Source organism: Diadema antillarum, unplaced genomic scaffold, assembly GCF_040938485.1.
Source record: "Diadema antillarum isolate AM-2024a unplaced genomic scaffold, OU_Dant_1.0 scf00000136, whole genome shotgun sequence".
Lineage (NCBI taxonomy): Eukaryota > Metazoa > Echinodermata > Echinoidea > Diadematoida > Diadematidae > Diadema > Diadema antillarum.
In genome coordinates, this window is record NW_027271025.1 from 2,517,881 (window position 1) to 2,578,970 (window position 61,090).

General features: G+C 37.8%; 3 protein-coding genes and 1 long non-coding RNA gene across 4 annotated transcripts; 1 reads left to right on the forward strand and 3 right to left on the reverse strand.

The window, feature by feature from the left end:
• Positions 1–6,646: 6,646 nt before the first annotated feature.
• On the reverse strand, positions 6,647–13,203 carry LOC139721016 (uncharacterized). The gene is made up of 7 exons (XM_071632346.1): positions 13,119–13,203; positions 12,133–12,249; positions 11,621–11,731; positions 10,757–10,873; positions 9,429–9,557; positions 7,978–8,097; positions 6,647–6,822 (listed from the first exon to the last, which is right to left on the reverse strand). Exons 2-7 carry the CDS (start codon positions 12,224–12,226, stop codon positions 6,647–6,649), a joined length of 747 nt encoding a protein of 248 aa, XP_071488447.1. The 5' UTR covers positions 12,227–12,249; positions 13,119–13,203.
• Positions 13,204–21,626: 8,423 nt separating this feature from the next.
• On the reverse strand, positions 21,627–23,320 carry LOC139720990 (uncharacterized). The gene is made up of 3 exons (XR_011710199.1): positions 23,212–23,320; positions 22,346–22,471; positions 21,627–21,676 (listed from the first exon to the last, which is right to left on the reverse strand). It is a non-coding gene; the product is annotated as an uncharacterized lncRNA (long non-coding RNA).
• Positions 23,321–28,891: 5,571 nt separating this feature from the next.
• LOC139721018 (uncharacterized) lies at positions 28,892–41,606 on the reverse strand. The gene is made up of 6 exons (XM_071632347.1): positions 41,522–41,606; positions 34,440–34,682; positions 34,044–34,154; positions 30,192–30,286; positions 29,393–29,518; positions 28,892–28,930 (listed from the first exon to the last, which is right to left on the reverse strand). Exons 1-6 carry the CDS (start codon positions 41,604–41,606, stop codon positions 28,892–28,894), a joined length of 699 nt encoding a protein of 232 aa, XP_071488448.1.
• Positions 41,607–46,740: 5,134 nt separating this feature from the next.
• Positions 46,741–60,510, forward strand: LOC139721019 (proton-associated sugar transporter A-like; the record flags this gene model as incomplete). Its single annotated transcript, XM_071632348.1, has 5 exons — positions 46,741–46,817; positions 51,329–52,100; positions 52,696–52,848; positions 54,680–55,693; positions 60,400–60,510. Coding segments are annotated over exons 2-5 (2,026 nt in total), but the record flags the coding sequence as incomplete, so codon positions are not given.
• Between the last annotated feature and the right edge of the window lie 580 nt (positions 60,511–61,090).

The window sequence follows — 61,090 nt, forward strand, 5'->3', positions numbered from 1 at the left end:
AGTAATGTTGCTGTACCTTCCATGGAAACATAGGTCATTATGTAAAGAATCTTCAGTTGCTAAAGGGTTAAACATAACTATAAAAGACATCCAGGCCCGTAAGTGGAACACACACACACACACACACACACACACACATCCCCGCTTGATAGCAGGGTCCGCTTAAGCAACAACAACAACAATTAAAGGAAAATTAATGAAGGTGAAAACTTCTTCAAATCTCCGATTGCAACAAAGCAGTACTTTATTTTGTTTTGATTTTGTTCTTTGTAGGCCTATTTTTTTAATTTCAAATTGTTACAAAATCCAAATCCATGTAAATCATATACTACAGCAAATAATCTTGATAGGTGGAACCCCGATTTCTACACCTCCCACGTCGTCGGCGTTTTATTATGGTTTCCGAGTGAATGGCAGAGCGAGTATGAACCAAACTCGACCATCATTAACCATGGCCGTACGCAGCAGGGAGGAAGGGTTATCTATAACTCCCTTTTGTTGATTCAGATGTTACACTTTCAAATGATTCAATCAGTATGTTAGAAAATCACGTAACAATTGCAGAACATAGTTTACTTTTTCTACTCTTCTGTTATCAAATCTTTTCTTTACCCTATTGTGAGAATACACAAGGCATTATTGTGATATCCGTTACCACTTCATTGACTGCCGTTCACTTTGTCATTGCCGGTGACCAGCCTCCCGCAGACTTTGTACATAGTGGAAAGGCTCACATACAAGTAGAACAAGAGATGGCATGCAACAATTTGCACATTTACATCTTTCCTGAATGTTCATTTTTTCTCACTTTTTTGATTGACAGTTTTCAAAATATTCCACTATTACAGAAGTGTGCTCCACATGACTGAATTTCAATTCAAAAATCTCAAACTCCCTAGTGTGGGTGGGGTATGCCCCTTTGACCGGTAAATGAGAAAATCATGAAACAATAAGTACAGCATTTAGTTTGTTTGATGCCTTTTGTTTGGCAACTTATAATCAAAAGTGTTTTTTGTGTAGATAAAGATGATCGACATTTGCTGTGAAATGTGTAATGTCTATGGGTACGAATTCCTTGAAAAAACCGAGAAATCAGGATGAAAATTTGTAGAGATACGGAAGTAAAGAACACATGCGAAGAAATATCAAAGAAGAAGCAAAGCAGAAGCAGCTGAGAACGTACATGTAAGAGCCTAATTCTTTTGTGTTGTCCCACCTATATAGTAAAGGCTCTGTTGTATTGCTGTAAAAGGAATCACTGTGTAGGCTTATATAGACTTGTAAATATACCTGTTTGTTTGCATTACTCCCAAGTCAAAATTGATATCGCATGTTTGATGAAATCGAATTAAATGTTGAACTGCTATGAAAAGTCAAATATTTTGTATGAAAAGTCCAAACTTTTGGTAAGTACTAACATTGGGGCCCTATACAGTATTGGTAAATTCAACATCAATTTCATTTTAAAGTATGTAGTTTAATAAGAAGTGACTGGATGCATTAAAACCAAACAGGACACTCACAAATACACACACACAGTCACACACACACACACACACACACACATAGACACAACGAAGTAATAGATGTACATCAATGAAAGGTTTACCCTGTTCCTCTCTTGGTCCCTCTTTCTTGCACTGCTGGGTCATAAGCCAGAACATACTGGAATCTCGGTAGACAAGAACCTAAATTTTATATGTTCAAATAAAGTATGACATGTCATGACGTCAACACGTAAAATGGTCAAATCACAAGTCAAGTCACATAGGCCTATTGAGTGTTCCACATATGAGGGCCACTTTAATAGGGACAGCACAGCTGTTTGCCACAAGCTCTAATGAATTTCATGTCCTCAGACTGTGAGACATAACAACACAACTTCAAACACACACCCACGAGCAGTGCTAAGTCTCCAAACGAGAAAGAGAGTAAACAGATACTATAACGACAACATGAAGACCAAAGATGGTGGCAGATCTAAAGTTACCCCTCTCTCCCTCACACACACACACACACACACACACACACACACACAGACATTCTCTTTCTATCACACACACTCCTCGGGTGTGTGTAGGGGGGTTGGGTTGTCATTTACTTTCTATCACATCACTTTGTTTAACTATACCCATGGCTACAACAAAAGTTTTTAGTTATGTCTTTATTTAATTTGTTTTCATTGAACATTATTTAATTCTTTAAACATCAATACCTATACAGTGCACTCCCGTTATAACGTGCACAGTTATAAGAAAATTCCGGTTACAACGAAGTACACAGTATAAAAATTCAGGCCGGAACATTATACGCTAAGATATGTTTTTTATTGTTTATTTGTTCGGTTAAAACGAAATTTCGATATCACGAAAGAAAGCTGCGAGGACTTCGTTATAACGGGAGTCCATGAATGATATGGAACACAAACACATATCTCCTCCACCACCTCTGGTATTAGAATGTGCCTGTCTTCTTCTTCCATGAATGCTAGCCTTATAATTTTCCACATACTATACAAAGTCACAGAAAACTTGTCATTAAAACATCATAAGTATTTTTAGTTATTTTCTTTTTGGCCATTTCTTCCACAAGGTGCTAAATCCACTAAGGCTGCGTTTATCAACTTTCCCCCGTTTAAACGACTTTCGAAAGCCCTTTCGATAGCCCTTTCGATAGCCTTTTCGATAGCCCTTTCGGAAGCCCTTTCCATAGCCCTTTCGAAAGCCCTGTCTACTCCCTGTACTATTAATGTGCCGCTTGTTTTCGTCGGCTGCGTTTATCAACCTTCCCCTGTTTAAACGGCTTTCGATAGCCCTTTCGATAGCCCTTTCGAGAGCCCTTTCCAAAGCCCTGACTGCCTGTACTTTTAATGTGCCGCTTGTTTTCTAAGAACGGACGGCGAAAAGCAATTACCATCATAAAGACATATCTTCCTTTGAGAGTGACGAGTCATGATACAATGCCACATGAATCAATTGTCTTCCTATCTGTGAGGCAGCTCCAGTTTTGCACATACTTCAAATATTTCTGAGTGACGGCATGAGACATGGGATCAAAGGGAATGAGACTGTTGTTACTCTATTTCTCAAACCTTGTTGGTGAGAGAAACACCTTGTTCCAAGCATATGCGTGCATTATACACAGCTGTATGTATACACCTGTGTACACGTACTCGTGTGCACTTTACGTGGCGCGCGTCTTTTCAGAAACCGGAAACGCATGGTTGCGTAACCGCATGCAGTAGGGCGACCTAAAGGGCTTTCAAAACAGCTTTGCGTTTATCAACTTCGAAAGGCTTTTACAAACAGGTTTCTGATAACCTGTTTAGGAAACCTGTTTGGATAGTCACAAATTTGGGGCTTTCGAAAAGGCTTTCCTAAAGGGCTTTCAAAACAGCTTTGCATTTATCAACTCGCGAAAATTCCTTGAAAGCTGTTTGGATAACCTGTTTCTGCCGAGAAAGGAGAGCTGATAAACGCACCCTTTCGTAAAAGGCTTTCCTAAAGGGCTTTCAAAACAGCTTTGCGTTTATCAACTCGTAAAAATTCCTTGAAAGCTGTTTGGATAACCTGTTTCTGCCGAGAAAAGGAGTTGATAAACGCAGCCTTAATCTCATCAAAATACAGATTCTGTAAAAATCACTGTGGACACATACGAAATTAAAATCCATTTTCCCCCCACCATCACAAGCGGATTCGGCACCTTTTGGTGTATATATATATATATATTTCAGGTATGTATGTGTACATGTGTGTTGCCCGATGCAATGTTCTAAAATCTTCATAATATACGGACAAGAATGCAAAGTTCACATGCAAAAACAAACAAACAAACGAACAAAGGAATAAAGTCTACACAAAATCGCAAGAATTTGTGGATATTTTAATTGCAATGCATTACTTAATTGTGTACATAACTAAGATAACATGCATAGGTCTACGAATTATCAAGATATGTGATAGAATCGATATGATATGAAAAGCTGCTTCTGTAGAAAATTATGGTTAGCTGCATCTGCTTCTGGAATTTTAATTACTGGCCATCATATTTTTTTTTTTTTTGCTTTTATATGAAATGCAAATATACATTTGTATGGTCATACTATTTTTCCCATGGGGGGCAATACATTGGCAATGTATTCCGAAAAAAAAAATGTATTAGAAAACATTGATTTTGTTGTCATTAAAGTTAAAATAGTGGAGATGGTGTATGACTGTCATGCAGTACTAAACTTGACATCCAATTATTCATTCCACGCGAGAGCTAAAGAAGTGAAGCTGTGATTCGAAAAATATTGTGAACACCCGACATTATACTGCTTACTTCGTACGCATGTGAACAGCTCCTTTTCAACTATACACCATTGCTTCAGGTTAGTATTATGCTCATCGTACTTGTATACGTGTGTAGTGCATACTCTGTAACGAGAGAAAAATGAATCCTAGAAATCTACGGATTGATCTAATCTCAGCGCTGACATTTACAAGAGCATTTCTCATGATCTAACTTTGCTTATAGTGGTTTTTTTTTTTCAATTTTTAAAGAAAGTTTGCCGTACTATTAAGCTTGACTTATACATCACGTTTACGTCTCATGCAAAAATTATGTTATGTGCAAAGTTCCCCTCTATAAAAAATCAATTCAATCAAATCAATCAAATCTCAGATCACTCTTATCCATCGCTTTGATTATTGTTTTTGTGACTATTGCAAAGTGTGCATTGCTTTCCGTTACGTAATTATCCGTACGTAAAATTATTTTAAATCATATTCCATGACTTGTATTTTCTTTTTCAAATTGCCTAACAATGTGAGTTGACAATTGTCTGATTGTATACGTTGCTTTATATATCACTTTGTATTTGATGGAAATAAACTGAATTGAAAGGAAGAAAAAAGGTACGAATATATTACACACTTTAGAAAGCCTCGTGTCTATTTCAGCTGGCAAGGCATACGGTCTAAAAGCATTTAAACATATAGCGAAGCAGGCACAAATAAAATCAAATAATATCAATTTTACAAAAATCACACCGCATCTTCCATCAACTGGCACAACCATTGTGCTTTTAATTATCATGTCAGAAGTATCAAATGAAGAGTCCAGCTGCAACATTCAGTACTTGATTACGATACATACAGGATCTGCTTATGAATCCCGTTGTCCAGTCATTAAGTCGGTTACAATCATGACGGTGACACTGAAGAAAAGGAATAGACGGAGATAGATAGATAGAGAAAAAACAATAAAATATTTCACGACTACATCAAAATTACAGATCACTCTCACTAATTGTCTTTACACTCCGAATTTCAGATAAAAGCGTCGTGGATTCATTGTTTGTCGTTCTTTTCTCTGTTACCATTAATCACTGGCGTGACTTTTTGTGTGCACATTACGAATGACATAAATGGGGGAGGGGGGGGGGGGGGCGTTGCCCCTCAAAGCAACCACGAGCACTACCCCTAACACCTTCGATCTCTACTCCCCTCATCACCTCCATCTGGGCTAGCCCTCCCACTAAAGAATGAACAAAAATATTCCGCCCGCAACCCATGTTATCAACTAACCAAGCAAGAAAATGGAATAATCACAAACAAACAAACAAACAAACAGAAAAAAAAATGTGGAACTGAAATTTTTGTTTTATTTAATTTGATTTATACTAAAACTGCACCGGGCTCACACTCGATAGTAAATGGACAGTTCCAGCATATTTATCTTCATATTTCACTTGATATTGAAGTAAAACAATAAAAAGACAAAAGACAAAACAAAATGGATCATAACTATAAAAAGTGTGTCTGCATATGAGCTCTACACAAAAACTAGTTTCAAGAAGATATGAATTAAGGAGGAGATATTAATGCACCCACCATGTCTTTCCATGAAGTACTGGTGTCTAGACCACGTACTCGTTTTCTTTCCCAGTTGGAGCAAGCACCTCTTTGGTTGGAGGCAGGTCAACATCCGGTTCAGCAAATTTCTCCTAAAAAAAAAAGGAAGTGAGTGTTGCAGTCTTAAAGCCTTGCCTCGTTGAATGTGTGTAGTCATTTCATCGTCAACGTTCTTGTTTCATAATAGCAACTATTCTGTTTCAGTCTAAAAAAATATAACAGGTAACATGTCCGTTTCATTCAAGACCATGAAGTAAAAAAGGACAAAATTCCTGTACAATTTGCGTTTGTAAGCTCGAGAGTGAAGATGATGAACACATATGTATAATATGGACACAGTCACATTCGAGAAGATATGTGACTTTCCACTCGAAACAATATAATGATAATTGTCAGGAGTACACACAATATCAAACCCATACTGACTTCGTCTCAGGACAGTAACGTAGTTAAACTCTGACTGTTGGCAAAGTCACTGCCACCGCCCCCCCCCCCCCCCACAATAAAAAAACGTGAAAAGACGTAGTGATTTAATATCATTACCTCTACTATTACTTGCAGAAACAAATCTATGCCTTAAAAGAAACAACTTGCATACACACTTAGGCCTATTATACCGCTGCAGTGCAGCAGCTACTTCATATGGTACTCAATTACGACAGTCCCCCTCTAGACTACGAAATATCAAAAAACGATTAACCTTCGACTTTTCATGTTGGACTTGGGTTCTGGGCATAAACCTGTGTTTTTCACATTCTCACCTTACTCTCCGTCTGCTTGGCAGACTTCAGGGAACTGCCTGTGGATGTTCTACGAGCGAGCGCAACTACCACGGCGAAGACGATGACGACCAGAATCACGACGGCACCAGATCCAGCTCCGACGATAATCTTGGCCGTGGTCGTAAGAGGAGAATTCCCACCACCTGTTCCGAAAGAATAAAGTTATACATGATTACTGAATAAGGCAAGCGAATAATTGTCATCTTCCTAAAAACAGAACTAGTTACGGCTACAAAAATTTTATGTTTACGGGTCCTTATCATGCTTTGGAATTCCTTCTACCATTCAATGAAAAAAGCTCAAAGCTCTGATAGCTTCAAGTGTAAGCTATTAAAAAAAAATGTTGTTTTTTTTTTATAAGTATTGATAATCGATTTCACGGTAATTGATGTCTGTATATTTTGTAGAAGTATTTTAATTTCGTATACTCGAATGGTTATTTTCTGCTTTATTCTTATTCCAATGACATATCAATGCACTCGGTAAATATTATGTGAATAAACTTGTAATATATACACTATATATACTGTACATATTTCATTATGTAACATTACATGTATATTTATATCAGGGTTCTTAATTGAGCCCTTGTACATTAATTTTTAAGTTATAATACTTTTCCTTTTCTTTGATATTATAATCTGTATACCGCAGGGGGTCAACATCTTAAAAGAAGCGCCTCTCAGTAGTAACTTCCACATTTGTGATTATATGAAAAAAATCACTATATTTCTTTAGATTTTACTTTGTTTGTATATGATATAATATGGAATATGAAAATATTTCAATTTCATTTTCAAGCAATTGCAATTACGTCATTGACACCCTCAGAAAAAAAGAGGAGGAAGGGAGTCAATGGCTGGATGATGCTCTTGTCGTTTGGGTCGCGGTATTGTTTTCCGTTAACAGCTTCCAAGTGTAGTTGGATCTAACAGACGTCAAACAGACATGTTTGTGTGTGTGTGTGTGTGTGTGTGTGTGTGTACGTATGTGTGTGTGTGTGTGTACGTGTGTGTGCACCTGGAAAGGCTCTTGCTTCTCAGATATTTCAATAGCAATATTTGCATTCGAATAATTTTCGATGTACTTTTTGTATATGTGATGTCGTTTCTGCTACAAACCGTGATGAAGAAAAGACTACTATCAACAGATCAACAAGTTGTTTTTCAAAATATTTCTAGGGAAAAAATGCACAATGAGCTTTAAACATGCAAGCTTCGTTTGCATGAAGGCGAACAAGGAAAGCATTGGGATAATTATGTTACTTGTGGGTGAATGTCGTCATATTTAAGCCTTACCTATTGAGCAGTCGACACCCGTTGGACATTTGCAGATGTAGTCGGTTGGGTCCTCGGTCTCCGGTACGCCGACACACAGCACTCCCTCTCCACACGGGTTTGGCAAACACGCCGACACGTCTAGAATACAGAGGCGAATGTGTTACAAGGGATCGAGAGCAGGTAATGTCACTATTTTGTGATAAGAAATGGTATAGCGTGTACGCACACACTCACAAGCACACGCATATATACACATACACACACACACACACTTTATTTCAGTGATCTTCACCGATTTCATTCATATCATATACAAATAAAAAATTGTTGTAGTTGAAAATTAACACACGCACATAAACACACGTACAAGCATTGCCATATCTACGGATCTAATATTAAAAACTCATATTATGCCATGAAATCACGACACAAAGACCCATGGTATTCACTGGTATTCCAGATAAATCTTATTTGTTCATCCTTCATATACAGCATGAAATACACCCGGAACCAAAATTTGGATTCACACAAAATTCGTGATCTTCAAGGAAGTGTTTTTGCCATAGTACATTTTTCTTTCGGGGGGGGGGGGGGGGGGAGGGGGATTCAGATTTAATTTACATAATCAGATTATAAACAGACAGTTCTGCATCTATTGAATCATTTGTTGATGAGAGCACGATGTGTATGCATTATATAAATCTGTATCTGTTCACAAGGGATACACCACATTTCAGCTCCCAACTCTCTCCTTTTTTCAATGTTGATATACAACTTATGTCAGACAACTTCAGATAAAATGACGTCTCAGCTGCTTGTTTGTATTAATGTAGGCCTACTTATGACGGGAAATACAATACTCAATTGACAGAAGAATATTCAATGCATGCCGCAGTATATTAGAGGCATGGTAATGCCAATGAAATCTTTGGCAAAAATACATAATAGGCCGGGATTTCCATTATACATTAAAAAGAAAACCCGAATGCGGTGTGTCTAATAAGTTTGTAAATATATTAAAGTTAACAGTTATGAAAAATTTTCAAATAACCATAATTTTTGTTCAAACGTAACTCTGCCTCATGTTCAAATTTTCATCTCATGTCATTTACTCATTTTCACTTTCAACAACGAATAATAAAATTTCCAAATCCCAGTATGTGATCATTATTTCTAAGATATTCAGCCAGGAATAACAAAATGTTTTTTTATCATTTTTAACGATTACTCTAAAATTGTAAGGTCATGAAATCATCATCATCGGATCACTCATTTGCATATTCGCACTAATTGTTTGAGAACTATTTAGCAAAATTTAGCGAAAACTTATAGAATTTAACAACTTCCTTGAATTTTCATCCGATTTGATCAAATTTCCACTGTCGTACTCGTAAGATCTTACTCTTTTTTATTAACTAACTTATAACAGGACAAGAATTCCTCTTTAAGGAAATTCGTAGTACACGTACCCAGCTCGCAATGAGGTCCGGAAAATCCATCAGCACAGTAGCACTGGTACCCCTCTCCTAGTGATATGCAGATACCGTTGTTCTCACACGGACTTGCCTCGCACGGAGAAGGGGCAGGGGTTGGCAACGCTAAAAAAAAAGGAAGAAATATATATATATATATATATATATATATATATATATATATATATAATATGTTTCTTGATACCAATAATATATATATATATATATATATATATATATATATATATATATATATATAATATGTTTCTTGATACCAATAAACAACTCTAATAACGATGATGCTAGTATGGTTATGTCTAACCACGTTCAGAGCCATTTAAAGTTACCCATAATTATATAAAAAATGTAATGCCCAGTCAAATTATCATCCCTCTTTGTGACAGCATAAACAATGCCTTTATGTATTTACAACTTGAGCGCATGATGCAAAATGGCCATAGGCACATTTATGTGATCAACCCAGATTGAAATTACAAATCACATGGCTTCTACCAACATATTGTTTAAAAAGTATGCATTACATCTGTTTAATAGGGAAGCACATTGTACCTGAAAAAATTCCTGAGAATTCCACAATTTAAAAAGGTCATTTGCTAACTTACATAGGAAATGTATACAATATGCTTCATATAGCCTGAAGTGCAACTTTTTTCCCATGCTTTTTGACATAAAATGCGTTTTTTTACACCAATAATGATATCTGGTGGCACTGATATGCCATTCATGTTATGAGTAATGAAATTCCCTATCCATTCCCGTTTGAATTATGAAAATCCGTAAAATACTTTTTGAGATATATCCAAAAATGTTAGGGGGGAATTTACTTTTTTTGCTGAGTGTATATACATATATATATGTGTGTGTGTGTGTGTGTGTGTGTGTAGGTACAGGAAATTTGAGGGTTTTGGAATACCAACAGAACAAATTCCTATACCTTTGTACAAGGGATTCCTATTTGTGGAGTAACTATAGGAGTGAATTATAGGGATGTTTTAGTTTTGTTGCATCTTTTTATTAGTTTCATCCGTTATCAGTTGCAATCGCTATTAATCACACAGCATAGACACATAGACAAATTACAAAATAAAAATAAAACAACCGATATAAATACAGTTACGGTAAACCTGTATTAACACTCATAAACAGAATTATATCAGTAACATGTGAGTTAAATAATTTTAGACATAATCTTGAATTACATCTAATGAAGTTCAAAATATCACATAAGTATTCACCAAAACAGAACTCAAAAATATCTATAAATTTTGTGCAAAGAAAGATAGAGGTACGTATAGGCCCCTTACCATCCTGACAGCGAGCTCCAATAAATCCGTGTGGACAGCTGCAATATGCGTAATCGGTGGGGGCCATGCAAGTTCCACCGTTCTCGCAGATCAGTTCATCACAGGGATTTACGAATTCTGGTGGAAATAAGCACGTTTGGTTTCGTTGCCGCACAAATCAGGTTTGTTAATTTTCTTAGCTTTTATGATTGAATAGAGAATCTCTTTCAAACGTCGATTACTATCGATCAGTAATTCGTGATAGGATCATCGACTACTTTATTTACCTTTCGAAAGTGTTTTACAGTATTGTATTGTGCAGAATATCTATATATCACCATCTATAGGCTAAGTGACCTTCTAATCCAGTTTTGTTACAGCCCCGACCTTATAAGTGTCGTGACAAACTATCGCATACTAAATTTTGCTGAAGTGAACAGATCTACAAATCCCAAATTTTTCAACCATTTTAATGGGAATAATAAGTCCATCAATATCAAATCAATTCATTTGATATTCATTGTGATCAAACAATGCAAAGGACCTTTCAGCATCACCAGCAATCATCGTAGAATGGGGACCGGACTTAGATGCAGGGGCATTTACACAAACACGACGTTTGATGATGTTTGAATCAAGTAACTGGTGAGAAAAATTGCATAATCACACTTTGCGACCATCACCTTGATGTGTATAGTATTGTTTCGATGATGTTCGGTTCAACTACCTGGTGAGAAAAATTGTATAATCGCACTTTGCGACCGTCATCTTTTTGTGTATAGTATCTATCATCAGCATGCAAGACTTCAGCGGCATATACAACAGCTTGTGCCTTGACATGTACGGTGACTTTTGCACCTTCTTATTTTACCTCTGGTTTCTTACCTTCACATCTTGAACCGTGATAATTCGGCAGACATTGACATTCGAAGTCTCCGTACATGTCGTTCTCGCACCATCCTCCATTAAGACACGGTTGTGACAGGCAGGGATTTGCTGAAAAAAATATAGGCAAACAGGATGAAAAATAAAACACTTGTGAGTTATTTGGGCAAGGGGTGGGACTAAGAACGCAACAGAAGCATAATTTTTCTCTTATTGTGAAGTCGAAATACTCATCTCAAATTTTCACGTAAAGTTATGAAGTGGAAGTAATAAATCCACGTCTAAATCTCTCTCTGTAAGTAGATTTGAATTATTTCCATTTCCCATTAGTATAAAAATACCAAATTTATTTGTTTGGCCAACCAAAATTGAATTAATTTGATGAGTATGTCGTGTATGTGGTGACCCAAACAGGCCACCAAAAAGTTCCGTTAGTTTCGACTCTTGATTTCATACAAACAACATAATTATGTATGTTTGTCTGCCTTTGTTTATTCGTATGAATTACTTACCATCTTGGCAGTGATCTCCCGTGTATCCATGAACACAGATGCAATGTGGTTGGTCGACAGCGGAGAAACAAGTACCACCATTCTCGCAGATCATACCATCACAAGGATTTTCGAATTCTGATGGGGGAAAAAGCACGCTGATGATTTTATTACCGCACTAATTTGGTTTGTTCTTTTTTTTTCTGCTTTATGATTCAACAGATTAAGAGAAAAGAATAGAAAAGTAAAAAACTTTTGTGATCACAAAAGTCAGTTCACTGTATTGTTCAAAAGATTGCCTGAACCGATTATCCACTATTCTCGATCGATAACCAAAAATGAGGGAAAGTCCAACTACAGTACCTTGACTTCATCTACATGTTAAAGGTAAAGCCTGAAAATTGAGAACGTTTTATTAATATTCACATCAATCTGCAAACATGGCAGACAAGCATATAGACAAGATCATTTAATGGTGTAACCATGAGACTGAAAGGTTCGAATTCGCAAAGGTGGTTCAATCTTTGTCCATGGTTTGGTTTAAACCATGGACAAAGATTGTACCACCTTCGTGAATTCGGGCCAAAGGGTTTGATGAAAGAGGCAAATATTGTTAAACGTCCGTAATACACGGCTCTTGAAAGTGAACTATAAAATTAAAATTGGTATCTTGCGGTTTAAGCTATACTATTGAAGTCATGATACGTCTGTATGTGATCGTACTACTGATGCTTTCTCTTGCAAAAACGAACCATGCCTGTAACTAACTTCGGAGGTGCTCTGAGATATTTTTCTTACAGAGCATTACTATTGTATTAATTATGAATCACATTTATTTGTGCAATACAACAAGGTTTCACCTCGTGTGAACTCCCATATTTACAACACAACTTGTGTGCATCTATACTTTGTTTGAGTAGTAGATTCTGATTGGCACAGAAGACATGGACTGCCTATGATTCAGTACCATTGAATTTTCTCTCCAGTGTTTGTATCTGGATTCTCACCTTCACATCTAAGGCCGTGATAGTTCGGTAGACAGTGGCATTCTAGGCCGGAGTACACGTCATACTGGCAGAATCCGCCGTTGTGACACGGTTGTGACAGGCAGGGATCAGTTATAACTGGTAGCACACAAAATAACAAGTGAAATATGTTGATTTTTTTTTAACGGCAATGTTTACACCATTTTCCCGTCGGCCACGGCAGTCCCGTTTCAGCCACCGTGGACAAAACGGGATGAACTCGAGACAATTGTGGGCGGACACGATGCAATGGGCCAACGTGAAAGGCCGTTATCGCGGATTAGATGGCTTATCCATGTTATCAGATTACTGTTAAAAGAAAATTAAATACATCGCCTTATCCTATTCACTTACATTTATTTTAGGGAGTAACAAATGTAAGTTATACTTATCTCTCTCTCTCTCCGACTCCCTCCCCCACCCGCCCCTGTGTTTGTGTTCATCCATTTCGTAGTAAACATACGTAAGTATGATTGCGAAATTGTCTGTCTGTCTGTGTGTCTGTCTGTATTGGTACGAGTTACTTACCGTCTTGGCAGTGATCTCCCGTGTATCCATGAGCACAGCTACAGTATGGGTAATCGGCGGTGGCCAGACAGGATCCACCATTCTCGCAGATAAAACCGTCGCAAGGATTAGATACCTGATCTGATGGAAATAAAGAGAAAAAACTTGTGAAAACTGAAATAGATACGAAATCGTGAAACTTCATCTGTGTCAGTTCGTACGACTGATTAAACGGTGACGATCAGTTAGCACCATATGGGATGAACCTTGAAAGAGATTTTGAAAATTGAAATAGAATATAAAAAATCGAATTTATTTCGTTTCACTGTATTTTTTTTCATTTCATTTCCAACAAAAGAATAATTACAGCATATTTATACAAAATCAATACAATTCAATTTATCAAATAAAGAAGAAAATATTGTGTAAGGAAATACAATCATATACTGTGACTTCACTGTATCAAAGAAAAGTTGTTGGTAATGAAGGGGTTCGCTGAAAAGCTTCCTTGTAATTTGCAGTCTCCTCAAGAACAATATCTAATTCTTAAACTAGCAAAACTAAAGCAAAGTGCTTAAAAACAAGGAGAGAAAAGTAAAAACAAAGAAAACTTAACAGAATATATATGTATATATTATGTATAAATAAACATATATATAACATTCAGAGAGTATGGTCTATTTTCGAACAACGGATCAAATTTTCACCATGCGAAATCGTTCACACTATTGTACCAATCCTACTCGTACAACGGGAGATTTCAAGTTCGGTGCTATCTCAGCAATAGCGCCGGCGATAAAACCTAACTTGAAATCACGTCGGTGTTGGGAGTTGACCTCAAAATTATGACGTATTTCCGATTGCTGGTGCTAGGCTCGGTGTTGAATGTCGTCTGCTGAACCGAGCTCCGCCGTTTGTGTTTGCGATTTACATGCTTTTTCCTAGGGATTATCATTTTCGTCATTCAACGTTCGGTGCTGGTGTTAGCGTTGCCGTGCGTGACCACATTCACTTCCATAATAGATGCACGTTTTGCGTGCAAAGTCTATGCTAATGCAATGGTCGCCCAAGTATAAATGTACACGAACACTCTCGACATGGCTATAAATCTGAGCCTGGGAGCAAAATTAAGATAATTGGGTCCTGATGAACGGATGAAATTTGTGGCATTTTAATGTGTTTTCCTTTTTATGTGTTTAAAACTGAGCAGTCATGGCTACATCTTTTTATATTTGACTTTAACTATGCGCCATCAGTTTTTTCGTAGCACAATTCCCGCGGACTTTGCGGTGGAGCGATGCTAGCACCTCGTGCTGGTGATCGATAATTTTGATCGGTATCGCCTCGCTAATCTGACCGTCGGTGTTAGAGCTCGATTTAAGGCCGTCATTTGGGGGCTAGCACTAGCACTAGCACTCACTAGCACTATCACTAGCACTATCACTAGCACTAGCACTAGCACTAGCACCAAACTTGAAATCACCCAATGTCGAATAAAGATTTTGTGATGACCCCTGAAGACTTTGGCTGCAGAGGTACCATTATAGATACTACATTAACTCTCCCACTTATGTTTTTCACTGGTTTCTTACCTTGACATGTCGGACCGTAAAAGTTCGGCAGACAATGACATGAGAAGCCCAGGTAGATGACATTTTCGCACACTCCGCCGTTAAGACACGGTTGTGACAGGCAGGGATCAGTAACATCTGGTGGCACACAAAGTAAGAAGTGAAATATGCGTTTCTCACAGTGAGGACGGTGATGGCCTCACAGTACAAACATCAGGATTCTGCTCGGACACTATTGTAAAACGGCAACAACAAATCTGAAGTATATGTGCATAACTCATTACATAAATGAGTTCATCTGTTTATCGATTTGATGTGTGCACACATCTCTGTACATCGCATACTATAAAAGCAGTGTATAGCTATTATTCGTATTAAAGGCATTATTTACCATTTGCAGATGAAACAAAAACCCAGCTTTAGTGCTTCAAAATAGTTCTAGAATATGAGTTAGGGATAAAAACAATCAATGTAAAAATTTAAATCAGTTTATTCAATGTTAAATTGTTAAATACACAAAATGTGAACAATAGTTATGATAAAAATGTTTCTAGACTAAACCGTCTACAGTAATGGTTTATTGAGATAAATAGTGATATCTCCTTACATTTTAGGCTTTATTGCAAACATTTATATGGTATGTTTTGTGATACAACTGACCTACACATCTGCATCAAATGTGATATTTCGGACATTTTTTAATCACTGCTCCCAATGGTAAACAATACTTTTAATGTTTCAGTGTATATGCAATATTATGACATATCATCAAATCCATTCTATATCATGAAATTTTATTTAAAGTTCAGTCTGTATACACTGGATTTTTAACATATCTGTTGCTATTCACTGATCTATAGACGTAGGTTACAAAAAATTTTTTTGGGGGGGGATTTCATAATGAATGGAAAAGAGAATAAATTTACGTAAATATCATAAAATCATGGCATTTTCTGTCATTCTATCTGTTTGTCTATGTGTGTTCATTCGTACCAGTTATACTTACCATATTGGCAGTGTTCTCCTGTGTATCCATGAGGACAGATGCAATATGGGTAATCGGCTGTGGCCAAACAGGATCCGCCATTCTCGCAGATTAAACCGTCACAAGGATTAGATACGTGCTCTGATGAAAAAAAAAAACAACAGCAACAATCAAACCCCGAATGACACAGTGTGCTGTACTTCTTGGCTGCTGTCAACTTCTGAGCATATTATGCTCTTAAAACTGACTAAACTTAAACAAGTTCCATCACATTATGGGATGAATGTCAAGAGCATAGAATAAGGTCAAGAGTTAGGGCAAGAGTATAGACCCTACTTTAACAATTATTAATGTTTAGAATTGACAATAAGTTTGCAACCACATATATTCTCAAAAGCAGATTATGATAGTATATTATTTTGAAGTGATTTTTTAAACATCCCGAAGTTACAATATCTATATCCACTTGTTTCATGGACCTATTGCACATCTCCTGAATTTAGCTTTAAAAAGGACCGGTGCACACTATCTCTATAGTCAGTATGTAATACCACTGCGAAGCATTCTCAGATAGTGAAAGATGACGTCACCAAGCATGTATACTTCATTCCGAAGGAGCAGACTCGTCATCAAACTAGTATTTCCTGTTATCTTCGCCCGAAGAAACGATCGTTGTTATTTTCAGGTCTTGGCTCGGACCATTGTTCCGATCATTGCTCCGAGGTGTTGTATAAAACATTTATAGAGAATGATCCCCTTACGCGTAACAGAACATTTTTTTTTTTTTTTCGCCAAGCGAAATGGTGCTCACAAGACAGTTGCAAGAGTAACAATCTAATTGTTGTCATGAACATGAGAAAAAATCTCCACTGACTTTTCCACCTGGTATGACTGTGTCTGTCTCTGGTTTCTTACCTTCACATCTCAGACCGTGATAGCCTGGCAGACAATGACATTGTAATCCGGTGTACACGTCATACACGCAGAATCCCCCATTGAGACACGGTTGTGACATGCATGGATCAGTTATGACTGGTGGTAAACAAAGTAGAAAGTGAAATATGCGTTTCTCATCGTAAGGGCATTTTAAAAACAACAAATTAAACATGACAAACAGACTTCTGCTCGGACAACTGTGAAACGGAAGTTACAAAATGATATCTTAATCTATACAAAATTTTGTCTATCCAGAATATTGATATGAATTGATGTACAGTATCTATGGGTTTATTCATTTTATGTATATGAATATTAATGTGCAATATAATATATCTATCATCACTACTTTAGCCAGTGTTGATATGCATTATACAAATGAGTTCAGCTTAAATGTATGGTCATAAAAATTTATTTTCTGTTGGTTTATCTGTCTGTCTGTCTGTCTGTCTTTCTGTTTGCTGTCTGTTTTACGAGTTACTTACCATCTTGACAATGCTCTCCGTGAATCCATGGGCACAGATGCAGTATGGGTAATCGGCGGGGGCCGAACAAGTTCCACCATTCTCGCAGATCAAACCGTAACAAGGATCATGTATGAACGCTGATGGAAATAAACCCAAACACATTAGTCAGGGGTATTGATGGACTATTTCATTCAAACATCTGATTATTGTCAGCCGATGATGTAACCGTTGCAGTTTTAGAGGCCTTTGGCTAGGAAAATCGTGTAAATATCAAAATATTAGCTTTAAGCACTGGCGGATTTAGAGGTGGGCAAAACCGGCCCATGCCAACCCTCCTTTTAAAGCAATTTTTAAAAATTCTTCTTTGTTATGTCATTTTTAAAATTGTGCCCCCCTTGAGAAAAAAAAAAATCTTCCATACGTCCCTCTTTCACCGCTAGTTGTTACTAACGTGACACCTGACGTAGGTAGCGCGACCGGCGGAAAATAGTTTTAACCCCCGCCCGCACCGCTCCCCCCCCCCCCCTTCTTAATTTCCAAAGCGAAAAAATATAGCTACAAACGGCAGTTTTTGGACTGTAAAATGTCAAAATTTTCAAGCTCGCTATGCCATTCTCCTGATGTTGCTACCAGTAATTGCAAGCAGGTGGGCCTGGGCCACCCCCCCCCCCCCTTAATTTCTAAAGCGAAAAAAAAAACATATATAGCTACAAACGGCAGTTTTTGGACTGTAGAATGTCAAAATTTTCAAGCTCGCTCGCTTCGCTCGCTCGCATTGAATAGTTATGCCATTCTCCTAATGTTGCTGCCAGTAATTGCCAGCAGTTGCGCCCGGTGCGCCCCCCCCCTTAATTTCCAAAGCGAAAGATATAGCTACAAACGGCAGTTTTGGGACTGTAAAATGTCAAATTTTCAAGCTCGCTCGCATTTTATTGTTATGCAATTCTCCTGATGTTGCTGACAGTAATTTGCCGTTTCACACCGTCATTCCATAATCCATGTAAGGAAAACTTACAATGTTGTTCAATGACTGCGTTGTTGAATGTATCACACTCCGTAATGTATGGTAGTCCCATTAAGTTTGCAGAGACTGACAGCGTACGCACACACGCACAAGCATACACACCCTCAAGATTACTTTTCCACAAGGTGCCCCCCCCCCAAATGTCTCGACCCACGGTACGCCACTGTACATATGATATATATATGTGTGTGTGTGTGTGTGTGTGCGTGTGTGCGTGTGTGTGTGTGTGTGTGTGTGTGTGTGTGTATTGTGTAACATAAATGGTCTATCGTGAGCCTCCTCCAATATTTGCCCCCCCCCCAATCCAAAACTGCTTCCGGCGCGCCTGATATGAGTTGAACACCTGGAGTTGAACGCTGTCATTGCACTTTATTCACATTCTGAACAAATTTCCCTTTCACAGTGCTCTGACCAAAACGTGTGATTTCTGACTACGGTGGGCCATTGATAGATTCTCTATTGACTTTTCCCGTGTTTGTGGCTGGTTTCTCTTCCCTCACATAACGAACTGTGAAAGTTCAGCAGACATTCTAAGTTCGTTTACACGCCATTTCAGCAAACTCAACAATTTTTATAAACCACGGTGTGACAGGCAGGGATCAATTGAAACTGGGGTCGCTCAAAGCTACGATTAAAATTTTGTGCGCTCTTGTTTCATCTAGAGCAAGGATTAACACCACAACGCAAGATCGACTTATTTCACGTAAATCCAAGTTAATCCAAAGCCTTGTTATTTCAAGTAAATCTGTAAATACGGGAGCTACAAATATATATTTGAATATACACGCATCTAGATATCTTTCTTTCCTTTCTTCGTACCTTCGCACCTCGCACCATGGAAACTGGGTAGACAGTCACACGCGAATCCTCCGTCAGTTGCATTCCTACACGTTCCTCCATTAAGACACGGTTGGGAGAAACAGGGATCGCCTGGAACAGATGGGTGGCATGCAGGGTTGAAATGTTAGAGGTACTTGAATATTTGAATGCTGTAAGTGTGGGGGTTATTCCCCTATTTCGGAAATCTCCAGAGGAATGGCAATTGGTTATACTCTTATTCACTGAACTTATTTATTGTTGGACAGACTTGATGATAATCAAAAAAGAAAATTATAATTTAAGGGGGAAGACTTCTCATGCAACCCTTGGTGTTCCAAATGATGCACATGCCTTTACATGCAATCCCTTGTAGTTATACACAAACTTACATATTGTGTTATCAGCTAAATGTGCACAGTTTAAGCACATAATCTTATTAACACGTATGTTTAAAAATATTTGTATATGTATCATGTAATAATAATAAGTTGCAGTCTAACATCATTATGATAAATACAAAAAGATGGCTTTTTTGTGTCTTTAATGTTCAGCTCCATTTCATACCTGGATGTTCACACGATGTCCCAGAGTATCCAACAGGACACTGACAGTACCAGCCGCCGGAGCTTTTGTTCCAACAGGTACCTCCATTAAGGCAGGGATGGGAGTCACAATTACTTGGCTGGGTACCTGCGATAAATAAGATTCCATCGTGCGTTATGTTGGAAGAGTTGTTTTGGGTATTTGTCTGTGAACTATACAAGATAATGAGACAAGAGAGGAACAACACTTTTCACTTCTCAGTATTCTAGGCTGATGAGTTGAAATTTGTTTGTTTTCATTCTTCATCTGAGAAGAATCAAAATGGCTGGATAGCCCATATTCAGCTGCACCAACTGGACTAACATGGGGTCCATTTGGGTGTGAGGCGGGTCCACTGCATCAACTGATGTACCCTGTTCTTCATGATGGAGAAAGAAGCGGGATCTTTTACCTACATGAGTTGCTACTCTCTCACACACAGGAGATTCATTTATGTCCTCTCCGAGGTCAGAGTATTTTGCCTCTTATACTAGATCGGACGGTATGGGTCACACAAACGTTATGATTACACGCAACGTTGCTGAGCTATGACTCTGGAATTAAGTCCAACATCATGCAATAAACGTGACACAATTCCCTTTTTTCTATCATTAAAGTTCAATACGCATTATGAAAATATGATATATATTTACTTGAATGTTCACATGATGTCCCGTAGTATCCAGAAAGACATTGACAATACCAGTTGCCGTAGCTGCCGCTCCAACAGGTGCCTCCGTTAAGACAAGGGTTGGGGTCACAGCTACTTGGATGGGTGCCTGTCGATGAATAAGGTTTCATTATTAATGTGTGATGTTGGAGGAGTGGTGAAGAGCCTCCTTTTTAAACTACAACGTGATACACTGCGAAACAACAAGGCGAACAATACGATTTGTTTCTCAGTGTACAAACCGTTTTTGACATTTTTTGACCAGGTAATTAAAAAAGATGACATTCGTTGGTATCTTCTGATTAACTTGCTTCAGTGAATGTGCAAAATTCTTAACCTACTGTACTTTATGTGCAAATATGATAAGTTTATACTTTTTGTCCATATGTTGCTCGACGAGTGTTAACGCTGTGGCGGATTTTTTTAAGGAAATTTCATTTGGTTATCTCTGCCTCCTGAAAATACTTCCATATCTTATGGTTTTTGTTTGCCAGCATTCCGTTGGTCTTAGTGTCATTCATTTTAAAACATTGATTATTTCGTAATTTCGAAAATGCTTGTATCACATGAAGAACTCACGTAAGGAAATTTTTACCCTAACACCTGAGAAAAAAAAATATCGCAAGGAAGCCCCCTGTTATTGTCTGTCATAAATCTGAATATTCCACTGTTGTACGACCCCTTATATCTTTTCGTTCTCTTCCAAAACTTTTCAACCTGTCAACATACCATAATCATTTTCACCTCCAGAATATTAGAACGGATTTCTGTGGGTATGGGTTTATTGAAAATAGTCCCACCCAGCTCTGACGGAAAACACAGCAATAAAGTTGCAATATGAATTATCCGATACCTTCACACATGTGACCGTAGAAGTTTGGTGGACACTCGCACGTGAAGCCTCCATACATATCATTCGTACACGATCCCCCATTCAGACACGGTTGTGATAGGCAATAATCTGTTGGTCCGGATGGCACTATTGTATGAAGGGAAAGTTTACTAGTTTCTCTAGTTTCTTGAAACATGCATTAAAAGAATCCAAACTCAAGGCGGATATACTTTTCACTTTCGTAACATAACATCAAAGAGCACAAATATTTACAAAGCCCACTCAAAATCACCAGTTAAAGAAGCGCAATGATCATGGATGCTCAAATGGAACATATAGATTATTACAATAAGTAAACATCACATTTGATGGGAACCAAAATACATGCCAAAGTGCACTACCGTTATAACGAACATGATTATAACGAAATTCTCATTACAAAAAAAAATAAAATCCATGTCTGATATATGTAATCTAGATATCTTTTTACACTCTAATGTTCGGCTATAAAGAAATCATTTCAATATAACAAAGGACTTCGTTAAAACGGGAGTGCACTGTAATCTCGTGAGTTCACATGTTATATCGGTGTCTTGTTTAATAAACGTGACTAAGTAATAGTGTAATGCTGCCTTCTTGAGAATTAAGTAATCAATGCTCTATAAGCCGGCATCATATACATGATAAAATTAGTTGGCGAAGGTACAATCATTGTCTCAGTATAATACCTTTTGCTTTGCTTGTTTTATTAAAAATAGTTGATGAAAAAAAAAAAAACCTGAATGAAAACGAGAAGCTTGAGTTTCAATCTAATACCTTCACAGAACAGACCAGAAAAGTTTGGTAGACAATTGCACACGAAGCCTCCATACACGCCAAATGTAGCATTCCGACACGATCCTCCATTCAGACACGGTAGTGAAAAGCAGGGATCTACTGATGCTGGTGGTAATGAAATGTTGGTAAAAACGGGAATGACGTTAGTTTCTTAGGCCTACTGAAGAAGCCATTACCAGAATCCCAAATGCCAGACCCAAAACTAAGATCAACTATGATTTCAAATAGACAATTGAAAATTTTACACCTGCGACGCACCTACACATCTATATTACTACATTTTAACTTTTCAGTGCCCGCTGTTACAATTTTTTTTAATATCTGAACTGTTCATCCCCCGCCATTGTATGGATATTTTCAATGAAGGCATTATTTATCATTTGCAAATAAACCAAAACCCAGCTTTAAAGCTTCAAAATGGTTCTAAAATATGAGTTGGAAAAAAGCAATGTAAAATCTTCAATCAGTATAATCAAGGTTAAGTATTGTTAAGTATACAAAATATCAACAATATGATAGTTATGATAAAATTGTTTCCAGACTAAACCGTCTTTACCATGTTTACACTTATGGTTTAGAAAGAAAATTAGAGATATTTTCCTTACATTTTAGGCTTTATTGCAAATTTTTTAAATGGTAAAATGTTTTGTGACACAGCTGACCCTAATATATGCATCAAAAGTGACGACTCAAACACTCTACACGAGCAAATCACTGCTCCCGATGGGAAACTATACCTTTATAAATGTCAAGGATGGCTTTTTGGAGGGTAGGAATCTCGATCATTTCGAAACCATTCCCAAGACTGATGTGATGGGAATCGACAGAGTATTTGTCATTTTTACCTTCACACAGCAGTCCGTAAAAGTTCGGTTGACAATCACATGTGAATCCTCCGTGCGGGTTATGCCTGCACGATCCCCCATACAAACACGGGTTTGAAGCGCAGGGATCCATAAATCCTGGTGGCACACGTATAAAAAACATGAAATCTTGCACATTTTGTGAGGCAGCTCGTGATGGAACAAAATGACAAAAACTGCACTCATACAGAATCGTCTGATAGACTGATGTATTTAATGAGAATATAGCTTACACATTTACAAGAGGAACCATTATTCATTTCGTTAATGATCATATCAATAAGAATATACATTTAGCCTAACGTTACATGAACAAATGTGAGGTATTTTCGTATTTACAAATCGGCTAAATTCATACTGTTACACGGTGAGTACCTATACCTTTGTCTTTTGTTTAATTGATTTACTGTTCCACTTTAAAACATATCAAACTCCCCTTTTAAAAATAACAAATTTTTTCAGCTCAAATGTGGCATATAATAGTACTGTGATGTCACGATGAGTACACAAGCACAATGTATATGATATGATGACTTGATGATTGTGCGCATGCTCCTCAGGCGGTTGGTTGATGCCATGGACAGTCCTGTCTGAGATGTCGTTATTTATTGGCGAGTGGACGCGAGTGGACGTGCATCTGCACACCTCTTCAAAATCTGGATTGAATTGCTGTTTTTTATTAACGTCACACTCTGTCATGTGGATAAGAATCCAGCAATAGCACCTCTCTATGTTTTAACAAGTCAGTGTTTGTTTCAAAGATGAGGAGACGGGCTCAAACGAGAAATGAGAGGAAGGACTCTGAAGCCAGGGATACCTCCCCAAAGAAGGAGCCTGAGGTACGGAGCCAGGAGCTACACGAACCGGGAGCAGACCGGCAAGCCTCCTTCGGGAGTCCTCCCCTTACTCCAGCTGGTCAACCAACCGAGGACCAGTTGAATGACTCGCATCTCATCAATAGCATCCGAACACATGTGAACAATGCGATCAATGAGGAGACTCATTCCAGGCTCGTTCAAGCTATTGTTGATGCTGTGAAAGAGGAGGTGACTCAACGAGTTTACGAGGCCATTCAGCTGGACATTCATGAGCAGAAGGAAAAAATCGCAACGCTCGAATCATCTGTTCAAGATCTCACACGACAGCTGAAGGAAATGCATCGTCTGTGCGAGGACCAAGAGCAATACACGCGAAGACAATGTCTTCGTTTTCATGGAATCCTGGAGGAACAAAACGAAAATACCGATCAACTGGTCATCGACACCGCTCGCCGCCATCTTGGAATTACTCTTGACCCTGGGCACATTGACCGTAGTCACCGTGTCACTCCGAGGTACTGGAACCGTGAATCAAAGAATCCGCGACCAATCATCATCAAATTCTGCAGGTACAACACATGACATGAAATCTACTCTGCCAGATCCAAACTCAAGGGAACGGATATCTTCATTCACGAGGATCTCACTACCAAGAGACAAGCGATTGTCAACAAGCTTCGTTCTCATGCGAAAGTCAAGAAAGTCTGGACGCTTGACGGAAGGATCACTGCTCTCAATGCAGATGGCAAAAAGGTCTCCATCTTCAGCCTCGCGGACATTGACTCTAAGCTGTAAGCTAAATACGTTTTTTTTTTTCTTTTACTGTTTAATCTCATAGCACACGAAGCGCATTATGACTTTGAAATATCCTTGTTTTTTCTGTGCTAAATCTGTGAAAAGTAATCAAAATGCCATAAAATGTGTTATTTGTAATATCTGGACACATCTTTCATGTTCCTCTTTAGATTTTGATTTTTTTCATTCCTCCAAAGATTGGATTTGTAATCAGTGTATCTTTCTCGAGCTGCCATTCAATATATCACACCATGAAACTCGAGATGCTAATATAAGTCTCTCTTCAGTCGAATCTATGATAAATAAAAGTAATTTCTCTGCTGACCAACAATCGTTACAATTCAGTCAATTGCAAAGCAAAGGTCTAAAAATGGTACAGTTGAATGTGAGAAGTTTATTGCGAAACATAGATGAACTGAGAGCTATCATGTCTGATAATGCAATAGATATTTGTGCTTTTAATGAAACTTGGTTAGACGATACAGTTACGGATAAAGAAATCAATGTTGATCACTACAAGATCATTCGAAAAGATAGAAACCGACATGGTGGTGGCGTCATTTTATATGTTCGTGAAAACTATGATATTGAAATTTTAGATCATGCATCTCTACAGAACTTGGAAGCCTTAGCTATCCTTGTTCGTAAGAAATCTTCACAGCCATTAATTTTTGTAACATGGTATCGCCCCCGAGTGGGAATTCCGAGCTACTTGATCACTACGAATCACTTTTGTCGTTCATCGATAGTTTCAATCACAGTACCGTGATCATGGGCGATATCAACTGTGACATTTTAAAGAAACCCTATCAAGGTGACACAAAACGTGTGATGCAGATTCATGATATTTATTCCATGCAAACTGTAAACATCACAGAAAGTACTCGTGTCACTGATACGTCATCTTCTTTGATTGATTTGATGCTAACCAACAGAATTGAATTTGTGAAATCCTCGGGTGTCATTCACATTGGATTAAGCGACCATATTCCATGAATTTCATTGTCTGGGGATCTCCGTCTACTCATTCTCCACATCAACCCCGTGCATTAAGCTACAGAAATTTTAAAAATGTTGATATAACAGCTTTTTGTGATCATTTACAAAACCAACCTTGGGAAGACGTTCTCTTCGCAAAAGATATTGACGAGGCTGTCAAATTATGGGAAGATTATCTCATGGAAACTGTTAATCTATTTATGCCTGTAAAATCCAGGAAAGTTAAAAAAAAATGTTCTCCTTGGATGACTTCGGAAATTATGAATCTAATTAAACAACGAGATAAAATTAAAAGGAAATCAAAGAAAACGAAGGAAAGTGATACCATGTATATGTACAGGAAACTGAGAAATAAAGTCACCTCTGAAATAAGGAAAGCAAAAAGAAAGTACTATGTGGATAGACTTTCTTCAGCTAAGGGAAGATCCGGTGATATTTGGAAGATTTTGAAATCTGTCACGCCTAATTCACAAAGTAGTAATCCCCAAGGTAATGTATCAGATTGTGAATCCAAGAGAAATGAGTTCAATCAATATTTTTCTTCTATTGGAGAAAAGCTTGCTTCTGATATTGAAGAACAGCCCACTCAGTCGTACTATGAAAATGATATTTATATTGATGATGATGTACAATTTAGATTTCATGTAGTTTCTGAGGATGATGATGTACATAAGGAACTGAAAAATTTGAGAGATAGCATTTCAGTAGGTCTGGATGAGATTTCTTCCAAGATTTTGAAAATAAGCGCACCCATTATTGTTCCTTGTTTAACGTATGTTATTAATAGATCTTTGTGTGAAAATAAGTTCCCCAAAAAGTGGAAAATGTCAAAGGTTATTCCCATTCATAAATCTGGTACCGTTAATTCTCCAAACAATTTTCGTCCTATTTCAATACTACCCACTGTTTCTAAACTGCTCGAAAGATTTGTACAAAGACAATTAAAGGCTTACCTTGAAGAAAATAACATATTATCTCCCAAACAATTTGGATTTAGGCGAAAGCATTCCACAATCACATCCTTAGTCAAGGTGACAGATGAATGGATGAAAGCAATAGATGAAGGGAAATATACTGGGGCCGTATTCATAGACTTAAAAAAGGCGTTTGATTGTGTGAATCATGAGTTGCTTTTAACCAAATTACGCAATATTGGGGTATCAGATGATTGTCTGCCATGGTTCATTGATTACCTGAAGGGGCGATCCATTTGTACGTCACTTCATTCACATCTTTCAACCCCGTTACCCATATCTTATGGAGTCCCACAGGGATCGATTCTTGGTCCCCTTTTGTTTATCGTTTTTATTAATGATTTGTGCAGATACCTAACTGCTCAATCCAATTATATGCCGATGATACTGTCGTGTATTTTTCTGATAGTAATATTGATAGTGTACATATGAACCTTAATAATGATCTGGTTTGTGTTTATAAATGGATGTGTGCAAATAAACTGACTATCAATTTTGAAAAGACTTTATCTTTACTCATTGGATCAAGGCACATGTTGAATAGATGTAACAGATTAGATGTTTATATGAACGGTAGACCAATACAACAAGTAGATCATGTTAAATACCTCGGTTTTATTGTTGATAACAAATTGAAATGGGATGTTCATATCGAGAATTTACGTAAAAAAGCAGGAAAATTAGTGAAGTATTTAGGCAGACTTTGTCATTTTATCAATGAATCTAATCTGAAGTTGATTTATCAGTCCATTATCTTGCCACTTTTTGATTACGCTGATATTATATTTGATTCAAGTCATAAAAAGTATATCAAGCAAGTGCAAATCCTTCAAAATCGCGCTGGGCGGATTATAATGAAAACAAATCCTTATGAACGTGTGTCTAATTTACAAATCCATTCTGTTTTAAACTGGTCTTCTCTTGAATCTAGACGTAGGAAGCATTTGAATATGTTTGTATTCAAATCAACTCATAATATGTTATCCTCATCTATGAATGATGTATTCCAGCCTTCCCGTTACTCATATTCTCTTCGTAACGCAGATAACATTCTTCTCCCAAAGCCTCGTACTGATTATTGTAAAAGAACAACACATTACAGGGGATCGATGCAATACAATGCACTGCCTCATACCTTGAAATTGACCTCAAGTCCAGATATATTTTTAAAGGGATTAGAAAATTATATTTGTGATTTTTTGTGAGTGTTTATACTCCATCATCCAAGTTTATAATTGTATATAATTCACAACTAAAACACTTCTCTGAATTTTTGTATTTTATTCTTATGTAACCACGTAGATGTCTGTTTTTGTGTTTATATATTTATCTTCGAAGTTTATAACTGTATTTAATTCACAGCTGATATATTTCTCTGAATGTTTGTATTTACTTCCTATGTGCCTATAATTGTTTGCTTATATTTCTCATGTAAGGGACCCCTCTGTAAAACAGCGCTGTTACGATAACAGTGCTGAGTATGGTCATCCCTCCGTTGAAGGTCTATTTGATGTAATATATCTTTGTTTGTATATCTTTTTAATGACGGAAAATAAATACAATACAATACAATCACCTTTTGCATACACCCGCGCAACATGAAGGACATAACAAAACGCCATCCCAGTATAGTTTATGTCAAGACAAGCAAATATGTCGGCAGAATTCTCACCTTCACACATAAGACCGTATGCATTCGGCGGACAATCGCACGTGTAGCCTCCGTACGAGTCGTCTCTGCACGTTCCTCCATTTTGGCACGGATGTGATAAGCAGGCATCAGTTGAACCTTAAAACACACAGGGATAAGACACGGAATATGTACTTACCTTCTTGTGACAAGGGCGGGGGGGGGGGGGGGTATCAAACGCATATATCACAGAATAATACTAGCAATGCCCAAGTGTGACTCACTTCATTATATTCCACAAAGATCGTATCAAGAACATAGCAGCGTAGATGTATAGTATTATTTTTTGGCATAAATGAATACTCAAGAGAGTAGCCTATCCGATAGGCGTCGGGCTGTATCGATACTAGACTGATCGCTACATGGAGACGGACGGCGCGAGGGCTTCAGCCCTCGCGCATGTCCGTCTCCATGTAGCGATCAGTCTAGTATCGATGGGGCGTCAGAAATTGTTTCAGCGCCATCTGTGGTATCATTTCGAAACCGTCTAACGGTTGATCACAGTAGCTAGTTATTTTTGTCAAATTTTCTATGTGCTTGTAAATATCTGTAGATAAGTTGTATTATAATGTAAATAGCACCGGTCTGCAAGAATCTTCAGTCTATTGAAGGAGGCAGACTTAATCAGAAGAAGAAGAAGAAGAAGATACAGCCCGACATAGCGATAAGTCTTGTATCGATACAGCCCGACACCTATCGGATAGGCTATCAAGAGAGTAAAATGAGAAATGCATGTGAACTGTCAAAGATATTCTTCTGTATGAGTGCTGATTTTTTTTTTTAATGTACATTGACACAATGACTTTGTAATCTGCACGGGAGATAACCAAATTAATTTTACAAAGATCATTAAAATCTAACTTTACCATTTTATGAGATACATTTACCTGAATGTTCACACGATGTTCCATAGTATCCAGCAGGACAATGACAGTACCAGCCGCCGTAGCTTTTGTTCCAACAGGTACCTCCATTAAGACAAGGTTGAGCGTCACAATTACTCGGCTGGGTACCTGTCAATAAATGGAGTTCCATCATGGTTAAAATTGGAAGAGCTACGAGGAGTCTTTTTTTAACGATATTATGCAGGATATCTAGTCAGTCAGAGGAACAATACGTATGATATGTATTATTTCTCGTTCTAATAGTCTATAGTATAATATATATTATATAATATGATGACAATTTACAAATTAGTACCTTACCTATCCATAAAGCAGAGGTATAACAGTTGTTTTGTGTCATTATCTACAAGTGTTAATTTACATTTTCTGTTGTTTGCGATCTATTCCTTCCCACATGCTTTTCAACCTGGCAACTCCTTACATCGATTTAATTTCCCTTTGTTTCGAAGCATGTCTGAATTTCAGTTTGTCATTATCGAATCCTTTCAATGATCATGCCGTCTTCTTGAAATGTGAATACATTTCTAGGTTTCATAAGACGTTCTTCCTCGGATCAAAATCATGACAATTTTAGCAACCACGTTCCTCTCACATGTTGTAATGTCGTCTGTAGGGAAGTACTGATGAGGTGAATCTACACTTCAATGAGAAACTTTTAATTCAAAATTCCCATGGTCTTATTCACTGATGGATCAACGAAGATTATGGTAAGTTTCATGCTTTCCGTAGTTAAAAACACAAGATTTCAATGAAGCAAAACTGGTCTAATCAACAAACTTACTCTGACAGTTGACGCCCCAATAGCCAGACTGACATGTACACGAATAGGCGTTTTCCCAGGAAGTGCACACCCCATCGTGTTGGCAAGGAGACGAACTGCATGGCCCATTCAATGGACCTTGCATTTAACAGGTGAGCGCGAGAAGGAAAAGAGACATCTCTATTTGAGTGAGAAATTACGTCATCTACAACTGGTGATTAACGACACTATACATCGGTTTGAGTCAATCAATGCCCTGAATTAGAAGGGTTGTTTTCTATACCTTCCTGTCTAGACAGACGGTCATGACGAAACATTTGCTGCATTGCTAAATTGCTATTAATACCCCAAAATAACACATATTTTATTTTCCGTCGTAAATATTATTTCCAAACCCGCATTTGACATTAATTCATTCTCTTACTTTAGCCCATCATCTATCAACATAATAATCGACACTTACTCATAAAATGTATTAAAGTTTCAACATACACATTACAAAACGAACAATCTGTTCTTTCAATTAACCCAATTCTATTCGAATCTTTCTATTGATGTGTGTTTGTTTTTTACGGAAGCAAGCGTAAATCAACATCCTGTATACTTTTATGCGGGGCCAGCGAAAGTGATTGCGATTCATTTTTCTCGAGTTGTATTAATTTGCTGCCATTTTAAAAAAATCTTTTATTCTAAAAGACTCTGTTCTTCAGCAAAACATCCTGGATATTATGCGAACATCCTTTACGTTGTTTTAAACCAAATGAGATTTTGGGTTTAATTGGTTGACAAGACTTTTCCATATTAATTCATACCTTCATCATAACCACCTTTCTTTGGTATACTGCTTGAAATATTCCAAAATAATTTATGAAATTAACATCCACATTGTACCGTTGTTGTATTTCATAATGATGAATCCTTTTTATCAAAGAATTCAAACCGAATCCCTTTTTTAACCGCATTCTTTTAAAAACAAAAATATTCCCTACGGTCATGACGGTTATTCCGTTCAGTTATCCTCTTATTTTTCCACGTAAGTAACACTTGATTTGGCAATGGAGGTGGAACACTCCCCCAGCGCAGACTTTCACTCCTAGCTGGCTCCCTCGATAAGGTCAGCGTAAACTGTAATGTCTTAACCCCTCCCGTGAATTCTAGTTTGCGGGCCTGTGGATACGTTAAATCATCAAACGAATTCACATGGGGTTTTTATATAGAAAACAAATGTTATTCAAATATTTTCTAATTTTGAGCATTGAGAATTTAGGGTTTCTAGGACGAACACTGAACTAGGGCTTGATAGCTCAGTCGGTAGAGCACCGGGCTAGCAATCCGGAGGTCTCGGGTTCGAATTCCGATGGAATCCCATTTTCTTTGCTCAATTTTCCACTAATAAATGATATTCATTTCTGGTCAGTTTGTCTGTTTGCGTTTGTTACATACTCAAAAAAAAAACTGCATCACTTCGGTGATCCCTCGCATTTATCCCCAAGTTGAATTATCCTTCGGGTTTATGCCAGGTTCAAGTGTGTACGTGTGTGACACACACAAACACACTGCTATAGCTTCTGACCATTCGAGCATTGAGAATTTAGGGTTTCTGTGACGAACACTGAACCAGAGCTTTCTATAGCTCAGTCGGTAGAGCACCGGGCTAGCAATCCGGAGGTCTCTGGTTCGAATCCCGATGGAATCCCATTTTCTATGCTCGATTTTCCACAAATATTTTCTTCACAGAAAATATCTCTCTCTTCTTCACAGAAGAGGGAGATATTAAATCAGATTCATTTGATGTCTTTGAGTCTCTCTTGTCATCTAATTGAAATAGCTTGAAAGTCAAGCAGTAGAGTGAACTCACTTTCGCAGTTGATTCCAGTGTAGCCGGGACGACAACAACATTCGTATCTGTCGCCAAAATCACTACAAGACGCACCATTTTGACACGGAAATGAGCTGCAAGGACCACCGACTGTGATTACAGGATAATACTACGATTGCATACATAGATGTGTAAGGTGCGAAAGAAGTATACTTCTTTGAAAGGACAGCATTTTTGCTATTTCAAGTTCTTGTAGATAAAAAAAACAGAAATAGATCTTATCATCGCTGCCAATTATTTTATCAAACATGTGGATTAGATGGATTCATATTTTCATGATGTAAACACTTGATATCATTGCGTCTCCCTTTCAGGAAAGTAATCTAAATGTGGAAATAGCTTGAAAGTCCAGCATAAAGAAGTGAACTCACTTTCGCAGTTGAATCCAACGTATCCAGCAGCACAAGTACAAGTGTAATTGTCTCCAATTTCAGTGCACAGTCCGCCATTTTGACATGGGGACCAATTGCAGGGACTCGCGTCTGTGGAATGACGAAATTGTCAACATTAATTTTGTTTCTTTATCATCGTCATCCTGATAAATAGCGACACACATGAATTAAGTTACAAATCAACATGCGATCACGGGAAATATAATTCGTTGGTGTACAATAATAATACAAAAACTCCGAGGAGATGCAGAAAATGGAAAAAAAAAGCATGGAAAAATCATCCTTTGTAAAATAATGACAGCCGCATCCACAGAGTGAGCAGTGCGCGTTAATTCTCAAGTGGCCTTCCTAGAGAACTGAATGAGGAGAAGACGTAAAACGATACCTTGCAGAATTGTGATGTTAAAGGAGCACCTGAGAACATTCCCGTTCGCATAAAAACAACAACAACAACAACAACTTGTGCGTCACGGTGGTAACTCCCACCTGGAAGGCCTGGAAGAGAGAATCTCTTCCATCTCCTTGGTCAGATATAATGGTAGTTTTCAAACTTTTCGTTGTTAAACACGTTATCATGAAACATGGTAAATACAATCCCGTCGCACTGGAAAAGAGGAATGAGCCAATCAGCGAACTTACTCTCACAGTTGACACCCCAATAGGCATACGGACAAATACACGAATAGGTGTTTTCGAACGAAGTGCAGACTCCACCGTTTTGACAAGGAGACGAACTGCATGGTGTAGTCACAGCACCTTGCATTCCAAAGGGTTAAAGAGGGATGGGAAGTATGACCAGCGGCTTCAAAACAATGGACATGAACGTGCTTGACAGATATAAACCGTTATTTTTACTCGTTTATATGGGAAAATAAATAGAAACCAAATGTGTCAATATTATAATATTGTCATGGTGGTAGTAAAATGATTGATATTTTTATGCATGCCAAATCTCTTAAAATATCCTGCAAAATGGATCAGAAGGTTTATTTGTGATCCGCAGACCGAAAATTACACGTTCCACGTGTTCCGTTCTTTCTTGCCCCAATCAGTATCATTTCATTTATTCATGGGATCATTATACTACAAAAAAAAAATTGCCAATGTGATGCTCAATGGTTTTTGGAAAGAGGTACTTCTGGCTCTTTCAGAATTTTTACAAATTAATACAAATAATAATTTAGCAAGCTAGCCTCTTTGGAATAATCATTTTATTAAAATGAATAATAATACTGTATATTAAGTCTTGGTGAGAAAAAGATGTACGTTTTATAAATGATATGTTAGATAATGATGGAAAATTTCTTTCATATTTTGAATTTCAGAAGAAGTTTGGTATACAAACTAACTTTCTTCAGCATTGTGGATTGTGTACTTCTATTCAATCCTTTGCTAAAAACTGTATGTCGCAGATGCAGAACCTTTTATTCCTCATGGTTTAACTGTAATGATTAAACACAAGAAAGGTTGTTCTGATATTTATCAAACGTATTTAAGACACACAACAAAACATTATAATAATGCCTTTTCCTTTTGGAAAATCTAACCTACATGTGCATGGACATATCTTGAAAGTCCAGCGGCACGGTAGAGTTAACTCACTTTCGCAGTTGAATCCAACGTATCCAGCAGCACAAGTACAAGTGTAACTGTCTCCAATTCCTGTGCACAGTCCGCCATTTTGACATGGGGATGAACTGCAGGGACTTCCGTCTGTGGAATGACGAAATTGTCAACATTTGTTTCTTTATCATCGTCATCCTGATAAATACACACATGAATCAAGTTACAAATCAACATGCAATCACGAGAAACATAATTCGTTGTTGTTCAATGATAATGCAAAAATTCCGAGGAGACGCAGAAAATGGGGGGAAAATGAGCATAGGAAAAAAAAAACATCCTTTGTAAAATAATGACAGCATCCATTGAGTGAACAGTGCACGCTAACCTCTCAAGTGGCCTTCCTGTAGAGAACTGAATGAGCTGAAGACGTACCTTGCAGAATCGTGATGTTAAAGGAGCACCTGAGAACATTCCCGTTCGCATCAAAAAACGTGTACGTCACCGTGGTAACTCCCACGTGAAAGGCCTGGCCCGAAGTGTGGGTTTGATTGTGCAGGACGTACGCGGACTCATCAAATGTCGGTGGTTCAAAGGAGATGAAAGCGGACGAGGTACTCGATGGCAAAGTGACGACGATGTCCATCGGACAGGTGATCCCGGACATTGATGTATGGCCTGAGATGGACAGGAAGAAAGCAATATCCAGGTATCAAATTATTTTGTTCAGAAATAAAGAGCTTGATTCCAAAAGGCGTTAAATCAATCATTTTTCATCATATTTACGGCATTTCACTGATGGAGAATAAGCAAGAGAACTCATCAACCGATTTTGATCAGTACGATGTCGTTTTAGGTTATAGGTCGGTTCAAAATATAAAATTCCATGATTTACTATGATTTATGCTTGAAAAAACAGCTTGTTTTCCTCTCATGGTCATTATGACCAACAACAACAATAAAGATCAACAAAAATGGAAACAGATTAAAAGATGCAGATTTATATTTTATATAATTGTCCAATATTGAAAGATGTCTTACAAATCTTGGCAACCCAAATAGTACATTTATATAACGTTTCTGCACTGTTTAGGTGCAGTCTTCGGAAAGTTTCTATTACCTTTGCTGATTTCCAACTGAGGTTCAGAATTTTTGTGACTTCACATGGGCAGCAAAATGATGAAGTCCTAAAAATGTAGTTTAGTTAAATCATTTGCGAGAGATCTAGGGTGAACAACACTAACAAATTATCTACGATGTAAAGAAACGAACAAAGAAGGACGGCAAGAGACAAAAGAAATAAAGCATGAATAATGAATTTGATACATGTTTCATTCTGGAAGGACAAACATATGCAGTACTGATATCATTAGAATATTTCAATTTCAACTTCTATTCAAACTTATTTTCATTTTCAAAATTGAAAACATTCAAAGATATGAATTCAAATACACTTCAATAATGTACAGTATGTGATACATTGTGAAATGAACAGAGTATACAACTGTACAATGGCAAACATTACGATATGAAAAAAATTGTGATGAATCCTCATCATATGGAAAACCCGTCAAGGTTAAAATTGAGTCTCCAACTGTCAACTGAACATTATTTCTAGATAGATTAAGATTCAGATTTTATGTCAAATATAAGGAGGACAAATAATAGTTGCTCAGTCACTCTCCCGGGCAGTGTGAGACTATATTCAGTAGCAATCGATATCATCTTCAGGCATTTTTATTCGAATATTACATGGGCATCTGGACAAAAGAAGGACCAGCACAACTGGTGCCAGTAGAAAAATATAATACATGAGAATGACGTATGAACTGCGAAAATAGTCTCAGAACTTTTCTCACGAGCGAAGCCAGGGATGGTCCTGTTTGCTCAACCTATTGACACAAGAATTCGCAGCATTGAAGGCATACTGTGGCCCAGGCTGACAGTCTCTTGATTTTCTGGAAGAAAATTGTTATGTTGAATTTTATCTTTCATCCAAATCTCAGCTGTCAAATTACATTATAACTCCTCTTTACCGTTAAACGATTATTTCTTGAACTCTGCAGTTTTCATACGTGTAAATAAAGTAGAATGAAATATTTCGATCCATTTATTCAGGGAGGTGAGAGGAAACCTCTTCGATTTATTTCATTTTATTTCAGCAAGGTACAAAATTCAGTGGGGGCTGTTCTTCAGCCTGTACGTGCTCAGATAAAAACAAACGAACAAACAAACAGACCAAAAACAAAGAAACAATGATATATAGTTCTATACGACGTGATGTAAAATGGACATAAAAATGGTGGAAAGGGTAAAGTAAAAATGATAAGTAAAACAAATCTTAAATATTGTTAGTATGATATCTGCCCGATTGCTATCTGTATATGGTTATACTTTGTTCACATAAAAGCGACAAAATATTTTGCATTTGCGTATTGTGACTGTAACCATTTTTGTTTCAATCGTAAGGAGGGTATAATGAAAAGCAGGCCAGAATCGTTTTGCGAACATTGTGTCTTTAGAACAATAAAAGACTTACAACAACGATAACTACCTTTAATGTCTCCCTCCCCCCCCCCCCCCCATTCTCAACAGAAATTCGTTTTTCTCCACTACTCATTTAGCTAGAAATGCTGAAAATGAAATGTTTTTAGCTGTTCCACAGGAATATGACTATCCACTACCGGAAAAAAATGAATAAGAAAAGAAATATGACAAACAATCCTGATTCAAATCGTGCTATCTAGATAATCATGTGTTAAACTTGTCACGGCACATCGTTGAGAGGAAATCGTACTTGTACAAACAGTCGAAAGGACAATGATGTATATTCACTGCTGACGTCATGCAGCTCCCGAAGAACTCCCTGCCCTCTGTTAAAATGGTAGCCTTGGGCAATTTTGGGTGCAGTCCATTGTGGATTTATTGACATGGGTTCAATCATATCAAATATTTTCCCGAAACGCACGATGGTCCTTAAGGTGAAATACAATGAGTTCACAACATTTCTATGTCATCACAGTATTTCTATTTAATCGATACAATACTTTCTTGGAGTCTTTTTTTTTTGGGGGGGGGGGTTGACGAAAGTCCTCAATGTATCTAAAATTTAGTTTCATCTTTTAATTCATCTTATAGTTCTTTATCAGATACACACGGATGCCAGCATAACATGAATAAAAAGAAAATATCTTATTGAGTAGGAGCACTGTCGAGCAAACCGTTAAGCAAATAAATGAATTAAATTTCCGACCAGATTGTAGTAAATTACGGACGAAGGACATGGTTTCGACATTATCCTTTCCATTCCGATGTCAGTATATGGTGAGACAATTATGATATAATCATGATGTTCTTATTTCCTATCCGATATTAACTGAGATTCTACCATTCGTTGTGTCTTAGATTACTTTATTTTTCATAGGTAACATGTACACGAAGTGATGATTTCACTTTCTCAATCATTCTCTCTCTTTTTTGTGTGTAAAGCTAATCTTTCTGAGATGATCCGCAAAATCTACGCTCAATTAAGTCATTCCAAATAAAGATTGTCAATGACAGTGACAAGTTTGTTCATGACAGCATCAAGTGGCGTGTTGTAATGAAAACGGCCTCGAATTTATAGCTACCACCTTCGATTACAAATCAGGACGCCCGGGTGATATCCTATTTGTATTGCACAAAAAGCCCGCTGTGGGAGTATTATTGTTCCCTGAGTTTACTTTTCCTGCGATTCCGAGACAGAGTCTCCAGACTATTCTATTTACTGGGGAAATGAAGACTGGATATTGTCAGTTCATACATAAAGGGTTCAATTCTTCTGCTAAATATAGGCAAAAGGTCAACTTAAATTCGTGCTGTGGTTCCCGCCCACACGATGACAACGTCAGGAACTTTTCAGGATGAAATCATTTTCCTAAAATGTTGTCGTGAATTGGATATACACCGTGTGATGTTCACCTGTGTTCGCACCTAGATGCTCAGCAATCGGTGTCAACAGCATACACGTGACCTGTCATATTTGGAAGAGGTGCCATATTTGGAAGAGGTGCCAACTTTCTTCCCAAATTGGTGACCAAATATGGGAATTTTGCCACTTCTAATTGCGCCATAAAAACATCATGAAATTAATATGAATAGTTTCGTGACTTGAAGTGCAGATCAAAGAACGCATTTTGAGTTACAACCCCCTCCCAAAACGCTTGTAGAATGTGGGCCCCTCTGAAGAGGAATACCAATAGAAGAAAAAAAAGTTTAAACACAGAAATTAAAAGAAAAAAGTCTGGAAGCCCACTGAAGATACAGAGAAGCAAATTTATACGCACATATACTACGTGCAAATGAAACGAGATTGGAACAAAAATACTTAAAGGAAAGACCATGAGACAAAACAACATGAGGCAAGACTATCAAACATAGCCAAGAGAACGAGAACGCACAACAGACAGACAGACATGGTGACAGAGGCAGCGATCTTCAGAAGTATAGTCGAAAAAACATTTTGACGCGTAAAAAGGAATAGAAAAATAGAGAAATATTTACGGAAATATTAAGTTCTTTAGAGAAACCTTTGGCTCTATAACTTGGCCAACAGGGGCGGAAATATAGATGACAATGCAGATTCTTCGCGAGGGTAACAAAATATGCCAACAGTCTAGTTCAGTTCTGGAGAATCATAAGATTGTGAAAGAGGAAACCTTTTTAAATGAATATATAAAAGGACCATTTATTTTTATATCGTGATTCAGGGAATTCCAATAATTTAGGCCAGTATAGACATTGTTGTTAGCTAAAATCGTTCGTAAAAGAGGTAAGTGAAACCCACTGGAACGAGGAGTGGGAAATGATTGATATTTTAGCAACATAGAACGAAAAGATAGACTTAAATTTAAAAAAAAACAACAAATCTTTAATTTTTGATAGCTTATCAGAAACAAACGATAGATTCGTATATCGGAACGTTTGGGAGAATAATAAATGAGGCGGAGAGCTTTCTTTTACAAAAGGGACACTCAATCCGATAAGTTCACGTGACTGATCCCAAACTAAGATTTCATAAGTAATGTAAAGCAATATCAATGACTAATTTTAAAAAGAATATTAGTATCTTTTCAAGGAATATACAACTCAGTCTAGTTATGATACCTATATTTTATACATGATGGTGTTACAAACGAAATCAATATGTAATTTCTATGAGAGATTTGTCATCTACAATGACTCCAAGGAATTTGACATAATTATGATACACTTTCTAATTGAGAATCATCCAAAACCATCTCTGTTACACAAAGTGTTAACACTATTATTAAAAACAGGGGGGTTTTTTGAGGGGGGAGGGTTTAACATTTAGCAATAACGTATTAGCTCTGGGCCATTTTGTCACTTTTTCAATTCCATATCAACTTTTTTAACAAGAACAACAATATCATTATTTGGAAAAAAATACTTTGCTGTTGTCAGCAAAGTATATAAAGAAAAGTAGTTGAGATACTCGACAAAAATCATTTATATAAATAGTGAATGATAACGGTCCTAAAAGACTTCCCTGTGGAACGCTACATTTAACTTCTCTAATGACTTCTTATCATTAATTGTAACAAACTGTCGTCTATTTGCTAGCTTAACAGCTCTTAAACCACTCCAAGACCTTGCCACGTATTGACAATTTGTAGAGTAAAACATCATGATTAATTTTGTTAAAGACCTTGCAGAAGTTCGAAATTACTAATCAAAAGAGAGTGATCGTCAATATTGCGTGAGTTACGTTATCAACGAAATTTAAGAGTATGCATTGACAGTACTCTGTTTTTTCTCGAAAACCAGTCTGAGATTTTGTAAATATTTAGTGCAGCTTCAAAAAATGAATGATTCTCTTTCAATTATCATTTTCCAAGTCTTTGGACAGCGAGGGTAATAATGAAATTGGACGGTAATTACTGATTTCAAGTTTATCGCCCTTCTTTGAATTTGGAATCACTTTAGCCAATTTCATTTTATCAGGGAACACACCATCAAACATTGACAAATGGAGTGATCGAGTGGATCGCCACCTAGGGATATACAATCACCTTTAAGAATGATATTGTCCGTCTCATCATAACCACAACTTCGTTTATTCTTTAAAGAAGACACAACATCAATAACTTCATGTCTATTAGCAGGAGTAAAATACAATGGAATTAGGAAGGGGAAGAGTATTAGAAAAAAAAGTTATCAATGACAGTCGATAGCAGTGATCCGTAACACATATAGGTTTTAGAAATAAGCTGAAGAAAGGAAGAGAACAAAATGTGTCTGAAGAAACTAGCTTGAGATACAGCTGATTTCATCAAATCAATATCAGAATCACCGAGTAAGAAACAGTCCTTATTTCAAAAAAGCAATGACAACGTGAATGAAGATTTTGCAAAATCCTGAAAGATACACATTGTACGTACGAAAATCCTAAGTATTTGTATCGGGTAATCTGTATTAAACGCTTTCCACAAGATTCCTTCTTTCTGGGTTACAAATTTCTAGAAAACCGGATTCGACGATGTTATCCATTCAAGAAATATCATAATCAACCCAAAAAATAAAAAATAAAATAAAAAATGCGTGATATATAAAATGCAACAATCATAGGCCATAACCGTGAATTGAAAAAGTATTTTGAGAATTATTGGTAGTTAACTGGCTTCATTTAATCTAATAACAGAGAATGTCTGACTTGCATCAGATTCTAATAAAAATTAACACATCGCATTATTTATTTACACTCTTTATATTTGAATGCAACAGGAAAAAAACACGTACCTGTATGCTTAGAAAAACTGGTACATAATCTTTGCATGGATGCACAGTAATATACTAATTGCACAACGTATGTTGAGTTAAATCACTACTGAAACCATAGAGCAATTCATTTGCTGGTGAATATAAACAAATGAATCTTCATTTACTGTCAAACATTATGTTATACATGTCCATGTCAATGAGGTCAGTTCTTTCACAGTCAAAACACCGTGGCCTCGCAGCTTGTATTCATTAAGAATAAGTGAAACCGGCGCAATAAGTCTTTAATGAGTCAAGTAAATAGAAACGTTCCCAATAGGCGTTTTCACATCAGCCCGATGTTTCGAAATAGCGCGCTATTTTCTGACTTGGGAAATTGGAAAATATCTCGAGCTTGGATTTTTATCGGGCTGATGTGAAAACGCCTAATGTGGAGCCGCAAAAAAAAAAAAAAATAGGGCAGACTTGTCAAAAAGACAACAATAACAACAACAACAGACGTCGTTTACCCCCTAAAAGCTTCAAAAGGTTGTTTTTTTTTCCTCTGAAGAATAAATGAACTCAACATAAACTCAAATCCTTATGAAACTCTGACTCTCAATAATACATCTATACGACGAGGGATTCCAGTCAAAGTACAACCACTAGTCCCATGGTACAGCCCGGAGCAATATTTTCTCATGAAGACACTAAACTGTTAAGTATATAGCTCCATGGTTTTCTTCAGGAACGTTCCATACCTGTGTCTGCGTATGGCTGGGCTTGGCAGCCCGACGCCGCCAGCAGGAGAACGGCGGCCGCCAGCGTGAGGCCAGGTCGCTTCATCTTGTTCGCCGCAGAAGTAGCCTCTGTGAAACTATAAGTCTATCAATATGTGCAGAAGAGAAAGGTTCAGATCCAAGGACTTCCACTCATGTGCAAATAGCTGGCAGGGAATGAAAAGTGTCCCAGCAACCAAAATATCAGAGCAAACAGAACCAAGTCTCTGTTACCTCCTCGTTCTCTGAGAAACACCTCCCAAGTTCAACAAAGATTCCTGTCCTTTATTATTTTTCTGTATTTTTCTTTTCATGACGCACAAAGGATAGTCTGACATTCATTTTTAGTTGTTCTTTTTCTGTCCATAGGTAAACGCTTTTGCCATGGATTCAGTTCGCTGGTTCCGCAACAATTGAGCCCGCCAAATTAAATAGAACTGACAGAAACGTGAGTACAAAGTTCAAGAGAATGCTTCTTTTTCGTATATTGAAATAGACAGTAATAAAGGGGAAAAACTTAAAGTATTTAGATATTGGTTAGGTCTGAACTATTAGCGTTATCTATTTCAACCTCCTCTTCATCCACTCCCATTCGGTTAGAATGACACCACAATACATTATACTTGGGAAATATGAATATACAATTTATGATGATATATATATATATATGCATAGATATGCGATCCATAATGTGTAATTGTACTTTGATAAGGTTCATGTCACTCGAAGTCTGCATGGAACTCAATACGAATCCATAGGCCTGTACTAGCTGACAAAACGTATACTACTTCAGTATTCCTAATTTGTGCAAGTTGGGGAACACTAATCCCCCCCCACCCCCGTCTCTCTCTCTCTCTCTCTCTCTCTCTCTCTCTCTCTCTCTCTGTATACTCTTCAATATATATATTATCCTTATCAACATTATTGTTATTATCATCATCATTATCATTATAACGAGCACTCTTCAGATCCCTGATGACACATAACGCTATCATACTGCATGTCAATGTACTCATTAAAAAAATGAAACAATGCTGTATTAATGCAATGCAATGTGCATACTGCTGTAAACAGAATCAGTGGTTTGTGACCGACAGTCTGGATGGTAGCTATAGCTATAGCTGTCAAAAGATATAGCTTCCGGCTGTCAAAAGACACCAGAGACCTGACAGCTCTATAGTCAGGTCTTTGGTGTCTTTTGACAGCCGGAATTACCTGCTTTACATTTTCGAAAGAGGAGACTGACTCTTTGACTTGTTTCATAGTGGAACCTTGCTATAAAGACTTTGGAGATAACAAAAATCTGTTATGACGAGGTAATTTTGCTGGTCCTAGTATTAGTTATTTGATCTTTTTGTACTTTTATACGACTAAAGGAACCTAATGAAGCAAGGTGATAATCGTGGTCCCAGGAACCTCATTATAACGTGGTTCCACCCAATACATTATATCATACTTGTATTACAGTGTATTCATGTTTGTAAAACACTGGTTATTGTAAACTGCTGTTGCTGTTTAATCGTTATTTTTTTTTTAATTTGCATGATCATGTACTTGATTTCTCTAATATTTGTCTACAGTTGCCTATGATAAAAATTAAAGATGCGGAAAAAAAATCGTGGAACTTAAAAAAACAACAACAAACAAACAAAATTTTGACAGCCGAAGATATGATACGAAAAACACTCGAGAGTGAAAAGTCATGAAGTGAGGACAAAGGTAAAAAGTTAGTAATTTTTTACTCTCCTCGCCATTCATAATTTCGAGTTGCCCGAGGGGAAATATCTGCATACAGGGGAATGATAATTATCTTTTATGTAGATTTACCGGATGACCAAAAGTCTGTGGTTGTTAGAAATGCAAGGAGGAAAAATTGAATGTGCCACATTGTGCCCATATTGATTTTTTCCCCTTTTATCACAATCCAGTCATATCCTTTCTTTAGAGACCATCTTAGCGGAGTTTGAGCTGAACCCCCCCCCCCCCCAAACACACACACCTTTATAATATTACCCTTACAAATTTCAGGACGAGAGCGAAACAAGTTGGTCTACTTGAAGATGACACCGGATCTTGTGTTATATGTAATTATTTGAGTTGTGTGTTTGACACATGTATCTTTGGAGCATTATTGACAGGTGTTACTTCGCCAGTTGCGGTGTGACTTCGTTTGCGGAGATAAAATAAAGAGCGAAGCAAACATACCAGAGCAACATACTGTCGCGCGCCCTCGTGTGTTGATACCGGGGAGAATCTGAACAGTATAAAAGTTGTTCCATTGATCTCTGCAGGAGGTATCTCCTATAGACATCAGTTAGTTGTGTAATGTACAAGCAAGCAAGCGTGTTTCTTCTATAATAGCTTCATGGAAACATTAAAAAAAAATCTTTGGAATGAATCTGTTTTATCCTATAAGCTGGTATACAACTGTGATACAAACAGAACTGAACAAGCACATAAGCAGAAATATTATGACATACATTGTACATGATTCACTATTTTCCTGATGGAATTCTATCACGAAGATTAAGGTATGAGCGAATATGATAATATTGACATTTTGCTTTTAGTTTCGGTTAGTAGTATGGCATCGAGAATGGAGAAGGTACCATAATTTATCACTATTTTTTTCCAATTTTGTACCAACCATAACAAACTATACACTGTATAGCATAGGCCTCAAACTTTGAACACCCTTATTGAAATAACAAATAATAATAATAATAATAATAATAATAATAATAATAATAATAATAATAATTTTGATAATAATAATAATTATAAAAATTATAAAAATTATAAAAAGGTCAGCCGACTTCATAATACCTTTAAAAATCCAATAAAATGTCAGTGCATACTTACGTATGCGCATCACTTAAATTTTGCTTCTATTTCAAATCCTACAAAATGTGGTTTTATTCTGTCTGGTGTATATGCTGAGTGCAACATATATAATATTCTGGAGCACATTTTTTTCTTATTCATTCATTCATTCAGTCACTTTTTTTTTTTTCATTTCCAACAGAAACATATCAGTATATTACAGAAATTGAATACATAGATTTCATCATAATACAAAATAAAGGATAAGTTTACAATTTTTTTCAATTTTTTTCAATTTTGCATTGTTCTGCAGGGATTTTTTTCTCTTTCTTATAAACTTGATGAAATTAAGTGCATAGGGTGGACTTCTTCTTTAAATACTAAGAAAAGTTCCGAAAAAAAAAATAATTTCAAAAGAGATGTCGGTTTGGTGCTTGTTTTATAATTCATTCATCATTCAAGTTTATTATTCCGAACACTCAAATTTTATATTCCCAAGGGCTCGTTATTTTTCATGGAAAATCGATAAGATATACATGTATATATATATATATATATATATATACATATATAGCAATAATAAAGTCACAACAGAGGAATGCAGGGAATGCATTAATAGCCAATCTTGATTTAATGAATAATCAGAATTTTCGAGGATCCTTCCTCTTCTTCAGGGATGTAAGTGCGAATATACTGTGAATATACTGAATATACTCCTTCTTCAGGGATGACAGTGCGAATATAAACTACAATGTTTATATACATATATATATATATATATATGTGTGTGTGTGTGTGTGTGTGTGTGTGTGTGTGTGTGTGTGTTCCCATAATCCGAATAGGGAGTTATTGCTGAACTATTTTATTATTCCGAATATTGGAAACTTATGAGGATTAATGATAGCTTTTGAAAAAAAAGGTATATGTTTTATACGATTAAGTCAGGTTTTTTTTTCAAACAATATGCAACCTGCAGTAAAATTAGAAGGTAAAGCTTGTCAGCGGTTAGAGTACAAAATGGAGTATAGGCCTGCAGTATTTTACTAAACTGCTTGGCCTGAAAAGTATATCATAGCGTTACGGGAGGGGTGCTATAGTGTCCTTCAGTTTAAACTGCTTACTTTTTAAAGCCAATCTCAGTCATGCACCATTCATTTTTCTATAGTGATTGGTGAGATGAAGCATTGCTGTAGAACAGAGGCGTCGAGGGGGGATGGGGGGGGGGGGGGGGCAAGGGGGCATTTGCCCCCCCCCCCCATGAAAATATTGGTGGTGGGGGCAAACATTATAATTTTAGTATTAGTGTATAGGCTGTATAGATATCAGTTTTCTTTTCTTTTTTGTTTTCATGATTTCCTTTTCTTTGAATTTTTTTTTAATCAAAACAAAAGAGTTACACATCGGAGCAAGATTCGAAATCATCAAAGTAAAAATTAGAAATAAAAAAAAAGATCATCAGATTACAAACAAAAATAAAGTAAAGCAGCATACACTACACGTATTATAAAATAAGTAAAAATGTTGAACAAGTATTATAATGTAGGACCTATATTATATATGCAAAACAGCTTTAATGGCAGAGAACATCAAATCTTCCCTAACACGTTCAGAGCGAAACAACCTGATTCCACGCATGACACAACAGAAGAAACATGTAGGCCTATGCTACAACATTTAAATTATAAACGACAATATCATACCATTCGTTTGGAACCAAGTCGATGTCCCAGATGCCCCAAGGGGTCTCACAGATTGGCACCGATGACATTGTCATTACAAATGATAATTTCACATCTATAATGTTCAGGGTGCTCACTGCGCAATGACATGATCACATATGTACAGGTCAAACCTCCATTACGAAATAATTTTTTTTCCTTTCTTTTAAACCATGCGATACTCAATTTCTTTACGTGCCTTTAGGTACACTTTAATTGCCTGAATTGAGGGCCTATACATCACTCCTGCAAACATATATAAATATGATATTTCATATATTTTCCTTGAACCCCATCCCCAAAACAAACAAACAAACAAAATAGATAAATCGATCCAAACATGGAGGGTTTCACATTCGTTTTAGTATTTTGATTTATTGATCATTTATCTCATTTCATCCCAAATTTTTATTCTTTCTTATTTTTTATTTTTTATTTTTTGCATAATGAATCGCTTTTTCTCATAACAGTAGCGACTTGACATCAAGGCTAGGTGATTACCATATCAGCTGATTGCTTTGTGCAACCAGCAACAACGAAACCCAATCGAACTCATCCAGGCAAGCACTCTCTCCATTGAACGTACATGTACACAGATATCGGACACTGTGCGTGTTCTCTGTATTGCGCACACCGATTGTTTACATTCTGCTGTATTACCTTGTAACCACTGGCTCAGCGACGTCAATACTTCAAAGTGAGACCAGGGAGGTTGGAAGAGACTCGTAAAATCACTGGTAAGACTAGAGCTTATCTACCTTTTCAGTACTTGTTCCCTTGTTTCTGCCTTTAGTCGTGAGAGGAGCTAGACAAAAAAATCCGTCTGCCCTGAGGAACTTAGAGTCTAATGATAATATAACATTTCTTGACTTGTGCGGTTCTCCTCCGAGTAGTCCGAGGCCGAGGGGATTGGATTCGAACCCATGAACTGATGAAGCCAGACATGATCCGACGATCAACGACGATATCTTTCGGTCAAGAGAAGAATTCGGCCTGTGCAGCTGTCTATTGTCTATGACTTTGGTATTAGATCTAGTATTAGAAAGTAGTAGAACTCCTGTTAGTACTCTGAGAAGGCCAAGGGAGAGGTCTATTTGATGAGGAGGTTGCGATTACGGTCTTCTGTCTATAAACCCAGCACAGTTCGATCGTCCTACTCTCTAACGTTAGCCCTCTCCTTAGCCCCGGAGACCGCGCCGCCCTTGCACGTTGGGGCTGGTCGCAGTTAGCCCTCTCCTCAGCTCAGCTGCGGTCGAAGAAAGTTGCCATCTACTAAGTAATTAAATAGTATTAGTAGTAAGTACTAGTATCTCAGGACGGGTATCACGATTGGGTGTCTATAAACGTAGGCCTCAAATAAAAGTGGACACTGCCACTGGTTGCAGAGCAGAGACCAGGCGATTCTGGCTGGGATCTAACGTGCGAGATGTCATTTTGCATTGTAACTTTCGTTTTAATCTCTCAACTGTCATATGTAGGCCTATTTGTAATAGAATTGCAACTAATTCTAATTGATCTGAGCACAAAGATTTTATTCTGCAAGAATTCAATCCATACCTCTCACAGTGTTCCATGGAAACCGATAACTTGGCAGGTTGAGAGAGGATAAAAAAACTAGGGCAAGTGTTAGTCTTTAGACTTTATATATAGTGGTCTAGACCTAGGGCCTGCTGTTACCTACTGTGCAATTTGTGTGCATGTTTTGACCAAGTATCTGTTGCGAGTTACTAACCTAAACTTGAAGTTATATAGTTGGTGTCCAACACATCGACAATGTACATAAAAAACCGACACCCCTCTATTATAATACTAGCATTGCGCATTAAAAAAAAATAACTTTCACGCATGAGGCTACATGCAGTGGTTTTGCATTCTTCACTGGGGATTCGAAGATGTCCAGATATTACTGAAAAACCCAATAATAAACAAGATCAACAGCAAAACAATGATACCATAAAGCACAGTTACTGGAACACAGGCTGTCGAACCCACGGTGCCTGATACTGTAAAACATGATATTCGCGGCACGAAATTTTCGTGAATTGGAGCCGACGGCCTTTTTCGTGGCAAGAAATTTTCGCGAATTGCCTCTTGCGTTCAATGCATATAGTGCGGATAAGAAATTTCGCGTGCATTTTAATTTTGCGAATCTTGGCGCTCGCGAAATTCGCGAAATTAAAATGCACGCGAACATTTCTCGTTTTACAGTACATGTAGGTACTCAAATTCGCACGCACTGCTCAGTTAGGGTATAATCTCACACCGATAATTTAGGGCCATAAAGTGCACGATTGCCAGAAAAACATTATGTGCATTTGACATGTATTGTCAATAAAGGGTATGGTAGGGGTGTTGGTTTCAAAATTATGGCGCAACTGAGTGAGTCAAAATAGCATGGAACCCACGCGTTTGAAGCAGTCGAATATTGTGGAGCATGTACCACATGTCTAGCTGGGAATTTACAGCCATGCTTGCTTGCTATTAATTCAGTTGACTGTGTGCTTAGCTCTATTTTGATCTTATGTTTATAAACAAAACTTGTTTACTCAGTTACTGTATATGGAGTCAAATATTTGATAATGGAGCTACAACTGTACTGTAGCTCCATGTTTTTACAAAGAAAATGAGAACGCAATAGATTTTGCCAGATGATTAGACAAGAAATTTCTGTGGTAATTGTACTGATGTTTGATCAGGTCTTTGATCCCTGTGTTATACAATGTATCTTCTTCTTTTTTAACAGTCAATCATCTTGCATGACTTATCTACAATAATATTAGAAGCCATCCCACATGTAGGCCTGCGCCTACCATACTTTTAGTAATTTTCACTCCTGTTACAATAGATTTAACACATTTTCCTTTGATGTTTATGCTTTAAGATATTAAAAACATGCAGTGTGATCTGTGAAGTGTGAGGTCATGTGCCCCGATACCATTTAATATTAGGGAGAATGGTGATGGTCAGTACTTTATGCAGATTTTTTGGTACAAGCAGAGCTGTGTTGCATACTAACATTACAATGTAGCACAAGTTTTTATTCAGACTCTGTATTTTTTATACTGGCATGTAAAAGAACTATGATGATGACCCTGTACACCCCTTTTGTAGATACAATGTAAGAGTGCTTCTTTCTAGATGCAAGTACTCAAAACATGATATGTGTAAAATGATTGCCTTGAGCAGTGATCTATGTATTATGCAAGCCCTGCAACTTGGTATGTACTTACACGTACTCATCCTCTTACATGCGATGTTTTTTTTTTAATTCTTTCCTGTCCAATCTGTAAGTATGACACAGAAAAACCTTGCCTCGCATGTTTGTCTTTCAGAATGCAAATATAATGCCTAGTTTTATGTGCCACAACTACCTGTAACCTGCTTCAAAGTGATTGAAGTAGAGCAAAATGTGATGGAAAACATGATTATGAAGATGTTATTTATATTGACTGCCACTTAACTGAAAATGAAACAGCATGTACAGTACAACCATTCACACTGGCAGTAGTCTTCCTGATCTTATATTTTGTCACCACCGGATATGTTTCAACTTTCAAGGGCTTTTTGGAGGACAGTTAATACAAAAATATACCCTTTTGGAATGTTTGTAAACCCTTTAATGTCTGTAATCCCTTTAAAACTGTATTACCTTTGCTTATTAGTCTTTAATGGGACAAAGCAAACAAGCAATAAGATATGAACTGGTCACTTTATGACAAGTTAGGTGATAAACTGGGGGGGGGGGGGGGGGGGGGGGGGGTAGGTCATCAGATATCGGTTGCCCTTGATCTAAAAAAGGGACAGTTAGAAATATCCAAGCAGTACTACCTAGTATGGTCATATTGATTCAAAGAGTTAGCAATACTAGCAAAGAATAATCATGTGAATTCAGAAGATAATAGTCCAAAGTAGTACAACATATCCAAAGTTGGGAGAATATTGAGCAAAAATGACTTAAATACATGCAAATAAATGTCAGAAACATTACATCATGAAATTAAATTCTACTCTTCTGATTTTAGATGATGATATGTAGACATCATGCTACCTTGATTGAAATATTGATACTTGAAATCTTATTTTTCAAGTCTTATAATATGCAGTGAAAATAATGGGTCCCCCTGCATTTGAGGAGCTCTGGCCAAGTAAACAAGGGTATTTTTTTTTCACTACTGTAAAACGAGAAATGTTCGTGTGCATTTTAATTTCGCAAATTTCGCGAGCGCGAAGATTCGCGAAATTAAAATGCACGTGAAAGTTCTTTTCTACACTATATGCATTGAATACCAGTTCCAAATCGCGAAAATTTCATGCCGCAAAAAAGGCCGTCGGCTCCAATTCGCAAAAAATTCATGCCGCGAATATATCATGTTTTACAGTATATTTGCACAATGACACATGTGCAGAATTTTGCCTGTATAGTGCACACACATTACCCTGTTTTTGGTCAAGATCAACCAGATATCAGTGGATGACTACTGGTTGTATCAGGGATCCAAATCAAGTAAAAAAAAACCACACACATTTTTCATGTTGCTTTATACGTGTACGTAAAATGCACTATCTGCATGAAAACAAATGGACGGATGCGTACACAGGGACATTTTTGAAACGATTAAGATTGTCTGAATCATATAGAAAACAATCCGGAAGTGATTTGGAGCATTTTCAAATTTAGCCTGACCCGCCTGACTGACAATTTAAACATTGCGCAGGAAGACCAGCCGTCTCTTGAACTTTGTGCCCACTGAAATTGAAAAATGATATAGATCCTGAGTGTGACATTGTGTTGTGAAGATACATTGTATTATCAATTGTTTGATCTTCTGTCAAAATTGCAAAGTGGCATCTAAGATGATGTCATGCATAATGATCTTGATTACAACAGTATGATCCAGTAAACATTGTCATGTTGCATTTACTATTGACATGGAAAATTTAATGCGTCAGTTGATGATGTTACTGTTGAGATGCTGTTGAGAGGAAAAAATGAAAGGAAGATTTTGACAAACACAACACATGTAGGTGATACACTGTTAGCATATCACCTTCATTGTAACAATACTCTGATTTGTCCTTTGATGCATTATGTAAGGTTGATTGAGTAACAACCCCAAATATGGTGCATCAATGTTTGTCATTTCATGTTCCAAGCCTTTGCAATTGATAAGTTCAAAGGCATTACATTGTACACATGTTGTGTCATAATTGTTCTAATTTTCAATTTACCATTTCATTGAAAATGCAGAATAAGAATGAAAGTAACCACAGGATGGCTAAACAGCATCAGTTACCGGACAATGATTTCAGGACTTCTTTAGACTTGAAATTCATAGATTCAAGTATGGAGGATTTTAGAACTTCCTGTACATCTGAAAGTAACAATTTCAGCGACATGGACACATTCATCAAGTGTGGTTCTGCCAGACGACGCTCATCTTTCCCGTCAGTTGCCGTGGAAACCGAGAATGATGAAGGAGAAACCCAAATGTTGTGCAGCAACAATATACTGTCTAAGACTGCTGGGATGAAGCACTTTGCGAAATCTACGGGATTGTTGCCCACGAGTACTCCCAGCGAGAATTTTCCCAGTCGTCTTCTGGCACCAACTCATCACGTCCCCATGGGGAGCATGCTTAACATCGCCAGTGAGAAGCTGGCGGGGGCGCAGTCCAAGGACTGGTCTCTGCCTCCGATGCAGCCCCCCAGGAAATTCCTCAAGCTCCTACAGCAGTCCTCGGTGCAGTTTGGCATGGAATTCTGCTACGCCACTGAAGGGGCTCTGGTTACGCCCATACTCCTCCAACTTGGTCTCCCGAACCACCTGTACGGGCTAGCCTGGTTTCTTGCCCCCATCCTCAGCCTCATTTTCGCCCCTCTCATTGGGTCTTCCAGTGACCGTTGCCCCAGCCCGTGGGGACGGAGGAGGCCCTTTATCCTCGTCTTCAGCATTGGAGCGGTCATTGGGACTGGACTATACCTCTATGGGGGAGAAATTGGTGACCTCATTGACTCAAGTGGTGAGAACAATCTTGTATTCATTTATTTGTAACTTGAATTTGAATAAATGCAATGTTCGGAGCAGCTGGAGAAGTTTTGCACATCTTTGTGTAGACAAAAGAACAATGTGGCTCTTGTCAAAGTTAGCCTTTCTATGAAATGTGAATCAGAAACCTCTTCAATTTTGTCTAATGTTAATGATGTTAGGTCGTAGGTTATCAATGAGTTCCAACAATGGAAATGAAGTTCTAGCTACAGTCTAAGATAACTTTTTGAAGGGAAATTTCACCCTGATATCATTTTGCTTTGTATGAAAAGACAAATATCAGAGAAGTAGATGAGTGGAAATTTTAGGAAAGAATAGGACACATAAAAAAGAAGTTATGAATTGTGAAAGCTTTGAGAGTAAGACATATTGGCAACTCTGTGTAATCTGCAGCTGTGTTTAGCAGCTTTCCATTTTGTTTGTACATGATGTCACCAATTTTCATGCACAAATCAAATGGAGAGCTGCCAATGGAATCCCATTTTCTTTGCTCATTTTCCACCAATTTTCATGAGGATGGGAATGATCTTTTCAACATGTGTCATTGCAAATTGCACTTTTGCTTGCAGCCACAACTTGGGGTATAGCCATCACAGTGATAGGGGTGGTGTTGACCGACTTTGCTGCCCAAAGCTGCAGTACCCCCTTCATGGCCTATCTTGTAGATGTCTGCAATGCCGACGACCTGAAAAGGGTCCTTAGCATGACATGCGCTATGGGAGGTAAGTGTTTGTCTCAAAAAGAAACAAATTAACCCTTTTGTTGTTATTTGTGCCAGGGACTTTGGACAGTGTACACACATATAATTCTATGGTGGGTTTTGGGGTTTTTTTTGCCAATTTGCACAAAAAGAACAAAAATGGCTGAGAAGCAAATTTACTTTCTGCAGCATGTAAACAACAGTGACATAGAAATACTTTGCTGAAAGGATTGTGTCACTGCATCCACAGAGCCATGCAAGTCTTATGGAGTTTGATACTAAAGATGGCTTGTATGTACAACAAATGCTTCAGGAGAAACCGTATCAGTTTTTGACCAACCTTTGTGAGACCTTCAATAATGTCCATGTCACATACTTTGCACCTATATTGGATTGTGTATTAACAAAGTTTGCTCCCGAAGGGAACTTTTCTCAAAATACAAGTAGTCAAGAGCAGTTCATCACCACTTTCAAAAGGCTTTAAGAAAGCTCAAATACAGTACAGTTTCTTATCAACCATGAAGGTGATAAAAATGACAATTACATGTGTATGTTAGCCAAAAATATGCCACTTACATCCTATACACACATTGATATTCTTCTTAGTTTCTTCTTTTTTTCTTCTTCTTCTTCTTCTTCTTTTTTTTTTTTTTTTTTTTTGTTGTTGTACTGGTAAGTGTTCCAGAAGAAGAATATGTTATTTGAGGATAAATTTTAATGAACAAAATCAATAAGTTGTGTTTTCAGTCCAGTAATTATTGTTAAAAAGGGGTAATTTCAGTTTTAATCATTCTTGTAGAACAGTATTATTAGTGATAGCATTCCACTACATTAACACTCCCTGGGAATCCCAAACCTTATTTTGACAGTAGAGACTGCACTGTCACTACACCATACAGTGTATGCATGCAAACATTGTCATGCATGTTTGTTTGCCCTAATATATACAACACTGTGTACAAGCATTCTTTGTATCATTTTGGCCAAATATCGTCAGTGAATGCAGTGAAGAGGTTGTACAGTGTGGATGGTATTGTATGTAAATACTCTCTAGTTGCTGCTTGCCTCTTCCTGCAGGGCGATTGTCAAATTGTGCAATGTCCACAGAGACATCTATACATAGATACTTTGGACTGTGACATGTCATCATTTTCCAGTAGTGTAGCCTTGACCAAAATGTAATCACTTTTATTAAAACTAGAAAAGCACTCTGAGAGCGCAGACCTCCACCAAGCATGCAGCTCATTTCCACCACTGATCTTGTTCTTCTATAGAGATATCAGTGATTTCCACCCATACGTACTTATATAGCATTGTGTGCAGAGTCGCCCGATTTCCCAATATAGAAGCCTTTGTTACGTCATAAACCCTCAGCTGCACGGCGCGCCTCGCCCTAGCAGAAACTAGAGCACGCACCTTAGTGCGCGTATGCAAACCTCAAATATGCGCAGCCTGAACTCGCAAGTTCATTGACCCTACCTGCCAAAATATCAAAAATCCTTCATAAATTCCCCAAAAATTCTCGGATCACTACCAAAAGTTAATCGTTCGGTACTTGTGTCATTCTCAACCATTCCTGCGAGTTTCATCCCAATCCGTTAACTACTTTTTGAGTTATTTTGCGCACGGACAAACGAACAAACGAACAAGCCAACGGTAATGAAAACATAACCTCACCCCTTGGCGGAGGTAAAGAGAGAGAGAAAGAAGGGGATAGATTTAGAGAGAAAGGAACAGTTCTGTTTATTAGGTAATGGCTGTTACTAATGTCAGTTAACAATCATTCTTGACAGAATAAATAAGATCAAAGTTGTGAGGCTACATGTACATTTGTAAGAACTCGTGTCTTTCAGGTCTTGGCGGTGGTCTTGGTTACATCTGCATTGCCATAGACTGGGAGAAAACTCCTGTTGGCAGGGCTCTCGGAAGCCAGTACCAGGTCATCTTCCTCCTCAACATCCTTGCTTTTGCCGTGCCGTTGATCCTTACCTTGACGAGTATACCAGAGACACCCCTGGGAAGTTCCTTGTCCTCATCGGCCCCAACTCCCAGCACCCCAAGCGAGGCAGAGTCGACGTCAGAACACAGACCCTTACAGGAGACTAAAACCTCCAATTCCAGGCCGAAATTTGGCAAGAAATGTACCTTTCTCAGGGGCAAGAAGAACAGGGAAACAAAGACAAAGAGAACTGTGGATGCCAAGGGTTCGAGTGGTGGATTAAAGGGGTGCTTCCAGAAGAAGTCAATATTTTCTAGCAAGAGTGGTTGTGAGGCGAAGAATAGAGATGAGACTGATGAACCGTTACGTACGAATCCACCTGACAGAGCCAGCGAAAGTATAAATGGGACAACGAAGAGATATGAACAGCTTATACCCAACATACCCAATGGCATCTGCAGCAGCGGCGATAGTAGTTCAGTCAGCCCGAAGTGGAAAGTGAGTAATACTAAGGCCTTGGACAGCAGACACCCCACCCCAAACAGTCACTTAGGCTCCGAGTGTGTGGTGAAGATCCAGTTGACTGACCAACAAGAATCATTACATGTGAAATCATTTAAGATAAGGGAAGGGTATGAAAATGGCCGCATCCCAGCATCCCGCAGCGAACCTCTCATCAGCCAGCAAGACCCTATCGCAGAGGCCGTGTGCACCGGCACTGATGATGGTGTTGAAGGGGAAGAAGAGTGTAGTGAGGAGGATAGTGATAAAAACAGCGAACCGCAATCCTGTGTCAGCCTACTACACTCAGTTTTCTGCATGCCAAAGCAGCTGGTGTTCCTCTGCATCACAAATTTCTTCGGCTGGGCGGGGATGAACATCGCTCTGGTCTTCTACACTGACTTTGTCGCCCAAGCCGTGTACAATGGTAAATCACCTCATTCTTTCCATCACCTTCGTAATTACTTACCTCAGTAAGTGTTGTTTTGTACTTATTTTCTTTCAGTTGCTTCTTCTTTTCTTTTAGACAAAGTTAACCTATCTGGAATGGCTGGTCTTAATGAACTGATGCAAGTTACCACTTCATGTTTTATGAAAAAGGATAGTAGGCCCTATCCTTCCTCTTAATGAGCTATAACGGATGAAAGATAAGTAGTTGGTTTTTTTTTTTTTTGCGTATCTTACAACGTACACTGTATATCACTCTTGACGCGTGCACAAAAATTTAAACTTTGACGGGGCCATATTGCGTCATATCAGTTTAGATTGATGTGAACTTCAGCAAACATATTTTCCATAATTTACACCGGCAGCGTATCACCCAAAACGTAAGATTTCATACAAACACAATAACTTCCAGTCTGTCACTTCTCTCTTTTTTTTATTTGTGGAAATGAGAGTCAAAACTGAGGTACAAATGTATGCCTACGTGAGGTTGTGTTTGCTGTTGAATTGATAGTACCATACTTAGTACTGCGTTGATTTGTAACTATCCTATTTTACATGTGTCAATCATGGGTGACCGATATCTGATGACCCCCCCCCCCCCCCAGCATATGACCTATCATAACTCGTCTTAAAGTGACAAGTTCCATAATTTATTTATCTTTGACGTTCAGTTCAAAGCAAAGGGTGTATGATCTACATACAAGTACCATTGATTGTGTTGGGATACAAATCATGCATGCTTGCCTTGCACAATGCACTTTAGCATGACAGGGTTATGGTTAGCACATGAAGCTCTTGTCATACAATGACATGTTAGGTCTAGATTGAAGTCCACATTGGTCCTGTTTACAGACCATAAGGTCATTGAGGCTCCATTCCAGCATAACTGTTACCTACGTTGTACATTGTACAATAATTAGAATAGCCGTTTACAAACACGATATGCGTGTATGTGACCTTTAATACTTCACAAAACTGACAAAAAGTCACTACAATATTTAATGTTGTTTTGTTTTGTTTTTGTTTGTTTTTGTTTATTGGTTTTTGTTTTTATTTGTTTTTGTTTAATGGAAGTGTAGGTCAGTCAGTGAAAGAAGAGGTTCTGTACTGTCAAATGGAACAAGATAACTGATCAAAATTGAATTGATATATTCCCATTGATATGGATAATGAAAATTTAACTTACAGGAAACACTATATTTTATAAAGGGGCTTTGATATCGAAGGTCTATTATGTGCACACAATGGGGGCATCACTACAAATCAGTTACAGACCACTGCAGACATTTACAATTCCTGACATGCATATTTATTAATCTTAATCTAGAAATAAATCAGTGTGTATGATTGTAATTTCTACGTTGCCACAAGCATTATATCCAATCTGTAAAAATCTTGAAAGAAAAATCACCTGCTCACGAGTGAATGTGAAAGTAACAATGAGGAAATAATTTCACAAGATGGAAAGTGATGTCATTGGGAACCTTGTCCATGATTTAAAGGACAAGTTCACCTTCATAAACATAAGGATTGAGAGAATGTAGCAATATTAGTATAACACATCATTGAAAGTTTGAGGAAAATCGGACAATCCGTTCAAAAGTTATGAATTTTTGAAGTTTTTGTGCAGTAACCGCTGGATGAGAAGACTACAGCAGTGTATGAATAACTTAGATGTCACATGCGTACAACAATATAAGGAAAATATAAAGAGAATTTCACAAAATTTCATCTTTTGAAAAAAGTACACATTCCCTTGACTCGTTACCGACATATGTTATGGGTAATATTATTCCCCCTGCCTTTAGAAAGAGGCAAGTCAAGTGCTCTTTTATTATGCGAAAAAAGTGAAAATATGTTGAATTTTCTTTACATTTTCTTTATACTGTTGCAGGGTGGTCCACAACTTGAAATTTTAGCATGTTGCAAGCTCACAATCTGAGAATATTGCAGAAATTGAATATGCGCAGAGCGCACACGATGAGTACATAGTACGCAATATTTTGCTGCTTATCTCTCTTTGTGCTGCTTACAGTGCTGTACATTCAATGTTCTTTCTCATGTTTTATATATCTAAAGTACCTAGTAGTTTGATGTTTCTTATGTTATGCACATGTTTTGCACATTTTTGAATACTTTTACTTTGAGCTTGTTGCAAATTCTTGAGGATGTTGCATAGCATGTTGCTGGCTTTTTAGGATGTTGCACAAGAATTTTAGCATGTTGCAGCGACATGCTGAAACCCCTCATGGACCACCCTGCTGTTGTACGCATAATTACTCACAAGCTGTAGTAGTCTCCTCATCCAGCGATTCCAACACAAAAATTTTAAAAATTCATAACTTTTGCATCGATTGTCCAATTTTCCTCAAACTTTCACTGATGCGTTCTACTAATATTGCTGCATTCTCTCAATCCTTATGTTTATGAAGGTGAACTTGTCCTTTAAGTGAATGCTGTACATTTATTATATCCAAAAAAACATGGGGCAGTGGCCTTGAATATTTATAGAGGGAGTGAAAGTTCATTCATTCCCAAGGTATGGCTTCATCGAAGGGGAATACCAAATTCCAGACCAATCAGAGGCTAGTCCAATTAACCTGTTGAGGAAGGTTTGATTTTGCTATAACACACATTTTCAGTAGACACTTGCCCGAGTATACTCGGGACTCGTCCTCAACGGGTTAGAAAGAATAGAAATCTACAAGCACAAAATTTAAAAAAAAAAATTATTGAAATCTGTTATTGGGGAGATAATTGTTAAGTTAGTGCTATCAACCTGTTTTGGCAGTGTGCAGAGTTGACTTTTATTCTCTCGCTCTCTCTCATATCCACACTTACAAACATAATGAACTGGTGTAAAAATCTATATCGAAAATTAGAACAGTCAGAGTTACAGTGCTATGCATCAGGTTATTGTGATTTATACAATTTATTGAGCAATTTGCGAGCATACAGTAGTCAGAATACATGGTAGTGTATTGTGCAAAGTATTGTACGTCTCCCCCCACTTGTGTTATATAATTTTTTTTAGTCAACTAGAATTGAACTGTGTTCGAAGAATGTCACTTCATGCTCAAGCTGGCTTTGATAAAGAAAAATTGTTGAACAAAAAGGAAAGCAAGAGTTCATTCAAATCTAATGAAACATAATCCAAGAGTTTTAAAAGTTGCAAACGAGTGTATTTTCACTACTAAAGAGAGGATTTATCACAGGCATGTAGATGCAAAAACAAAATAAGGTGATGTAATCATTTACAAACTGGGCATTATTGCACTGTAAAATCATTCAGAAATAAATCAGCACTGTGAATCCTGTTTTAAGAAAAAAAAGCATCATCATGTAACATCTCTGGAATAATCTGATTGAAAAGATGCAGAAATTATACATGTAATTGCCTCATTTCAAATTTGTTGTGAAACAAGGAAAATTCATTTGAGTTATGTACTCAAATTTATGACTTAACCAGCTTTTAACATGATCACTACTAATAATTTCCATTAATTTTTAGATAATGACCAGTATTACCTTTCAATAAAAATGTATGCATGTAAAGGTAAAAACCACCAAAATTATAATCATGCTCTCTTTTTTGCCTACTTTCTCTTCTATGTGTGCATAGTTACATGTAGGTCTATCACTGAAATCTTTTATGTGGAGATGAGCTCCCAGTTAACTCTCTCACTTTCCCTGGCAATTTGTCAGCAAAGCATACAAAAGCTATTTTACATACAGTCTTCACAGAGTTGATTGTGTGCACAAAAGGTTAATGAAGAGCTTTGGTGAGTTTAGGCCACTCCCTATTGGCAGTTTCTTCCTTCATCAGTGGATTACCTCTGATGTAGGCCACTTTGGCCTCCTCCTGCTACTACTCCTCCCCCTCCTCCTCCTTTTCCTCCTCTTCCTCCTCCTCTTCCTCCTCCTCTTCCTCCTCCTCTTCCTCCTCTTCCTCCTCCCCTCTTCCTCCTCCTCCTCTTCTTCCTCCTCTTCCTCCACCTACCCTCCTCCCCTCTTTCTCCTCCTCCTCTTCCTCCACCTACCCCTCCTCCTTCTCCTCTTCTTCCTCCACCTACCCCTCCTCCCCCTCTTCTTCCTCCTCCTCCTTCTCCTCCCCCTCCTCCTTCTCATCTTCCTCCTCCTCCTCCTCCTCCACCTCATCTTCCTCCTCCTCCACCTCCTCCTCCTCCCCCTCCTTCTCCTCCTCCCCCTCCACCTCCCCTCCTCCTCCTCCTCCTCCTCCTCTTCCTCCACTTACCCCTCCTCCTCATCTTCCTCCTCCTCCTCCTCATCTTCCTCCTCCTCCTCCTCCTCCTCCTCCCCACCTCCTCCTCCTCCCCACCTCCTCCTCCTCCCCTCCTCCTCCCACTCCTCCTCCTCCCCTCCTCCTCCTCCCCTCCTCCTCTTCCTCCTCTTCCTCTTCCTCCACTTACCCCTCCTCCTTCTCCTCTTCCTCACCCTCCTACCCCTCCTCCCCTTCACCTTCACTGCCTCCTCCTCTTCCACCTCTTTCTCCTCCTCCTTCTCCTCCTTCTCCTTCTCCTCCTCCTCCTCCTCCTCTTCCTCCTCTTCCTCCTTCTCCTCCTCCTCCTTTTCCTTCTCCTCCTCTTCCTCTTACTTTTACACCTCCTCCTCCTCATGCTCATCCCCCTAATCTTCCTCTTCCTCCTTTTACTCCATCTCCATCAGGTGACCCCAGTGCTCCTCCAGACTCCGAGGAGTACCTCCGCTACGAGGAAGGCGTCCAGATGGGAAGCTGGGGTCTGTGCATCTACGCTTTCTTCTCCTCGGCAGTCGGACGTACGTATGCATTTCTTACCCATGACCACATTACCCTGATATAGACCTGCATGTTACAAGCGAAAAATTTGTTGTTGTTGTTGTTGTTGTTGTTGTTGTTGTTGTTGCTGTTGTTGTTGTTTATCAAAGGTTTAATACTTTTGCTTTATTCTGTCAAAATATTCAAAGGCACAAAACATTCAAAATTTTGAAAAATATTGATGTAGAGAAAGCATGTTACTGTAGCTTTCTAATACGGATTGTGTTTCAATGCCAAAAAGCTGTTTTTATCAAACAATGTTTTTCTTGTTTATCTGAGGTTTTGTGTTTTTTGTTTTTGTTTTTTGTTTTTTATGCCTCCGCCACGAAGTGGTGCCGGAGGCATTATGTTTTCGGGTCGTCCGTCCGTCCGTCCGTCCGTCCGTCCGTCCGTCCGTCCGTACGTCCGTCCGTAATGAATTTTGTGGACAAGGTAACTATCAAAACCTGTTGAGGTATCCTAATGAAACTAGGCATGTATGTGTATTAGGGGGTGAAGTTGTGCCTATCAACTTTTGGGTGCACGTGCTCAAGGTCAAAGGTCAAAAGGTCAAGGTTAAAT

Excerpts from the sequence above, each read along its gene's own strand:
- LOC139721016 (XM_071632346.1), bottom strand. The coding sequence starts at position 12,226 with ATGATCTGCGAGAATGGTGGTACTTGTTTCTCCGCTGTCGACCAACCA. Across the intron at positions 10,874-11,620 it reads TCACGGTTCAAGATGTGAAG|AATTCGTAAATCCCTGTGAT; the intron begins GTAAGAAACCAG and ends TATTTCCACCAG. Across the intron at positions 8,098-9,428 it reads CGGACCTCATTGCGAGCTGG|ACGTGTCGGCGTGTTTGCCA; the intron begins GTACGTGTACTA and ends TCTGTATTCTAG.
- LOC139721018 (XM_071632347.1), bottom strand. The coding sequence starts at position 41,606 with ATGAAGCGACCTGGCCTCACGCTGGCGGCCGCCGTTCTCCTGCTGGCG. Across the intron at positions 34,683-41,521 it reads CCAGCCATACGCAGACACAG|GCCATACATCAATGTCCGGG; the intron begins GTATGGAACGTT and ends TGTCCATCTCAG. Across the intron at positions 30,287-34,043 it reads CGTTGGATTCAACTGCGAAA|TTCGTCTCCTTGCCAACACG; the intron begins GTGAGTTAACTC and ends TGGGCCATGCAG.